General features: G+C 39.3%; 4 protein-coding genes across 4 annotated transcripts in view; 2 read left to right on the top strand and 2 right to left on the bottom strand.

The window, feature by feature from the left end:
- LOC124264157 (huntingtin-interacting protein 1-like) overlaps window positions 1-12,583 on the bottom strand; it is a 49,765-nt gene extending 37,182 nt beyond the window's left edge. Inside the window, exon 1 of the mRNA XM_046698893.1 lies at window positions 12,400-12,583. Coding sequence (XP_046554849.1) covers window positions 12,400-12,486 — 87 coding nt within the window. The 5' untranslated portion in view covers window positions 12,487-12,583. The remainder of the gene's footprint in view (window positions 1-12,399) is intronic.
- Window positions 12,584-17,783: 5,200 nt separating this feature from the next.
- LOC124264167 (toll-like receptor 13) lies at window positions 17,784-21,072 on the top strand. Its single transcript, XM_046698906.1, has one exon. It carries the CDS (start codon window positions 18,382-18,384, stop codon window positions 20,425-20,427), a length of 2,046 nt encoding a protein of 681 aa, XP_046554862.1. The 5' UTR covers window positions 17,784-18,381; the 3' UTR covers window positions 20,428-21,072.
- Window positions 21,073-21,224: 152 nt separating this feature from the next.
- Window positions 21,225-27,018, top strand: LOC124264162 (toll-like receptor 13). The gene has a single exon (XM_046698902.1). The coding sequence runs from the start codon at window positions 24,247-24,249 to the stop codon at window positions 26,296-26,298; it is 2,052 nt and encodes a 683-aa protein (XP_046554858.1). The 5' UTR covers window positions 21,225-24,246; the 3' UTR covers window positions 26,299-27,018.
- A 6,259-nt stretch (window positions 27,019-33,277) lies between these two features.
- Window positions 33,278-68,825, bottom strand: LOC124264155 (peroxidase mlt-7-like). Its single transcript, XM_046698892.1, has 10 exons — window positions 68,747-68,825; window positions 63,642-63,762; window positions 55,534-55,733; window positions 50,453-50,554; window positions 50,067-50,126; window positions 46,834-46,994; window positions 42,308-42,852; window positions 39,359-39,528; window positions 35,291-35,390; window positions 33,278-33,455 (listed from the first exon to the last, which is right to left on the bottom strand). Exons 1-10 carry the CDS (start codon window positions 68,823-68,825, stop codon window positions 33,278-33,280), a joined length of 1,716 nt encoding a protein of 571 aa, XP_046554848.1.
- Between the last annotated feature and the right edge of the window lie 3,264 nt (window positions 68,826-72,089).

The raw sequence follows: 72,089 nt of genomic DNA, 5'->3' as shown, positions 1-72,089 counted from the left end.
TATGTTACAGAGTTGTGTTATTGAAAATCTTTATGGTCATCAATCATATACATATTTTACTATAACTACAGTAAGTAGTTTTGACTTTAACTTCCGTTGGTGTTCCGCAAGATTAAACATACTGTATATTTCTTTAAACATACTGCATTTTCTTTTTTTATTTTTGACAAGTCTTAACATTTAAACTTCTTTGATAGAATGGTTTACATTCATTGAGAAAATATCCTAAACCATGTAGCCCAACAGAGAGCAAGCGATGCAGTCACTTTGATGTATAAATATGAATTGCCATAAACCTCACTGTCACAGTTGCTGAAGATCTATATAACAATCTAAAACAATATGAAGAGTGCACCGAAAAGTTTGCATTAGGCCAGTCTTTTTTTATTTATGAATTCACGTGTTTGTTTACAAACAAGAGATAAGTTCAGTCATGTGATATGCAAATTGCTCTGTGGCAGTGATTCTATGCTAATTATGTCATATGTCATCAGTCCCCGGAGTGTGGCTAAAACATGTTTTAACCAGTAATGTTTCCTGTTTCCTCTTGAGATGAGGAAAGTGATAACGCAGGATTTCACAAAATACTGCATCCTCCCTGTGTACAAACTGAGAATGGGAGCAACTGATTTACATTAGTTCTGAGAGATTCAGAATGTATGGCTGTCTGATTCATAATATTTATGTCAAGATAGTACATTGCATATTACAAAAACTGGATGGTTCTCTCCTCTGTAAATAATTACATGCAATATTCTCGGAGTCTGTTTGAAATCCCAATGAATAAAAGACTTAGGGACTTAGGGTTCTAAGCCATCCTCGATAATCTCCAGGGTATACGTTACGATCACTCTCCACTATACCATGGATGCATCCACGGCTTGGGGCGATGATTTTATTACCTCCCTTGGCTGGCTTTTTATCCAATTAGGTGCCTACGCTGGGAAAGTTGAGCATACCAATCACAACTCACTTTCGCTTCTTAAATTTATCTAACCGTTTAAACTTGGCAACACAATTGATGCAGAGGTACTCTGAAAGAAGTAGGAGGAGTTCATATATTATTTGAAAGTTTCAGATCTGTGAATTTGTCTTTATTATTTCCCCCTAAAATCTGAGTGGCACTGCGAACAAACCATCGCTACTACGACCGCTATCTTTGTTGACACTGGCAAGCTCGGTTGTAACGGCGGTTTAGCTGATTGGCTACTGTGAGAACGCGGAGTCAGCCAAGGGAGGTTATAAAATCATCGCCCCAAGCCATGGATGCATCCAGGGTATAATGGAGAGTTATCGTAACGTATACCCTGGAGATTATTGAGGATGGGTTCTAAGCATGTGTATCAATAAATTATCATAAATTTACTTTACTAAATGTATTTTTTTGTAGATGTGGATTTTTAACTAAAATAACTTCATGGTTGAAGGGTTGGTCTTTCTTTGGTTGCTCCTGAAATATCAGTGGAATATTTCTGATTGCAGTGTTCTACAGCACAAACCCATATACTCAGACACCTGTACAATTTGGACAAGCATATAACTTCTCATTCCATATTTTCTTGAGTGCAGCACACACCTAGCAGAGTATGCACCCAACTCTACAGTATTTCAGAAAAAAAATATTAAATTTATCACGACATCAATTACTATGCATAGAAGAAAATCTTCATAGTATTCCATTAACAAACTGTGGTATAAATGAACACATATAACAAACTTTGTGAAAATTTGAATTAAAACATCACAAGACATTTCTAATTATTTACCATTTAAATTATATCTCCTGTTCAGCTGTACATTGTTTTATATTCAGAGATTAAGGTCAACGTGTTTACATTCCCGTAAATGATGCCATAAATTGTATACATAGAAAGCTGTGCATACATTTCCGCCAAGCCTACTGGTGAATCAGTTAAAACATTCCCTTATGATAGAATTACTTCAAGCATTAAAGTTGTGGACCATACACAAGAACATGAATTATTGGTACTCGCTACCTTTGTATACATTATACACACAGGTTCCTGCAATTCATACTTAGATACAGAGCTAAAAGGAGGTCAAAGTACTCAACATTGCATGTGGTCAGTGTGCATGGTGTAGCTTTCAACTGGACATAAAGACTGATATCAAGTTGTCTGAACTTCACAGCAGGATACAGAACTGTACAATATATAACCACTGGCCCATGGAAATATTACCAGTTATTATTAGACACAATGTCCTTGGCTGGGCTGTCACAATAACACCATATTCTGCTTACTCAGCAAAAATATTTCAGTGACTGTAAAACGGGCAATGAACAGCTTTACTATCGATGTTGTAAGAAATTGCAATAACTTTTGTCCTAATTAAATTTGACAAATTGTTTCAACTGATCCCCACATATTGATAACAAACAATGGACATGTTTATACAGTACACACAATGACCTAAGGCACTTGCTCACTTACATGCAAAATGTACTTGCAACAAAAGATGTTTGATGGCTGACTGTTGTTTAATGTCTTTCTGCAATATTGCAGTAGGAAACACCAGTGATAAGTCACACTTAGGCTGAAGGGGTCGATGTCGGCACAGGTATTACAGATGTGTACCCCAGGTACGTTTCTATATACAGAAAAGTACCCTAGCCAAAATCAGAATACAGAAACGTACCCTTGGACTATTCCATTCTACAGTGTGTTGTTTTCTTGATTGGAACTGTCATACGGTTGTAATTAGACGCATTTGATTGCGTTCTATAAGAAATGACCGTACGCAGTAACGAATATTTCGTGGAGCACAATAAGATTTGCAATCAGTTGAACGGGAACAACTACATACGGTTTCTGTTTTGGGTTGCGAAATATGGACTCGTCATCCGTGTAAGGTGCCGGGTACGTTTCTGTACATATCTGTAGTACCTGTGCCGACAACCTTGAACCCCTTCAGCCACACTTAATACCACGTTGAGAATATAACCCAGGCTCTCCTTTCACGAAGCGTTATCTTTACTAAGGTTAACCATAACCATCATTCTTTAACATTGCACTGGGGTTACCTTAGAGACTTACAATAACCGTAGTGCTTTTGGAAAGGAGGCCCAGGTCTGACAAGCACATGCTTCAACCACAAGGCTATCAACATCCCATGGCACATGGCACATGTCAACAGGAAATCAGAGTCACCCTAACATCTCATGAGATCGTACTATTTATCGCTACATACAAATATATCAGAATGATCAGAGGTAAGTACTTTCAGATGAATGTTCTTGTAATTTCTTACAGGGCAACACAACATTTGGGTCACAGTTTCAGACAAGGTGTCAGAACAGTCAGAGGCTAACAAGAGGTCATCTGGCTATCACAGGTCACCTTGACCTTGAGACGAGGGAGCAGGAAGTGATGAAGAATGAGTGAGTCACAGCGAGGATACATCCTGCACAGATGTCTATCTGAAGGATGGTCTCAGTTTACATCTGGTTCAGATATTAATTTGTATTTTGAAGTCTGTTGAAATGATCTCCTACAGGTCACCATCAACCTACTTTCTAAAGGTAATTAGAGAGGGGTGGTTGGGCAGCCTAGTGGTTATAGCATTGCTCGCTATGCCAAAGACTCAGGTTTGATTCCCTTCATGGGTTAAAAGTGTAATGCCCATTTCTGGTGCCCCCTACCATGATATTGCTGGAATATTGGGGAAAGCAGTGTAAAACCATACTCACTTATAAGTTATATAGAACATGGCATTGTTAATATGGTTAATGATTCTGACCATGTTACACTTCTCGCCATGCACAACATGAGGAGCTAAAGGATTTCAAGGTAACATGGTCTCTATAATTTATCACGACAATTACCTGTGACAACATTAATGTCAAACAAATATACAAGACTGAACCCTATTATCTTAACTAAGCAGTAAGTCTATTCCTCTATTTTATTGTCTTGTTATAATGGTTGTAGGGGAAATAAAGGTCATCTCTATCATCACTCTATAAGATTAGTTACAACCATAACAGCATGAACTGGGAAATGTTTAATTCATATTTGTCAAGTGTTACTGACATTTGCCCCGAACAGGTTAAGATCTATCCATGATACCAAAATGGCTGCATAAATACCATGCAGGCAACTAGCAACATGTTGAAATAAGCTTGAACATTGAGGGAGCCTAAATTACGTCATGAACCTAATGTTTTAATATAGCAATAGTAAACCTAGATCTAATAAGCATTCACTTCAATCAATCAGGGTCAAGTTCCAAAAACTCCCATACTTTGACATAGACTTACGACTGTCGTAGCACAAGGATGGCTTTGAGGCATGGGGCCCAGATTGGCAGTTAAAAATCACTTTTCATCATTACCCATTAATTACTGAACGTATATCATAGTTAAAGTATACAGACCATTTAACGCTGCTCAAGTGTAAACTAGTAATATCAATCTAATCCACTGCCTTCAGCCCTTTTGGCAGCCCTATCATTATATACAGTCAATGCTGCAAGGCAGGTCCTGTCAATCAACCACCACTAGACTCAACATGCTCCTACCTTACCCTCAATAGAAGATGACAGATCATGCTATTAGGATGATTAAGGCTCCAGCGCTGGCTCACCTTCCAGTGTGTCCATTTTACTTACATAATTATTACTTGACCTAAACTTTACAGTCACAATGGGTAGATTTAGAAACAGTGATGCATACTATAGAAATGATCCCTAAAAGTATGATTGGCTTGCTCCAATTTAAAGTTATGGACTTCTGCAAACTTTCTGGCCCAGTGCTATATGATAAAGCTGCACACCGCCGGAGCACCTGTTCCTTACCCACCCCTCCCTGTTCATCCACCCCCCACTCCTGCCAACCACTCCTCATTTCGACTAAAATATATATTAAGAGTCCGGGACCAAGAAAACAGTTTGTTATATCCAAACTGTACTGTAATACCTACAAGCAGCAAAAAAAAACCTGCATACAGTGGCCATATAGAGTGACTCAGATCTGTTTTCAATTGTACATGAGCAGGATAGAGTACAATGGATGATTTCATTTCCACTTGTAAAGTAAAACGTACCAGCCGACTGAAGAGATGGATGTAGAATTAAAATCTTTCAACAGCATTTAGAAGTGATATACATTATCTACTGAATGAACGAAAGCCATGAAAATAAGGGTTTACGCTGCTTTTACCAATAATCCAGCAAAATCCCAACGGGGGACACCAGATGTGAGCTTCACACATCGTACTCGGTGTTAACTTTAAGATGACCTAATCTATTTTCCAGGAGAGGTTAATTAACATAACTGCAGTATGTAAATATGGGAAATATAATGAGTGATTTTAGTTTTACTCCTCTTTTTGCAATATTCCAGCAATATGACACCAGAAATGGGCTTCACAAATTGTACCCATGTGGGGAATCGAACCCAGGTCTTTGGCGTGATGAACAAACGCTTTAACCACTAAGCTACCCCACCGCCCCTAAAGCATATAAGGTATAGCTAATGTGTTTCATGTTTGCTTGTTATAAAGACTGATGATTTTCCTACCCACAATAAACACAGGACTCCATTACCACATATATTTACGACTCCAGTGCTAAATCAGCAGGAGACTCCAGTCAGCACTAACCACAAACCACATTTGCACATGCATGGGACCTTTAACTAGGAAGACACAAAGGAAAGTAGTGTTCAGTGACGCATGATAATCTCTTTGAAGGGAGCATAATAGGCTCTTTAAGCAGGTTAAATTGGCATGATTGACAAATCTTACAAAGTGTTGAGATCCATAACATATTAATGATATATACCACAACAGAAAGTTATGGCCTACTTGTAATGGTGAAATCCATGAACTTCTCTTCAAAAGTGTGATAACAATCGTGGAGTCCAAAATATCTCTTTTATCAAGGCGGACCGAATTTGTCCCAGTATATCCATTCATAACTAAAGCAATACTATAAGCTTCTAGAGAATGGTCAACATATTCACCGGTCCCTTGTCCCAGTTAATAAATGTGATATTAAAAGTGTAAATATTTCTGTATCTCTCTTTTACAAAGACTTAGTGATAATTATAGGTGGCATTAATTATATTGTTATTATTTATGTACAGATCAGTTAACATTGGACCCACGAGGATCCGGGTTAGAATTGATCTTCAATAACCCATGCTTGTTGTAAAAGGTGACTAATGGGATCGGGTAGTCAGACTCGCTGACTTGGTTGACACATGTCATCGTATCCCAATTGCGTAGATTGATGTTCATGCAGTTGATCACTAGATTTCTGGTCTCGATTATTTAGAGGCCGATGTCATATACTTCCCATCAAAAGTTAAGACTTACTTAAAAACACTCACTATATGTTACTATGGTTACATCGAAGATTGATGTCTCCACTAACTTGGGGGAACCAACTGCAAATCTTATGCAGATGAATTGCACGAGGATCACACATCAAACTGCTGAAAAGCATGTGCAAATATCGAATGTAAACAGCTGCGTTTTGGTGTAAGTTTTTGTTAAGAATTCACCAATTTTCACTGATTTTTATCATTTATTGAACTCATGACAATAATCTTTTCAAAGTTACGAATTTGTTTTACAATACATCAGTTCATGTGGAAACAACACCTTTAAACAGTATGGAATATTTGACAAAATTTAGTTTAAAACATTTGCTTGAAGTAAGTGGCTATTTACACTAGTGAGTCTAGGGAAGTATTATTATAGCTACAACATTGCTGAGTGCGGCATAAAACTAAACTCACTCACTCACTTAACACGGAGTGACTGAATGTTCTTTAGTGCAATGTCAGCAACATGAGTGAGTGAGTTGGATTTTACGCCGCTTTGAGCAATATTCCAGCAATATCACAGCAGGGGACACCAGAAATGGGCTTCACACATTGTACCCATGTGGGGAATCGAACCTGGGTCTTCAGCAAGACAAGCGTGAACGCTTTAACCACTAGGCTACCCCACTGCCCCGTCAGCAACATGAAGTATAAATATTTCGATATGGCTCAAACAGACCTACGTGTGAAAGCATGAGCATCAATCATTTTAATGGGGTTCAGCTACAACACTGCATCTGACAGCTGAATCCAGTTAACATGTAGTTGGCTGTTACAAGCGATAAGTGTTAACCCAGGGCTCCAGGTGGAGATAAACAATGCATACAAAGGCGAAATAGCAGTTCAAGTTCTCATGTTGACATCGTGGAATATGGCCCATTGACTAACAAGTACACTAAACTACAGTTACAACGACCTCAAACAGACCACTAACTTTAGCTCACTATAACCAGAGTTCATTACATGCACTTTGACTAAAATATGCAAGTGAGTGAGGCAAAAATCCAGTTCAGTTTATCAGTCAGTTTGTTATAAGTGAGTTCATTAAAAGTTCAGTTGACAGTCATTTGGAAACAGGTATTTTCAATATCGGTTGCTTGCAGGCCAATTAAATGTTTGTATATAAACATGCACTTCCATCATGTTCGTGTATCATAAATAGGGATGCCATGATACATTGATACTATTTCTAAGACGATACAATTATCAATACATTCAAAACTGTATCGATATTTAGTTTTGAAAGTATCAGTTTAAATATGTTTATGTATCATTTACATTTTGCAACTGTAAGTTTTTTGACGTTATGAGAGTTATAAATTATTATTTTTCATGTGCAAAGATATGAAATTAAAACTATTTAATCTCTGAGAATAAAAAATGTTGATCTTTTCATGGACAATTATTGAATAATAAAATATGAAATATTAATGTTCAAAATGTAACTAAATTTATGCAATAATGCCACGAAAATAGGTATAGTGATACATATCACAGTGTTTCCGTTTACCGGCATATGCCGGTATTTTACCGGTAAAAAAATCAAAGGACCGGCATATTTATGGCAAACAAGTCCTGGGGACCGGCAATAAATACACCCGGTTAAATCATTTCCTCCAAATTGGCAATACAAATTACCAGCAACTGTTAGATAAAGCCGAAACTTCCATGTAAATTCGATCTGCACCATATGCCATATACGCAGTAAATTCCGTGTCTATTTTAGTAACAGTCCCAAGCTTATTATTGTCATTGGCTGGACGCCTCAACAGCCCTCGATCCAGATGAGAGGCATTTTTGGCGAGGTTATAATGCATCAGATTTCAATACTCTATCGGGGCCAATAGTAAGACAACTTTTCACGATGGGAATGGACATAACCTTAACTATTCAACCACCATATTCGAACCCAACGCCACAACGCCAAAATGAGACATAATTTTAGGAACCTACCTGACTTTTGATTCATATATCAAATCTATCACATTTCACAATGTCTGAAAACACTTATTAAATTTCAATTTATCATATATTATCATCAGAATTAAAATTATAAACTATTTTTTCGCAATGTTCTTGAAAACAACGATTCTCGGACACATGCTAGCCGACGCGTCTACAATAACATTGTCAAAGAGCAAAGTAGCGATGTTTAGGAATTCATTAAATAAATTGAATAAACTAATGAATAAAATCAACAACAACATTCATAAAGTTGTCAAGCGTACATATAAAAATTACTATTTCCATCTTTTGTGCGATCATGTAATGTAAGTCCAAGTCACTGACGAGTGACATCTCGGCTCTCGCTCAATCTTCACGCCGGACACGATGTTTAATCTTGAAAATATATACATGAAGCATTTTTGTCACAGGTCATAACCTAGCACGATCGTCAATAGTTCCATAATTTACGTTACAGGTAGCGATTTCTGCTGTAATATGTTCAGAATAGCATTATTTTTACCCAAAACTTTTGTCTAAATCTGAAGGTTTTAAGTTTTACGAGGACGGTATCCATTACTGTAATATGATTGGCTGCCTTAGGTCACTTGTCCGATTTTGACCAACCACCTAATATCTTATAGCAGACTGTGGCGAAAAGCGTCATTAGAAACCAATCTTTATCCAATAAAATAAAGCTTCTTACAACTGTGAAAATACTCTTGGCAAGGGTACAGTGATATTGTTGATGTTCAGAGCCATGAGAGCTTTTCGAGCGATGCCCGACATCAAGCGATTCCGTCATGTTATGCATCACGAAGCTTAGCGGAGGTATTTTCGTTGTTATGTCATGTTACCGGCGGGAAAGCCACAGATATCGGGGAAATAGAAGCGACCATACATATTATTTAAGAAATCTTTTTATAATCATTTTCTGATGGCGTAAAAATGAAAATATAAAGAAAAGGCACGGACATGTTATCGCATGTCACAAATGGAAAAATCGCCATAGTTTTTGCTTTTTTAAGTGGTTTTATCTGGGCGTTATAAATGTAAGCTTGCATTTTCATTCAAAATACATTTATTTAAGTTGTAGTTGTATTATTTGAATAATATTATAAAAATAAACTTCATATTTATCAACAGTAGGATTAGATCTTTTAAATGGTGTATGGGATGTAGTAGCAATAACGTTTTACAAGCTTATAATTTCCTTCATAAACATAGGCTTCATCTATGACCTCAGGGTCTCTGGGAACTCGGTGTCACGGCAGTAAATGCCTCTGGTTGACTGGTGTTGAAAGAGTTAAAAATGAAACACAAACACACACACACATTCTTGTTGTTATCTTTATTTAACATGGAAAAGAAGTGGACTGGTGAAAATAATAAGGGACTGGTATATTTGAGGCTTACCAGTCCCATGGACTGGTAAATTCGAAACTCACCGGAAACACTGATATCAAAATGTGACATGGGTATCGTGATACGTATCGATTCATGAAACTTATGTATCGTGACATCCCTAGTCATAAACCATACAAAAGTTTGATCACAGTCACACTTCGTGAGCGGAGTTCATGATAAGACAAGCGTGTTGTTTACATTACATGAGCAATCGCAACATTCCTGGATTTAACCGTCACAAATCATGATGCCATACTAAAACAATTTCTATTTCTATGTTATGACAAATTGAAAATGTTGGGGTGTACACTTTTATGTTACCAAATTATCAATAATATTTTTGTTTTAGGTATCACCATTTGTAGTCTGTCAAATGGACCCTTCAACAAATATACAATGTACCCAGAAATGTTTTTTCATTTCAGAGACTATGTGCTACTGTTAGTCTACACCATTTGTATATTTTTCAGATTAAGTTTTACTCATGTTATTAATTTTGTTCTTATTATTATATTATCATCACTATAGTAACTACAGAGAATCTTGTTTCATAAAATCTAAGTAAACCTTATAAAATATAGCTCAGGTTGACATTTCATACATATTGACCAAAATATAAATACATTTAATTATAACATGATTAATTAGAAAATAATAATGTTTAAATAATAATTAAAAAAAAGATTATTAGAAGGTAACACATACTGTATGGTTATAGCGTGTATTAGATGTATGGAGACAGATGAAGTATTTTGGTACACAAATCTGTAAACATGGCTTACAATCACAGCTAGCAAAATGTACAAATCTTTGCTGACTACTAAAAGAATAAACCCCAATGCTGATATTTCTGTGAACCCCTAAACTAAAAGACAGTCTCATATAACAAAACTTACTATGATATATTCAAAGAAAGCAACCATCATCTTTTCCCCAGAAATGGAATTAACAGACAACATCACATACATATTTGATTGGCTCACAATATATTTGCTACTTCCTGAAATAAATATTTTACTCCAATGTACCATGTGTACAGACAGACTCCTGTCAACATGTTCAAACACACATTCGTTCTTCAACCAACAACTGGGGCTATCTACCAAACCCCACTACTAACACTATACAGAAGATGGCCTGGTCCTAATGGAAGGAAAGCAAGTGTTTTCTCCTAAATATCTAGTAACAGCATCAGAAAGCTGTGATACTCGTAATACAGTAAAAAGTCAAAGTTGAATATGCAGGAATAGAAATGAACCCAGAAGGTGTATTAGCTAAAATGATAATGACAATAAAATAATGATAATAAAACAGCTGTTAGTAACAGTAATACACATCCAGGGAAAGAAATCTTTCAAATTTCAATTGTTCCCACAAGACCAGTGAGTGGACAACGATTACCGGTAGTGCCTAAGTGGTCCTGTCTGTACTTCACTGGTTCAAAATAACATCCATAGATTTACTTAACTATCAATACAAAATTCACTGGCCAGGAGAACCACTGCAAACTTATCATTTAATGGTCCTGATGAAATTTTACTAGCCAGGGACCACAGGACCAGCGTAAATTTCACACATTGCATATCTTTAGCAGAAAGACTTCCATCCCGTATTCCCCTTCTAAACCTAACCCTAACAGTGTATGCTTATGCTGGCAGTTTAATCTGAACATAGGACACAACCTACTTCCATTGAAATCATATTAGATATATACATGCATATCTTTTCCTCATCACTAAAATATAGGTGGGATATGGGCGGAAGTCAAACTTCCATAACACTATTATCTCAGGAATATGCTAAAACATTTCCTTAACACCGGTTGTGATAATGTAATGTTCTGAGTGAGTATGATTTAATACCTCTTTCAGCAATACTCCAACAACACTCGGAGAGAGAGAGGAGAGGAACACCAGATATGGGAACCACAAATTGTACCAACAGCAAATACTTTATCCACTATGCTTCCCCGACGTCCCATAAACTGTTTGTACATGTCATATGCTTAACATGATAATAGTGTAACGAGATTCCAAGTGACAACTTTAGCAACCGGCTTCACCTGTATATGTGAAAGGTACATTTGGACACCCATGTGTCAGTTATCATAATATCAGCTGATCTAGTTCAGGAGCTAAAGCTCAACCATGGCAATACGAACGACATAATACTGTTTTTGTTTGAAATTGCACAGACATTACACTACCTTGTGTAGCTGCGCTTTGTTGTGCTTTGATGTACATACACATAAATCATGATCTCAAATATATAATACTGATCATGATCCCAAATATATAATACTGAACTTTGGTATACCATACTTTGCACCACACTTTTTTTATGAAATTGCAAGGGTCGCCTGACCATAACCATCGATATATATTCAATATGCAACTCCATTTTCAAATTTCATCAAATGTCAGGAATGAATTCTAACAAGAAACCCATTGCATAATAAACTCACATAGAATTCTTGCGCAATTTTCCGGTTCAATGATGTTTTGCCGGTTGCGTCCTGGTGGTCACCTAGGTTGCATACATGTAGATGTAGGCTTTACATTCATTGTGGTCAACCTTAACACAATATTTCCCTCTTGGGCACAGGGTTCTTCAACTTACTACCACCGAAATCCACTCATCGTTCCACATGCATAGCTGAGCCTAGTCTGGCACTTGTCAAAACAAAATGTGCAACTCACCTGTCTTTTTTCAAAGTTTTCACGTTCAACTTCCAAAGAACTCTTCCCTCTTTGACTAACCACCCTTGGTAAATGCAAGGACGACATGTTAACGCAGTATTTTGGACAATTATCGAACTAACTTTACTGTATTGACATCCAGTCAACAAGATTCAGTCTCCATTTTTGACACACTCACACCGACCTCTCGTGGCTAACTATAGAACTAGGGGCGACAACTCCATGTTTACAACAAAGGGGGTGTGTCTCGGAACATTTCGTACGATTTTTACCGGATCTTCCATTGAAACGTAGTAAACTGTAATGTGTAGATTAAACAAATTAGGTGATTGTTTGCACATAATGAAAGTACAGTATATTGAAAAAAGGTTCTCAAAACAACGCATTGCTGTTTCTAATCACTGTAACTGTCATTAATCTTTACATCATGATATATAGTGTAAATAAAATGTTTGTATTGCTCTAACACAAATGCCTGAAATAGCATTATACAAAACAGCTGTTGTTCCGAAACAGTTCGACACGTGAATCTACATACAGAAGCCACAATGATTCATTTCCATACACGGAAGAAATATGCAAGGGCAACAATGAACCACGCTTATTTGTCGTCTCATTATAACATAACTGTTTGCGTCATAACAGCTCACCGTTTTGTTTCCTGGCATGATTCCGAAACACCAAGACTCACTCACTCACAGCAGCTGAGTGAAACTGGAGCTCTGAGATTCCGTCGGACAATGCGCAGTGACACTACGAAGATACAGACAGACCGGTTGTGATGTCGAGTTAAGGGTTTCATATCCTATTACTCATAAGTGCGGAATCCTTTGTAAATTGAAGGCTTCATGAACGGATTAATCGTATCCTGTCTCGTTATGACTAAATAATGAAACGCATGAAATTGATTTTTTTTATTAGAGACAAACATCCTTGTGTCGAAGTTTCATATGTCTTATATCTCGAAGTAAAAGTTTGGCCACAGCGCATTCAGTATTTTGTCAGTATTTTGCGGGTGTGTCGAACGTCCGATAATTCGAGGCCGTTCTTTTCTGGTGAAAAGGAAGAAGAATATTATTTGGTTACAGCGTAAAATTGTAAAATGCACGTATGACAATAGCAATATTCATGAAAAGGCTAGACTATCAGGCCTATGAGACATGCAGCATAGCGTATGAATATATAATGCATCCCATACAAGATTATACCCCAAAATGCAGAACTATTACCTTTTTCCAACTGGATCGATGGCATCCAGATATGTAGACTATTGAGCTATGAAAATTTTCCTAGTCAAACAATGATCCATAAGCTAATAAATACTGAGAATACGCCATCAACAGCAGTGTAATGCATAACCACTCAACCCCTAAAGTTTAAGTCTCAGTCATCATGTATAAGTGCGGTATGTCTCCCAGACCATTGAGAAAGGAGTCCAGCCTAAGTCTACACAACCCAGCTAAATTGCCTCCGTTCTAAGCCTGAAATTAAGCACTGTATGCATGCTCCGCTTGTGTCGGAAATATATATATAGATATATGAGATATGAGTGTATGTGTGTGTGTGTGTGTGTGAGAGAGAGAGAGAGAGAGAGAGAGAGAGAGAGAGAGAGAGAGAGAGAGAGAGAGAGAGAGAGAGAGAGAGAGAGGGTGCCCTCCACCAAGGATCATAAATCGTGAGGAATCTGGGTTTCGAACCCACGATGTGCCTAACTCTGAAGCCAAGGGACGTAATTCTCCACAGCGATTTACATGACTTGACCATCCTGAACGTCAAAACACGCAACAGGAATGATTTCGAACTGAAACAAATCTTTCAGACACCATTTTGTTGAACATTTAATGACGACACAAATAAGTGATACACATTGTGTCAGCTTCGCCCAATGCATTATGAGTATGAAGACATTTTACATTCGCTTCATCAACTTACTACAAGTTGGGAAATAGAATGGAGTTTGTGTGGCAACATAGGAAAACATGATGTAATCACATACAGTGATATAAATATTTGGTAAAGTGACCAATGGTATAAACATCGGTGAACAAACTCAGTGACAGGTACACGGTTAAAGTTACACCAATGGTGCAAACGTGGGATAAACTGACCAATGGTATAACTGACTGAGTTTGGTTTTACGCCGCTTTTAGCAATATTCTAGCAACATCACGACGGGGGACACCAGAAATGGGCTTCACACAATGTACCCGTGTGGGGATTCGAACCCGGCTCTTCGGTGTGACGAGCCAACGCTTTAACCACTAGGCTACCCCACCGCCCCACCAATGGTATAAACGTAGGATAAAGTGACCAGCGCTATAAACATATTACAAGTGACCAATGGTGTACACGTAGGTAAAGTAACCAGCGCTATAAACGTATCATAAAGTGACCAGTGGTATCGTAGGATAAAGTGACCATAACTATAAACGTAGGATAAATTGACCCGTGGTATAAACGTAGGATAAACGAGAACAACGGTATATATGGGATAAAGGAAGATAGTGGTACAACGTTCTCCAAAATATGTCTTTGTGGCTGGATAACAGTGCTCCAGTGAAAATGGCCGCCCATCTATGTTTACAGTGGCGTCCTTGTGACCTCTGAGGCAGTCACGGAAGAGATTGCTGGTTTGAGAAGAGATTTATTACCCATATGGTGAAACATAACCAGAGTCATATATATCATATGTTCACATATCACTGTTGCCAAGCAACCATTACTTCTGTATTTCGACGTCTGTGACGTCATTAAACAATTGAACGTGACGTCAGTGAAGAGGGCCGTCACACTTGCTTACCGTGTTTTATTGCACGAATGTACATGAATAAAATGGACAATAAAGAAATAATTGTACTCGAGCACGTGTGTCAAATGACTCATACGAAACTCGTGAAAAATTATGTATTGCCCTCGATTTCGCTCTGACAAAATTTCACACTCGTTTCTTATACGTCGTATAATATACTTGCTTGTGTAATAATTGCTATTTCTTGGCTTCATTTGAGATGAAGGAGAAACACATTCGAGCGAAGTGAAATCAAGAAATGATCTTGATCTGAATCTTGTATGAAGACGCGGCTTTCCAAACAGGTAAATAACTCTCTCCTATAAGATTTTTCATGTATCCAAATACTTAAGCAACAAATTAAACGTACTTATAATAATGCATAAAGGTTTTTCCTAATATCCCTGAACATATGAATTAACACGAATCAAACATATATACAAACTAATTATTATGGTCATGCAATGACTGAAATTTATTTAATGGCATGTAAACTACGTGTCATTGATATGCCATGGAAATCTTACAATCGGCATGTTTGGTCATGCTATGTAGAGTGAGTGAGTTGGGTTTTGAGTGCGAGTAATGGTTTTCACATATTGCACCCACGTGGGAGAATCGAACACGGGTCTTTGAGGCTATGCGTTAATCGTGGAGTTATATTGTCTTATAAAAGGAAAACATTAATGTATATGCTCTGGGATTTTGTAAATGTATTTATGACTTTGCGGAAATATATTTTTTGGTGCTGGCCATACGGTAGGTTTTAATCACATTTATACTTCCTGGTTGTTCGTCCCATTTGATACATCAAACTGAGCTATCGCCATGTTCTATATCAATGATTTGTTGTTTAACGCCGCGTTCAGCAATCTGACGGTATATAGTCAGCAAATATTTGAGTCCGGACCTGACATTCCAATGATTGACACAATGAGCATCGATTAACGCGTCTGGGATACGATCTAAGTCGGCGAGCATGGCCACGTTAACCGCAACTCGTTATAGCGTTGCTTGCTGGATATAAATTTTAACCAGGATCTTCACAGGATATATTTCACTACAACGATCGGCACCTGAGACGACATACCAAAAAGTCTCTTTAAGCGTAGTGTAACCCCTTATAACTGTCATCTTTGGGAACACGTGACCCTTGAAATGACATGATAATACGAGCCTCGTTTCAAAAGATAACTACTTTCAAGTGCAGTTGCAAGTTTAATGTCAAATTTGTGACGCTATTTCTAGTTCAATGTCCGGTCTGCTCGCATTGTCGTATTCTGGCATTGCACGGGGCGGACCTTGTTAAGCTTAGCTTGACAGGACGAGACAACACGATGATACTTCCCTGTGGAAACATTAAAGGCTGTAACCAGCGAGTCAACAAGGATAATCGCGCTTCCAGTCTGAGTGTCAGGCTTTTGATTTAAAACAAGAGCAGTGTGACAGTGTTGTATCCAGTACATCCACGGAGTGACAGTGTTGGTCTCCAGTACAACACCAGTGTGACAGCGTTGGTATCAAGTACAACACCAGTGTGACAGTGTTGTATCCAGTACAATATACGCGTGGCAGTGTTGGTATCAAGTACAACACCAATGTGACAGTGTTGGTATCCAGTACAACACCAGTGTGACAGTGTTGGTATCCAGGACAACATCAGTGCGTGACAGTGTTGGTATTCCACAACACCAGTGTGACAGTGTTGGTATCCAGTGCAACACCAGTGTGACAGTGTTGGTATCCAGTACAACACACCAGTGTGACAGTGTTGGTATCCAGTACAACACCAGTGTGACAGAGGTGGTATCCAGTACAACAGCAGTGTGACAGTGTTGGTATCCAGTGCAACACCAGTGTGACAGTGTTGGTATCCAGTACAACACCAGTGTGACAGTGTTGGTATCCAGTACAACACCAGTGTGACAGTGTGGTATCCAGTGTGTGACAGTGTGGTATCCAGTACAACACCAGTGTGACAGTGTTGGTATCCAGTACAACACCAGTGTGACAGTGTTGGTATCCAGTACAACACCAGTGTGACAGTGTTGGTATCCAGTACAACACCAGTGTGACAGTGTTGGTATCCAGTACAACACCAGTGTGACAGTGTTGGTATCCAGTACAACACCAGTGTGACAGTGTTGGTATCCAGTACAACACCAGTGTGACAGTGTTGGTATCCAGTGCAACACCAGTGTGACAGTGTTGGTATCAGTGCACAGTGTTGGTATCCAGTACAACACCAGTGTGACAGTGTTGGTATCCAGTGCAACACCAGTGTGACATGTGACAGTGTTGGTATCCAGCAGAACACCAGTGTGACAGTGTTGGTATCCAGTACAACACCAGTGTGACAGTGTTGGTATCCAGTGTGTTGGTATCAAACACCAGTGTGACAGTGTTGGTATCCAGTACAACACCAGTGTGACAGTTGTGTTGGTATCCAGTACAACACCAGTGTGACAGTGTTGGTATCCAGTGCAACACCAGTGTGACAGTGTTGGTATCCAGTGCAACACCAGTGTGACACCAGTGTGACAGTGTTGGTATCCAGTGCAACACCAGTGTGACAGTGTTGGTATCCAGTACAACACCAGTGTGACAGTGTTTGTATCCAGTACAACTCCAGTGTGACAGTGTTGGTATCCAGTACAACTCCAGTGTGACAGTGTTGGTATCCAGTACAACTCCAGTGTGACAGTGTTTGTATCCAGTACAACACCAGTGTGACAGTGTTGGTATCCAGTACAACACCAGTGTGACAGTGTTGGTATCCAGTACAACACCAGTGTGACAGTGTTGGTATCCAATACAACACCGGTTGGACAGTGCTCGCATCCACGACAGCTTCAGGGCGTCAGGTAGTATTCAGTACATCACAACAAACCTGCTCTGAATTGAAACTTATTTTTCAAAGAATTACCTTTTTGCTATGACTTACATGTCATTATATGAGTTTGACTGAAGTTCACGAATCCATGATCCAAAGGTATTGCTACTTTCAGTATGGGTATTGATCTCCTTTTTATCTTTTAGTTAAGCACACACGTGATATTAAGAAATCACCAACTGAAAGGAACTAGAGATCACTGACATTAGCAACATGAATATTGCATGTATCAAGGCTTTTATCTAGTCCCAAAGACACCCGAGGAACTTGTGCGGCAAACAACATATCCAGTAGTTTCGATATGTCGCCAAGGACAATGCATGTACTTCTCACTGTTTGGTTTATTGCTCGTGTCTTTGCCTTCAGCTATGATCAGAGACCTTGTTTCGAGAAGCTTTGTTGGTGTAGGAACATTGTTGCAAATTGTACTCGGAATCCCAGTCTGACATTTGTCCCTCTCTGTTCAGGAGCTCAGAATATATCTGTATTCATATTTTCATACAATTATCTTACACGTATTTCAAACCACACTTTAGATAACATTACAGCTCCATACATGAATATCCAACACTTGAATCTTGTCGGTAACAACATCACAGCTGTGTCGTCCCATGGTTTTGCCAAGTTAAACAGCTTATTAAGTCTTGACATCAGCCATAACCCAATCATACTGACAACGCTGGCCAAAGCTTTTCACTTTTTGTCACCCTCAGTCAGTTATATCTACCTAAACGACCTTGGAATTAGCGATTCAGATCTTGAGGAGAATCTACTGGAAGGTCTCCACTATAGGATAACAGGGATCCATCTTGCACAAAACAATTTGACTAAATTCAATTTTAGCCACTTTGCTGGGTTTCCTGAACTGACAACCTTGGACCTACATAAAAACATGATTAACCTATACCCAGATTCTTTCAGTGACGTATGTTCCAAGACATTGGCTACCTTGTGGATACATCATAATAACATCACGTTAATGCCAGATTTCTGTTTCAATAATGAGTCTTCCTTTCCTAACCTGTACACCCTTGAGATTGGTTACAATCAGATTCCATATTTGAATAAGAGTAGTTTCGGCTGCTTGTCAAAGTGTACCGGAGTGTGTCTGACCCATTTGCAAATATCAGGGAACCCCTTTCAAATGATTGGTGGTGAGACCTTCCGTCAATTTTCGAATCTTCAAGAGCTTGAAATGAAACAGTTATCATCTGCCCAGACTGATATCGATGACGAAACATTCGTCGGCTGCAACAGCCTCAACTACCTTGACCTCTCCAGCAACAATATCGCTGCAGACAAACTCGAGCACCTTGTGCGACCATTAATTAAAACATTGAACTATCTTAACTGTAGCAACTGCAGCTTACAAAAAGTGCCGGATGTCATATCAGAACTGGCTGGACTGGAGTACATGTTTCTAGATCATAATCACATTAAATCCATTAGCGACAACGCGTTTATCAAGAACGTTAAACTTCTGAAGATGTCATTAAGTGACAACAGTCTCAGCTATGTGTTCATACCGATCTCCATACGGAGTCGTCTCACCTATGTCAACATTGAGAACAATCCCTTCAATTGTAACTGTGACTTACTGTGGTTTAAAGATTGGCTGATTGCCCGGAGTTTGTTCAGACGTCGCTTATCCTATTATACCTGTTTTAGTCCCCCAGACACCAAAGGGAAGAGACTGGTAGATGTTCCATCTGTTACGAAATTTGTTTGCCTGTATGACAGCCAGTACGTCTCTCTGGTGGTCTGTGCCGTTGTAGCTGTGCTGATGTCTATTGTGTGCTTTGCGTTGGGCTACAAGTGGAGGTGGAATATCCGCTACTTTCTGGTCTGGAAGAGGAGAAGACACAGCTCCTCATCTGAAGCCATGCCTCTTCTGGCGTGTGACATCTACCTTCTGTACTCAGATGAAGACTTCGTTTGGGTTAGACATCAAGCTTTGCCCAATTTGGAGGACAAAGGTCGTTTGAGGATTTGCTTTCGTCCACGAGACTTTGATCCTAAGATTCATATCATGGACAGCATTGTGAAGAATCTTAATGGATGCAGGAAGGTTCTTATGGTAGTGTCCAACAGCTTCTGTAAGGACACTGGATGTCAGTTCGAGCTGTCCTTGGTACAGAAACGCTTGGAGGACCCCCACGAGGCGTTTGTTGTGGTCCTTTTGGAGGACATTGATGATAGATATAAGTCGGAATTTCTCTCCCGTCTCCTACAAGAATGTAACGTTATAACCTGGCCTGGGAGTGGTCAGAACGAAGCTGAATTTTGGAATCAAGTCCTGCTGATGTTACAAAGGTCATACGAGTCAGGCGAATTAAACACAATGTAATTTCGGATGACCAACTGCAGAATCAGGCAATAGTGACGTTTCAACAATGGTAATGAACGTGGTTGTTCATCAGAATGTGGATTCACTGACAGGATGACCAATCAGTGTGAGAATGAAGCTGAATTTGGGGATGAGGACCCGTTGACGTTAAATAGTTCAGACGTATTGGATGCTATGGGTGAATTTGGACACATCAAAGTAGGGGTTTGCAGAAGTTTCCTTGCAGTATAATGTTTTTGTTGCTTTTCAAAATATGTGAGGAATAGATGATCTGAATACCATGAAACTGACATTTTGAATGACATGTATGGAACAAAAACACAAGTGTACAGTCCTGTCTGTTGCTTCAGTAAATCGGTGATGTAGGTAAAACACCCGGATGAATAGGTCCTGAGCGGGAGTGGCCACTCTTGGTCCTCCACTTCTGGGACGATCTTGTGTCGAATTGAAACGGGACGTTGAAGTGTCTTGCAACGACTGACTGGACTCCCCTGCTTCCAAACGTCCAATGGCGATATTTCGGTCTGTAGCTTTCAGGCATGTCAATTTGTATCTTCGTTTGCGTCGTACATGTCATAATGAAATAATGAATGTGGTTTGGCCTTTTATAGTCGATGTCTCCACTCATGTTTCCGACACATTGCACGTGCACTACGTGGAAAACCTTTTCTGCATGCACTTTTCCTATATCGTTTTCATTTTTATGACAAACGTTTACAAACACATTTTGGGATGCGTTTGCGCGCAATACACAACAACCACGACATGAGTAACGGGATTCAAACATAGGACTTGTCTTAATGACGATTGCAGTCAAATTATATCGAAATGAACTGCTGAAAACACCTCTGCGGGTTGTTTTTGTGAAGAGTGTATCTTACCTAGATCATTTCTTCTAGAGTTCTCTGTGAGAATGTAGATTGTTCTTCGTCTTCTTGTCGATTGTTTTCTCCCAACTATCCAATGTACGTATATCTAACAATAGCAGGTGCTTCCACTGTGCCCAATCTCTCATACTGATTGTGCTTCGTTTATGTGTCGACAGTACTTGGTCTGACCAAGGTCTGTACGCCTTCATACCAACGATTCGTCTTACCAACAATTTCGTGTAACTTCCTGGGGTGGCATTTTGTATAAGTTGGAGAGCCAGATAAGTACAAACAATGGATGAACAAGTTTGTTGTTTCTGTTAATTATTTTTCTACCTGTTTCTTACCTGCTTGATAACGATACAAGAATCAGTATCGAAATGTGGCATCACCTGAATAACGAAGTTGTTCCTCTATAAAGTGTATCCTTCGCGTAATCCGCATTTGTAAGTCTTTTACCTTCACATGTACTCTCTCTTATTAACGATTCCAGTTACTCCAACCAACGATTGCACTTATTCCAACCAACGTGTATTTCATTTTATTAACAATCAACACCAGGTATAGAACGATTGTGCTTCGTAACACGGGATCGGGATCTTGTTTAGTCTGAACAACGACGATACGTTTGCATTCCCACAATTCCCCAGCAACAGTATTTAAAACATGGTGTTGATTTTAATGTATCCTGATCGTGTTATCAATGTTAACATGCCTGAAGCGACAACTTAGTTTCCGTTTCCTTCTCGGGTGATTTGAATTTAAAATTGTTTCCTTTAGGCTATTATTGTTTTTGCATAGCCAACACATGAGCGAGTCATTATATTCTTTTTAATCAATTTTAGCAACTGAGGATTTATATTTCCTTTGAGACGCGGGCGTTATACTTCCCTGTATAAAGGACACTATCGATCGCGGCAGTCAGACTTCGTTAAAGATAAGTATCATTTTCCTTGTAACCCGCCATGTAAAATTTGTCGCGTGAATCCGAAGTGTGCGGGGCCGATGGTTATAGGATCGAGATGTGCAAGACAGTGGCCTGACAATAACGACATCGGAAAGTGACTGTTGCGTTATTCAGCGCGATCTGTGTGCAGTGTGCAAGTAACCAGTGCAGCCAATTGGCTGAATTAACCGATACTGCACCTACACCGTAACTTGTAAGGCAGTTGCGTTGGTGTGAGAGGTTTGTGGTTACCATGGCTGCCCTTAGTGATATTTACTGTTGGCAGTAGTGTTGGTGACTTATGCTGAATCTGCCTGATTGGTTGTATTCAGTGTAATCTACGTTGTGTTTGTGGTATCAGTACAACACTTCCTGATTCGTACGAAATCACTGAAACTTCAGGGGGTTAACCGGTTCAGACTTTGCGTGAATGTTCTGGTAGCCAGTGTGACACCTTCGTAACCGTGGAGGTAACCAGTGTGACACCTTCGTAACTGTGGAGTAGCCAGTGTGACACCTTCGTATCTGTTGATGTAGCCAGTGTGACACCTTCGTAACCGTGGAGGTAACCAGTGTGACACCTTCGTAACTATGGAGGTAACCAGTGTGACACCTTCGCAACCGTTGAGTAGCCAGTCTGACACCTTCATAACAATGGAGCAGCCAGTGTGACACCTTCGTAACTGTGGAGGTAACCAGTGTGACACCTTCGTAACCGTGGAGTAGCCAGTGTGACACCTTCGCAACCGTTGAGTAGCCAGTCTGACACCTTCATAACAATGGAGCAGCCAGTGTGACACCATCGTAACTGTGGAGGTAGCCAGTGTGACACTTTCGTAACCGGGAAGTAGCCATTGTGACACCTTCGTAACCGTGGAGGTAACCAGTATGACACCTTCGTACCTGTGGACGTAACGAGTGTGACACCTTCGTAACTGTGGAGGTAGCCATTGTGACAGCTTCGTAAGTGCGGAGTAGCCAGTGTGACACCTTCGTAACTGTGGAGGTAACCAGTGTGACACCTTCGTAACGGTGGAGATAACCAGTGTGAAGCCTTCGTAACTGTGGAGGTAACCAGTGTGAAGCCTTCGTAACTGTGGAGGTAACCAGTGTGACACCTTCGTAACGGTGGAGGTAACCAGTGTGACACCTTCGTAACTGTGGAGGTAACCAGAGTGACACCGTAACTGTGGAGGTAACCAGAGTGACACCTTCGTAACTATGGAGCTAACCAGTGTGACACCTTCGTAACTGTGGAGGTAACCAGTGTGACACCTTCGCAACGGTGCAGGTAGCTGATGTGATATCTTCGTAACGGTGGAGCTAACCAGTGTGACACCTTCGTAACTGTGGAGGTAACCAGTGTGACACCTTCGCAACGGTGCAGGTAGCTGATGTGACATCTTCGTAACGGTGGAGCTAACCAGTGTGACACCGTAACGGTGGAGCTAACCAGTGTGACACCTTCATAACTGCAGAGTTAGCAGCAGTGCAGCGGCAATCCTTCCTAGAGACTCTTTGTTTGTACCTGTCACTGGAGGTAGCGTAGCCATTGTGAAACCTACGTATCAGTAGAGGTACCCTTGTGACACGTAACAAACTTTGGGTGACACTTTCGTAATTGTGGAGGTAACTCACAATAAGTAATGGGTATCAGCTCAACTGTGTAAGTAACAGCAGCTGCGAGATTTCCCAAAGGATCATTTCTGTTTTATGATATGTATCTTATCCAAGATACAGGGGTTTGCATATTTAAATACCGTTTGGCGCAGTGTTCATAGTATATTTCTGCTGTTGAACTAAAATTACCAAAAAAGACAACGTCTTCAATCTGAGGGAGCCCAAGTTTTTGTCCAGGCAGTAAACTAGCATGGTATAGAGATAGTTCCATGTACATAGCAACACTCAACTAAGACACGGAAACACTTCTGTGATTGTGATTTTGTGCAGAGAAGCATCATTTGTACCAATATTGTCTGCAAAAGGAGAGGCACCACGGTCAGTATGGCACTGCGTGCACTCATGTTGGTGGGTTCTTTGGCCGGTCTGTACATACGTTGCGAGGAGATTCCTTTCCCTTATGGAAAGCCGTGTTATGAAATCCTGTGTTGGTGTCATAATACTAGTGCTCATTGTATCGGAAATGACGACCGTTTGACATATATCCCCAAATTGAGAAGCGAATTTAATATTACAACTTTGTTCTTTCAATATAACTTCCTTGCACAAATCAGAGACAATACCTTTGATAATCTTACAACATTAATACTACTTCATCTAAATCTTCAACACTGCAATATATCCCATGTATCTGAACATGCTTTCAATAAACTGACTAAGCTACGAAGCCTACACCTAGGTCATAACCCCATCATTTTGAAATCACTGGCCGTTGCTTTTCATTCGTTGTCTAATTTAGGTCACATCTACCTTAATGGCCTTGGCATCAGAGACTCGGATCTTGAGGAGAATCTACTGGAAGGTCTCCTCAGAAGCCCAATTACAGGGATTCATCTTGCTAGAAACAATTTGGCTAAATTCAATTTTAGCCACTTTGCTGGGTTTCCTGAATTGACAACCCTGAATCTACATCACAACATGATTAACCTATACCCAGATTCTTTCAATCATGTATTTTCCAAGGTATTGGCTACATTGTGGATACATCATAATAACATCACGTTAATGCCAGATTTCTGTTCCAATAATGAGTCTGTCTTTCCTAACCTGTCCACCCTTCGGATTGGTTACAATCAGATTCCATATCTGAATAAGAGTAGTTTCGGCTGTTTGTCAAAGTGTACCGGAATGTGTCTGACCCATTTGCAAATATCAGGGAACCCCTTTCAAATTATTGGTAGTGAGACGTTCCGTCAAGTTCCGAGTCTTCAACAGCTTGTAATGAAACAGTTATCATCTGCCCAGACTGATATCGATGACGAGACATTCGTCGGCTGCAACAGGCTCAACTACCTTGACCTCTCCGGCAACAATATCACTCCAGACAAACTCGAGCACCTTGTGCGACCATTAATTAAAACATTGAAATACCTTAACTGTAACAACTGCAGCTTACAAATAGTGCCGGATGTCATATCAGAACTGGCTGGACTGGAGAGCATGTTTCTAGATCATAATCACATTAAATCCATTAGCGACAACGTGTTTATCAACAACGTTAACCTTCTGAAGATGTCATTAAGTAACAACAGTCTCAGCTATGTGTTCATACCGATCTCCATACGGAGTCGTCTCACCTATGTCAACATTGAGAACAATTCTTTCAATTGTAACTGTGACTTACTGTGGTTTAAAGATTGGCTGATCGGTGCCCGGAGTTTGTTCAGACGTCGCTTATCCTATTATACCTGTTTTAGTCCCCCAGGCACCAAAGGGAAGAGACTGGTAGATGTTCCATCTGTTACGAAATTTGTTTGCCTGTATGACAGCCAGTACGTCTCTCTGGTGGTCTGTGCCGTTGTAGCTGTGCTGATGTCTATTGTGTGCTTTGCGTTGGGCTACAAGTGGAGGTGGAATATCCGCTACTTTCTGGTCTGGAAGAGGAGAAGACATAGCTCCTCATCTGAAGCCATGCCTCTTCTGGCGCGTGGCATCTACCTTCTGTACTCGGATGAAGACTTCGTTTGGGTTAGACTTAAAGCTTTGCCCAATTTGGAGGACAAAGGTCATTTGCAAATTTGTTTTCGATCACGAGACTTTGATCCTAAGATTCATATCATGGACAGCATTGTGAAGAATCTTAATGGATGCAGAAAGGTTCTTATGGTAGTGTCCAACAGCTTCTGTAAGGACACTGGATGTCAGTTCGAGCTGTCCTTGGTACAGAAACGCTTGGAGGACCCCCACGAGGCGTTTGTTGTGGTCCTTTTGGAGGACATTGATGATAGATATATGTCGGAATTTCTCTCCAGTCTCCTACAAGAATGTAACGTTATAACCTGGCCTGGGAGTGGTCAGAACGAAGCTGAATTTTGGAATCAAGTCCTGTTGATGTTACAAAGGTCATACGAGTCAGGCGAATTAAACACAATGTAATTTCGGATGACCAACTCCAGAATCAGGCAATAGTGACGTTTCAACAGTGATAATGAACTATCAAATAATGGATTTACTCACAGGATAGAAGGGGAACTGTTCTTGATGTTCGTCCTGGTATTATCCACATTCAAGAATCACCGGGAAAAGTAGCCAAATGGTTGCCAAAATATGTAGAAATGGAATGTACCCTAAAGTTATCTCTGCTGAAGGGCTGCTGTTATTGCTATTATACCATTCACTCTTTCATACAAATTCAAGTTGTTCCTGTACCAATCGCCGATAGGTTTCTGTGAAGCATTTGGCATGTAACAGATGCATCCTTGGAGAAGGCTAAAACGACCTTCTATGCTCACAAAACTGTGTGTGTTTATCAGTCAGAGACTGATGTATGTCATCGTACTCCAGTTGTGCAGATCTTTGCTCATGATGTCCTTCACTGGCTTGGTTTGGTTGTCCAGGTCAGACTCGACATAGACCGCTGTCAAGTACAGTAATCTACGCTACAACGAACTCGAAGTGACACGAATTGTGCTTCTTAATAACTATTGTTCGTTACACACATTAAGACTATAATTTAAAGCAAAAGGCTCGGATAAAACATAGGTCGTCACATCAGTTCGTTATAAGCAGGTTAGTAATAAACGCAGTTTACTTTAGCTCGAATACTCTTGAGGGCAACCTAAAGAAACAAAAAACCAAAACACCAACCCCAAACAAAAAAAACCAACCAAACAAACAAAACAAAACAAACAACCACAAAACAACCACCCCCCCAAAAACCCCAAAACAAACAAACAAACAAAACCCATAAAACAAAACAAAAACCCAAACAAAAACAACAAACCATAAAATAACAAAACGTCATTGTCTTGCTGTTTAGAGGATATGGTATCTTTGTGTTGAATGTTACATTTAAATTTTGCTGTTTTAAACATATTGTACAGAAATTGCTATGTTTCATTTACAATTTATCGATATGTACATATGCACAAATTTGAATTATTCTATAAAGGTTGTTGAAGATGTCTTCTGTTCGGCTTTGCTGTAAATACTGACATAAACTTTGGAAAGAAAACATATCTGTAAATATTGTGCACTCACACAGAACCCTAGGGTAACAGAAGTCAGAACCATTGCTGTCGCACATGTTTAAAACAGACCATGGTTGTAATTAGTAACACAGTGGGCCGGGAATTGTAACCACCTGTCTTACTCACAGCTAAAATAACAGCTGCTTATTAAAATAACTGTGATTAAATGTGTTTATGTATTTACAGCTTTACTAATATATAGATAATCTCACCCAAGTGTCGTCTGATATCTGTGTTGATATATTGGATATCAGAGGACACGAGGGTGATATTATATTTATCATCCAAAATCATTCTTCATCAGTTATCAGTAAAAGAATGAATTCATCTGAACTAACACCTGCCTTAGACTTCTTGAGCAGTGTTCTCAGTGACGCCATAGCATTTGACGTCATCGGCTTTATGACATCATAGTCAGCTGTGTTCTAAGTGATTTTAAAGCATTGTGAGGTCATTAACTGATGATGAAATATCATTATGACAGTTCAGTAGTTGTAGATCTCGCTTGATCTCACACAAGCGATATCTGCTGTTGGAGCCAGTTTTGGATGATAAATATATTTTAGCCTGAACAGGATAAGGTTAAGGTAGTGTCTCACACTGACCGTATTGTCCATCAGATATTTGTGTATTGATTGTTCAACGCTACACCAAGAAGTTCACCAGGCTCCGATTTCTCGAAACAAACTTAAGTTTTTACTCAAATTTCAAACTGAGTTTGACAATTTGAAATAACTGAATTTTTAACTCAACTGCATTTTTAAAATAAAAAGGCCAAACGCCTTAAGTAATCCATCCACCAAACTCAAATTGTTTAGTATGTTTGAGTTTAATATCGATTTCAGTTCATTCTGTTAAATGCATTTTCTCTATTTGAGTAAAAACTCGAACTTAAGTCAAAACTCAGACTTAAGTTTGTTTCGAGAAATCGGGGCCAGGTCTATGACGGTAGTCAAAATTGGCGAGTTTCGACCCGACAACATTGAAAATACAGTTTACTCCGGCCTCATCTACTCATTTGATATCTTAACGGCGTTGTTTAGAAATGCGTATCTACAAGATGACATTAAAAATTGATTGATCTGTACATAACTGTATTACCTTTACAAAAACATTTTGCTAGACTACTTTGATATATTGCAATTATAACAATGACTTCAATCCCGTGCTTTCTTTTATTTGTAACTTTTAATAATATTCAGTCTTGTTTATGGTTGTGTTTTAATAGGGAGAGGCCTTTACACAGAGCCTATGTTCCTGTTGACCAATCCCATTTCTTTCTGAAATAAACATTGCTGAAGCCACAATATTGTGAATATATTAAGTTCCTGGAAAAGATTATCGAATCTGGATTGACCTCAGAAATTAGGTACATCATTGTGACGTCATTGGGTAAAAAGGCCTAATAAGTGTGAACACTCTATGAATTATGCTATGATGACACTCGGTGTTCGCGAAAAGGGTAAACATGCCCTGCCTGCCTTTTCCACAAAGTAGTAATATTGCAACGGACCATCCATCCACGAGCTGTCAGCCCATCACCGACCCTGATCACATGACCAGCTGGATCGCCTCTTAAGACCAGCTGGAAACCGAATTTAATGATATTCTGGCCCAGCAGAACAATTCATATTCTTCGGATGAAAGCTGGTGTGAATAAAGATTTTACGACGCTTTTTGCAATATTCCAACAATATCACGACAGCAAACACCGGAAATGGGTTTCATACACTGTACCCGGGGTATCGAACCCGGTATTCGGCCTGACGAGCGAACGCTTTAACCACTTGGCCACCCAACCGCTCATCAAACCTCTGGAACCTGCATCACTTCGGGCTTTAGTCTCGCCTTAAGCTGAAACGCCGTGATATATCTTGAATGCTGTTCAATGCCGCGTCACACATAACCCATCCACACACTCGTTACATGCACACTTTGTATTTGACACTTGTCTGTTTAAAAAACCCCAAACATTCATGGAGAAATAACACTGGGATTGTGTACAATAAAACTAAATATGTATTTTACGACTGCATCTGTCTGTATGCCTTCTTGTGTTGTATTGCCCCAACGTCTTAACTTCCGGTTGACTCATAACTTTTCAAAAACACCAAACGGAGCATTAATTTAACCAAGGACTACCATGATACTCTACTTGTAACTACATGATATATCCTTAAATACTGGATCACATGAACTACATATAGATCAAGAAATCGGTTGAACTGGAGTCATTTGATGTTTTTTTATATATATTTCATGAAACATATTACTTAATAACATAATAAATGAATAAATACTTAAACAGCAAATATGCATCATTCTATCGAGTTAAGTTGTCATGACATGTTTTCATGAATTAGAAGTAAAGTAAACAGATGACTGAGACTCATATGAATAAATAAATAAATAAAAATATGTGTGTGTGCGTGCGTGCGTGCGTGCGTGCGTGCGTGCGTGCGATGCGTGTGCATGCCTCTTTACGCGATTGTATTTCAGGGCGCCGTGAACGTTACATGTACAGAACCTATTTCCCCACATGTGCCTTATTTCAAATAGTATACAATGTAAAACTGTATTATGCGAACTACAATATGGGCTGACGTGCCTGTTGACGTGAATTGGAAGTAAAGTACACATATAATGATTGAAAATATTTAATGGAAAATAACGTATATATACATATATACTTACACACACACACACACACACACACACACACACACACACACACACACACACACACACGCACGTATAAATGTGTGTTTGTGTGAGCGTACGTGTGCGTGCTGGTGTGATTGTGTGCGTGTGCGAGTGAACACAACGTGGGAGCACATGTGCCTGCATGATGTCAAATACAATGTGGACTCTCATGTTGCCAAGATGTTTGAGTTACTAGTGCGGAGTTGCGTCCCTTTGTCTAGTTCTGAACGCCATGGTTGTTGTATGTTTGTCAGCACCTACCCCTACTCCTGCATCACTCCGAGCTTTCTTCCGAATCTTGGGATACGCAACTGGGATACAATAACATGTGTCAACCAAGTCAGCTAGCCCGACCACCCGATCCCGTTAGCCCCCTTTTACGACAAGCATGGGTTACTGAAGATCAATTCTACTCCGGATCTTCACAGGTAGCCAAGTTGGAGTACATCCTTTTGGCGTTCTTGTGCAGAACAACGCCACAGTTTTAAGATCATTATCTACTTTTTAAATGTCAATGTTTAATGTACAATCGTCACGGGTAAACTAAGTTGTGGAATTATGTCACTGACTAATGGTAACATGATTATCTCACAACTACATGCCCGATCATTTCATGTCAAATTCGTGTTGTGGTGGTTAGAGCGTCCGCCCGGAGAGTGGAAGGTCGCGGGTTCGATCCCCGACCGCGTCATACCAAAAGACGTTAAAACATGGTACTTGTTGGTCCCTGCCTGACGCTCGGCATTAATGGGTACAACAAGGTCTGGTCGGCTCGGAGTCAGTATAATGTGTCTGAGTGGGGTATTCATGCTTCACTGCGGCATGGTATCTCAGTGGGCTAGCACTATAAAACCAGCTTAAGTCTGGCCTAGTACAAGCAGCCGCACATACACATACACACGCATGCACGTCGTCATATGAGCGAAATATTCTCAAGCACGACGTAAGACCCAATTTCACCTCACCTAACCTCATGTCAAATTCACTTTGTGTGCTGGCGATTAGGTGCCTGACTGAGGATGTGGGTTCGAATCCCAGATGGGACTCAACCCAACAAAAGTACTAGAATCTGTACTTTACTGAGAAAGTGTAATCCTAAATATAACGTGTTACATTTGACCCCTTTCTAAATGGCATTGTGTATTCATAGCTTTCGGCCGTGAATTTACACTCATCACAGGGGTACACAAAATTCGAGGTCTGGACTACCAGTTGCCCTACTTCCATTTTTGTGGAAGCAGCGGTGGCTGAGTGGATTGGACGGCTGGCTCTGTGTGTAGACGATTACATGCCTGCCTCTGAGCGCGTAGGTTGGAATCTCATATGAGACTCAACCCAACAAAAGTACTAGAATCTGTACTTTACTGAGACAGTGTCAACCCAAATATATTACTAGTTTCCATTATTGAAGGGTCAAGGTTCTATATAGCAATATTTAGGAATATATGTTAAAATGTCGTCATTTTTTGACGATAACGATACATTTCTTTTTTATTCATGTAAACAATTGTTCACCAAACACACAGACAAAAGATTTTGAAATGTTTACTCAATTAAGGTTAGGATAAATGTTTACAGTTTGACATTAAAACGGGAAAAAACATTGTTTGCAAAAACGCCATAACATCATTAGCCCAAACACAACACCATTCCATGTTTTGCACGTGAAAAGTGTCGTCAGATTTTCATAAAAGGAACCAGTTACTGATGTGTTTGGTCACAGACCTACGACGTTGCGAGACGTAAAACATGAGGCGTTTTCTGACGTTAGCAGAAAGAGGTCAGGCAGTTGGGCTGATGCAAGCCGGATGGACGCAGCGGGCAACTGATAATCACTTCAACGTGAGTCAAAGCGTGATAGTGAGACTGTGGCAGAGGTTCCAGGCCACAGGAACAGTTGAATATGCACGAAGACTTGGCAGACCAAGGGTGACTACAGCGAGGCAGGATAGACACTTGATAAATGTCGCCCTACGTAACAGATTCTTGACAACAGTGGATCTCCAAGCTGAACACTTGAATGTCAACAACGTCAGGATCATGCTGCATGCTGCAGGGCTTCGTTCACGTCGACCTGCTGTTCGTCCACCACTGACACGACGTGACCGACAAGGCCCGTATGTCATGGTCTAGGCGTCATTCTCGGGGGAATCAACGCCAGTAGTCAGCCGTGTTGTTTACAGATGAAAGCAGGTTTAATCTGTGCTTTAATGATGGTCGTCGAAGGGTTTTCCGTTGTCGAGGTGAACGTGTCACAGATGCAACTATTGCTACCCACAACCGATTTGGTGGAGGCTCCGTAATGGTTTAGGTCGAGAATTTCAGCAACTGGACGCACTGACCTTTACGTCATCAATGGTAATCTCAGTGGTCAGCGATATCGTGATGAGATTTTGAGTGTCATCGCAGTAGCATACCTCCAGGATATGCATGGGTTTTACGGCCGTATTCCCATTTGGCAGGATGATAATGCAAGACCACACCGGGCAAGAATAGTCACTGCTTATCTGCAACAGCAAGATGTTGACCACATGGACTGGCCAGCATGTTCTCCTGACCTCAATCCAATAGAACATGCATGGGACGAGTGTGGGTAGGAGAGTGTACAGGCGACATCATCAACCACGGACTGTCCAGGAGCTCCAACGACTCTTAATCCATGGATGGCAGCAGATTCCACAAGCCTTTTTCATGAACTTGATACGAAGCATGATGTCACGGTGAAACAGTGTCATTGACCAAAGGGGTAGCTGCACAAGATACTGATCATCTTCAGGCTCTATGATTTGCTATTCTGATTTCTAAGGGTGCCTCTCTTTAATGCTCTGTAAAATCCTTCATTTAATGTAAAGAATATTGCTTTAAACAGGTTTTCCATACATTAAAGATGTTATTTAAGTTGAAAGGGGTTGTTCATTCATACAACGTGTCTGTTAGCAGCCTTAAGGAAACTTGACCCTTCAATATTGGAAGTGAGTAATATAACATGTGTTACATTTGACCACGTTCTAAATGGCTTTGGGTATTCACAGAGGAATTATATTAATTATACTTAAGTGTGTATGTTACAAGAGACCCAACAATCTGCATGTCGTTAGATACGTTTATTTCTTGTATGTCGTTGGAAACATAAGGTCTGGATGCAACATGAATGGATTGGTACTAGTGACTTGTAACGACAATCAACAGGAACGAGAGTCAACATTTGGACCCTCCCAACCACACTTGCAGGGCTCACATGACCGTGTCCGCGTCTGGACATGCTTGTTACAAGGTCCCCATTCATTCCAACCACTCCACGACCCCGACTCCTGCTTCCATGCGGTCAGGTCCACCGTGTCCAGTGAGCTACAGTCTACTCTGAAAGGCAGAATAATTATTTAGCAAGTAGTCTTAAACCGTCCCATACGGTTACACAAAGTATGTGATCCGGACTCAAAGAGGTGAGGCGAGGTGAAATTTGGTTTAACGTTGTGCTTGAGAATATTTCGCTCATATGACGACGTGCATGCGTGTGTATACATGTGTATGTGCGGCTGCTTGTACTAGCCAAGACTGAAGCTGGTTTTATAGTGCTAGCCCACTGAGATACCATGCCGCAGTGAAGCATAAATACCCAACTCAGACACATTATACTGACTCCGAGCCGACCAGTTCTTGTTGTACCCATTAATGCCGAGCGCCAAGCAGGGACCAACAAGTACCATATTTTAACGTCTTTTGGTATGACGCGGCCGGGGATCGAACCCGCGACCTTCCGCTCTCCGGGCGGACGCTCTAACCACTACACCACGGAGGCGGTCCGACTCAAAGAAGTACTTGGATCTGTAGCGTATAGAAAGCGTATCTCAAATATATCATCAGTTACACAACTAGTTTCCTCTGTAAGGATTCAGATACCCGTGAAGATATGGGTTAGAAGTGGCCTTCATTAACCCATGCTTGTCGTGAAAGGCGACTAACGGGATCGGGTGGTCAGGCTCGCTGACTTGGTTAACGCATATCATCGTATCCCAATTGCCTAGATCGTTGTCACTGTCGGATCAGCGGATTGATGCTCATGCTGTTGATCACTGGAATGTCTGGTCCAGACTCGATTATTTACAGACAGCCGTCATATAGCTGGAATATTGCTGAGTGCGGCGTTAAAGAACAAACAAAAGCCAGTGTAATGCGGGCCCTGATCAATATAAAAGTATTAATATATATATATGTGTGTGTGTGTGTGTGTGTGTGTGCGTATATATATATACGTGTGCACACACACACATATATATACATACATACCATACACACACACACACACACAACATACATACATACATACATACATACATACATACATACATACATACATACATACATACATACATACATACATACATACATACATACATACATACATACATACATACATACATACATACATACATACATACATACATACTTACACACATACTTACATACATGCATACATACATACATACAGACGCACGCAGTTATCAATTTAGGCAAGGTCACTGATAGTATCAACCATAAACCATGCTGGAAATAGTCAGCACACAGTACATCCAAAACAAAGCATTCAGATAAAGCGAACGCATACCTATATACCTATATATACACGGAAAACCAATAATTTCAGCAACAAATAAGGAAAGATGCAATTTCCGTTTTCGGAAGGAATTTCTTTATGATGATGATATGTAAAGCGGATATATGTTTCTATTCGTAATAGATTTCTATTCGTATTTTATATTTGCCTATTGTACTAATGTTAATGGTGCAACTTTGGTATATCCAAAATAGAAAATTTCGATATTGCAATTATTTGTTTATGTTTATGAAATTTCGATTTGTTGTCGTTACCTTAAACATTTTTCATTATTTATCAATTTTTCGGGTTTATAAAATAAAATCAAACTAAAGGGAACACCATAACTAAAATTACAGAAACTATTCGACATGATGAACGGGATTCAAACAAAGGAATTGTCTTAATGACGATTGCTGTCAAAATATATCGAAATGAACTGCTGTAAACGAATGTGCGTTTCTTTTTTGAAGAGTTTATCTTAAACAACAGACAACATTTTCTCCCAACCGACATGTCTTTTTTTTTCAACCCTACAGCTCCCTTTTGAAATAGATCATGAGTTGAGTAAGACACAATAATATAAGTTGGGATAACTTACTTGTCGCCCTTGCTGAACGCATTCTCCTGTATGGTGACAGTGTCGGTGTTGTCACAGATGATACGAGACAAACTTGCCTTGCGGATTTGTGCCAACTGGGCTGTAAAATAGATTGCCTTACTTTAACACATTACACTGTAACAATGTCTGAAGTAATTCGTTTAGTGATTCTTCTCAATTAAATTCCATAAGGTTTTCGTAGCTTATGATCTTACAGCATACCAGGGGCGGATATAGCTTTTTGAGAAAGGGTGTGTGTGGGGTGGGTGTGGGTGTGGGTGTGGGTGTGGGTGTGGGTGTTTGGTTTTGCACACTCTTGAGTAAGTGCTTCATATTCACGAGTTTCAATGGTCATTTGATAAACTTTCAGGACAAAACGGGTGATGCGCACCCCTGCACACACCCCACCCACCCCATCCCCATCTAGATCCGCCTATGCATACGTTTCAAATGACTTTATGACACATGATGGCGCTATGGGTAACACAAGAGGAGGCAACAAGCGAAGTTGAAGAAATGCGGAACCCTGGACGAGTGTGCTCCTTATGCCCCTTGTGTACGTGCCTGTAAAATGAGACTTGCTCGATCTCACGATTTCCAGGAAGACAATGGCTTGGTACCAGGGTAAATGCATTGGTTCGTGAAGCCGAAGATCCAGGAAACAGTTTGGTATTAAGCCTTTAGTTTGGCCTGTATTGACGGATTTTAAATAATGGAAACCAATCGTGAGCGCATGACGACTGACTGACTGACTGAGTTTGGTTTTACGCCGCTTTTAGCAATATTCCAGCAACATCACGGCGGGGGACACCAGAAATGGGCTTCACACATTGTACTCATGTGGGGATTCGAACCCGGGTCTTCGGCGTGACGAGCCAACGCTTTAACCACTAGGCTACCCCACCGCCCCGAGCGCATGATGAGCGGGAGGTGGTATTCCAGTGACATGATTATTTTGTTCCAGCAGTTTCGGGAACTGATAATAAACATAATATCCCATGCTCATAATAATAGTTCACGGTCGACGACCAGGGAAGCAAACACATTGACCGGTCTTTAGTTGGCTATGGAATTCATGAAATGTCATGAAATGCTTACATACACCCGCAGCATTATATATACTTAAAAATGGATTTTAACAAGAAATTACAAACGTTATCAAAACTGAACTTAGAGATTTTTCTGGGTTACGTCTTCTTTTTATTCTCGAGTACAACGTTTCAGGGCCTGTTCTGGCCCCATCATCAGGTAAACTGAACAGTAACTGTTAACTCTGGCCGTGACGTCACAATGCTTTTGACGTCACAATGCTATGACGACGCAATACATGTGGTGGTCAATAGATGCAGATGACATGGCTAATAGAATACATGTTATTATGAATATATAAGATGTCATTTACTGCAAAATTAATGGATCAATTTGTGTCGTCATAGCCTTGTGACGTCATAAGCATTGTGACGTCACGGCCAGAGTTAACCGTTACTGTTCAGTTTACCTGATGATGGGGCCAGAACAAGCCCTGAAACGTTGTACTCGAGAATAAAAAGAAGATGTAACCCAGAAAAATCTCTATGTTCATCAAATATCATCTTCTAAAATGCCAATCAAGCATCTAGTTATCAAAACTTTACTGGGCTGAACGGTCTCCGAATCATGCCAACGCATGGTCCAATAACAAACCTATCTGTCCCAAATAACTGCTAAAGTGTATAGATTGATCATGACTTTCGTGAGATGCTCCAGCAATAGTCTGGGGCGGTGGGGTAGTCTAGTGGTTAAAGCGTTGGATCGTCACGCCGAAGTCCCGGGTTCGAATCCCCACATGGGTACATTGTGTGAAGCCCATTTCTGGTGTCCCCCGCCGTGATGTTGCTGGAATATTGCTAAAAGCGGCGTAAAAACTATACTCACTCACTCACTCCAGCAATAGTCTAATGATGGAGAAAGGGAGACAACTGGGTATTAGACGTGAAGCGAGACCGTGTCCTCTTTGTATTACTCCAACTATTGAGTCAGAATATCATTTATGTAGGGAATGCCCTTTTCACGAAAATCTGAGGAAAACCATGTTACCAAAATATTTCTATCATTATCCAAAGTTACACACGTTCAACTCTCCCCGGACAATGTAGCACAATTTACTGTAGTCAGAAAATACAGTAGTTGGACATAAGTGTGTCATCATTAGTGAAATTCCCATAGACTTGCCTGTTAATTAAATCTTGCAAGAAAATTTTTCATAAATTTAGATTCGGTCGAATTGCTTTTAATACTTATCTACCAGCTGGGAAATCATCTCAGCTACATATACATTCTATTCCACTTCCCGATGATTATTGAGAAAACTGCACCTATTTAAACAACATATATTAGACATACCAATCAGGTTTAACATGGCTGTCTATGGGATAGATTAAAAGTTGTACTTATATATGGTGCTTAATCAGGTGTCATTCGATAACTAATCAACGGAAAGATGAAATATTTAACCTATCAAAAAAAATGCAAAATGATTTCAGGATGTTTGCAAAATATCAAAATAAAAATATAGTAGCAAGCAACGAAGCGGGCTCCTTGGCTTTAGTTCTATCTATTGTATTTGAGGGCAAGAAATCATCGTCCAGAACACGTTTTTGACAGGCGAGCGGATCTTCCAAATACAGCCGGGGTCGCGGGGGAGAAGTTCCGGAGAAGAAATTGTTCCCTCTTTAAAAGGCTGTATCTCAGTTGTTCTTGGGTCTACGGTTAAAACAAATAATTGTTCTGGAATCACCAATACTTCATGTACCATACTGGCACTTTTTGTGCAGAATTTGCACAATGGTTACTGGACATCAGTTATGGAAAGTTTGGAATGTCTAGAGCTGATGGTTGGAGCTCAGCACATTTTGGGAGCAAACTACTTAGAAAAGTGCTGAAAAACATGGCCAAAAACTGAAAACAAAAATAACTGCCAAACGGTACGTTCTAGCGACTTGACCGTCCAGGCGAAATTGTTGGGAATTCGATTGTGCATCTGTACAAGAGATTTGGAAGTGTTGGAACAATTATTTCTTGAGATATTTGCTTTCATACTTTGAAAGTTTGGAATTAATTTTGAATGATCTTCCCTTTGCTATTGGACCTAGAGCCTAGAGATTTTTAAGGGCAATATCTTCACCTCGGTGGGCATCTGTGTGATTTATTGTAAGCGATTCGGAGCATTGGTTTAGTAGGTACGTTTGGTACAAAAATCGGCGGAATAATAAATAATAATAATAATCCGAACGATTACAATAGGTCTCCTGACTAGAGGCAAGGGGCCCTAATGACTTCTACTCAATTTATGAAAATTATTCTCTGCAACAATTAATTAATGTTAGTCTTTGGAAATTTCACTAATGGTGACTCACTTATGGCAAACTACTGCATATATTCCTTACGTTTGCGTAACACATAGTTATTGCACTGAAAAACACGCCATGAAGACTGTGACTTACATTCATTTTAATGTTGAATGTTCGACAGTCGCTCCCGTCATAGAGCCTTATTGTATTACCCAATAAAGTCATTCACTACTAGTAACATATCTATGATACTCGGATGGAATGGATCGCCATTAGGGCTGGGACGGGTCCATATTTTCTACCCGGGTACCCCACCCCCTACTACCCTACCCGGATACCCGTTATGTTAATTCCTGACATCAAATTTGTAAGAAAGCGCAATAGATGTTTTAGTTCGGAGACGAAAAGTTCGAGTTCTCTACTATCTTAACCATGTATTATATTCAAAAGAAGTGACTGTAATTATGACTAAATCTTCAAAGACAATACAACTTTTAATCATGAAAGAATAACATATTACATTGTTTACTCTCTCAGTCACATGAACGTAACGGGTCCGGGTAGTGAGACGGGTACCCGGGTCCAACTCATTACCCACCCGTCCCGGGTATCCGGGTTACCCGTCCCAGCCCTAATCGCCATCTCGTTTTAGATTCTATCGAACGTCAATGTGTATTTCCCTTGCCCCAGGGTTTATATATTCCGGAAAATAACAGAAAAAAATTTGGTATAATCTAACCGGGAGAGAACTTAGTGAAGTAGTCATCTCCCTCAAACCAGAATCTGTCTCCTGTCTTGAAAGCCTGGAACTGTTTCCCCAGAAGGCAGGCTAACGTTGGTCCGAGAATCCCCCCAGGTACAGGCTCTTCACTTACACCCCCTGACCATAGGTCGATGTCGTTCACGTCGCTGAAAAATAGTTGGTAATGAGATATGATGATTAACAATACAGTGCTCTCAGATGAAGTTAGGGCATCATTTTTTATGTGTTTCACGAAGCACCAAATTGGGTAACGCTACCCGTATTATATCATGGTCTGTAAATAGTTGATTCGGAGCGAATGAGTGAGTGCGTTTGGTTTAACCCCACTTTGTACAATATTCCATTAAAGGCAAGAATCATATAGATGTCGACTTCTTTATTGTGATAGATCAGGAATACACTTCGAAACGTCGTGTTCATCACAATAAAGAAGTCGACATCTATAAAATTCCTGCCTTTATGTGTATCACTTCTAAATACCACTCAAAGACTCAATATTACATTGTCCCATGGCCTGTCTACTTAGCGTGCGAGGCATACAAATCTGAGACGGTCACAGCGTTGGTGAAAGCCACGATCACAGGTACAGAACAGGACAGAACTTTTGTTACACTCAGGCCTAGGATATATACTCGGCAAATAGGTACAAATATACAGTAGAGAATACATGGTATGGCGGGTTGGTTTACATGGAAGACTGTACAGTTTGCATGATCGTACTACCAAATATACACAGTTTTTTAAAACACTAATTCATTTACAGTTAAACAATTCGTTAAATCTTAAAACATTGGGTTTTTTAACACAATGGCTTTGGATATAAGTTTTCCGATGGTGTTTGAAGAAAAGGCAGAGAAAATTGCAGGGAAATTCATCGCCAACATCACACGTGTCGCAGAGGTTACACATTCTTTCTTCGAGTGGAATTTTGTGCCACCTGCCTACTTCTATAGGTAAACGATGACAGGAAGTACTAAACAAGAGAAATTTAAGAACCAAGGAGAAAGGGATATGTCTGAGATATTTTTCAAATACCCTTAGAAGAATTCGAAATCTCTACGCACCATGTTCGGGTTGCTATATCACTGACTGACTGACTGACTGAATTTGGTTTTACGCCGCTTTTAGCAATATTCCAGCAACATCACGGCGGGAGACACCAGAAATGGGCTTCACACATTGTACCCATGTGGGGATTCGAACCCGGGTCTTCGGCGTGACGAGCCAATGCTTTAACCACTAGGCTACCCCACCGCCCCTGCTATATCATGTAACAGTAATGAGATAATAGTTTTAATTTCATTGTGAGAGACAGCTTGTTGACTTAGCCAGTAGAAGCTATAGCCAGTTTCATTAAAAACGGCTTCCACGGATTTTATCCATTTTTGGTTGCTATTGTTTATAGAGGCTTCATTATATAACATTTGGTATAAACTTCTTTACAGCTTTTGTTCTTTACCAGATAAGAGACTAGCCCAGAAACATACCACACGACATTTGATAGAGTTAATTAGGGTTAAAAAGTTAGATTAACAGTTTTCAAAACCCCAGATTTCGCAGCCGTATACAAGAATTGGCTTAACCATGACATCAAAGAGATATAGCCGACATTTTTTTTGATAGGTTAAATACGCGACATTTCCGCAGAACGAAATATATTGCTCTGGTAGCAGATTCGCAAAGGGATTTTATAGAGGTTTTAAAAGAAATATTGTTTGTAAAATGGATTCCAAGATACTTATAATCTTTGACATTTTCGATGGGTATACCATTTATAAGTGTCTATTTAATCATATCTCTTTTTGTACCGCCAAAAACTAAAATTTTGTTTTGTTAGAGTTGATGGCTAATCTCCATGTTTTACAGTAAAGGGTAAATGCGTCACACATCATTTTCAAATTTTGAAGGTTAAATGCTTATAATACTGTGCAGTCGGCATAAAGAAGCGCAGATAATACGATGGCCATATCTAACAGTCCGTCGTGTGACAGACTCAACAGAAACACAATTTTGAGAAAGTAAAAACGGTTCCAAATCGTTCAAAAATATTGAGAATGGCACTGGGGGGAGATTTTCCCCTTGGCGGATTTCAAAAAGACAGGGAAACGACGCCGACAAACCTTGAAACATAATTGGGGCAAACCGTCAACCCACAATCATTGGTTTCTTGAGCGGCGAAGGGCCGCAACTCTGCGTTTAGACGACTCGACCAACCGTGTCCCTAATCTTATGTAAGCCAGGCACTTGTTGGCTTACTTCGACCAGGTTGTGTCTTGGCTGATTAGCTGACACAGAGATTCAGTTCCTGCTCAGGCCTACCAAAGAAACTTTCCCACTGTGCAGACAAACGCAGAAAGCCAACATTAATCGTGGAAATAGCAACATAAACGTAATACCTCGCTACTGAAACAGTAAAAACGGCAAATTTAAATCGCTAAAACTTGATAAAAAAACGAAGAGCCTACAACTTCGATTTTGCGCATGCGCACATGGAAGAGGAAGTCTCGACCGCATGTTGACATTTTCCAGCTTGGACAAAAGTTACATTCCCTTTTTAAGTAATTGCTCGGAAATTTGAAAGAAACGCGGATCGTAATGCGCATGCGCAGTAGAGGTCAAAGTTCACTGATATATGAATGTTGGAGTTTCACATTCTTTCGTTGCCGTTTTTACTGTTTCAATAGCGAGGTAATATGCTTATGATGCTTTAGGGACTGGTTTGACATGCAGCGAAACACCGGCATGTCGACCTTTTGGTTGTTCGGGTTGTGTCGAACACCGGACACCTCGAAATACTTAAATTGGTCTCTTCAGCTTCGACGCAATGGTTTTTGGCTATAATTATTTACAGGTCGTCGTGATATGGCTGGAAAATCATTTTACTTCTGTATATTATCGAGAACCCAAAATTAAAACGTTTCTTACTCGTATGCAATCTTGAACTTGTTAACTGTGGCGGCAGAATGGGTCGTGTTTATCAGACTGTCAAAACTGGTAACACTAGGCTTTCCACAGAACTTCCTGTATGCAGTGTAAGGGGGTATGCCATGATCTCTTCCTCTCTGGATGTTAAGAGATGCAAGGTCCATAGACCTGTGTCCATCAGGGAAAAGGTGGTCGGTTATCTCTGGTGATATCTTGCGGTCTACGGACTGTACAGATTCTGTTACCAAACCCCTGATAAAGCCACCGACGGTTCTATTGGCTTCGCTAATAATAAGATGAGTGTTTTCGAACACTTCCCTCAGAGGTGTTCGGCCAAGGTCAGAATAGTCTGGACTGAAACTTGCGAAGAATACCCGAACCATTGAGTGACCCATCCGTAAGGCTGCTGCTGCGAAGGCGTTTCTGATGCTGGGATCGGTTGTGGTATCGTAGTCGTTGGAGTATCCTGCAGGGAGGAGGCTCAAGCCGTACGAGTCCATTTGATCCCCAATGATAATAGGCAGCCAGTCGCCGTAGGTGATTTTCTTTGAAAACAAATCAGACACAAATAAGAAAATACGCTAAACTGCGTTTAGAACGAACCCGCTTATAATGAGTGTGTGAGTGAGTTAATATTATCGTCACATTGGCAATATTTCAGCTATATCGTGACGAAAACAATTAATAAGTATATTACAGATCAATAAAATTAGAAATTAAATGCTTGTTGACGAAGAACAGTAAAACTACTAAAGTATCGCAGATATCCATTTAAAACTAGTAATTAAATCTAAACCATTGTAACTAGACATGACACGACAATGACAAAACAGGCTATAGATTGCCAACAACTGAAGGTACCCGCTTATAAAGACCTGGTAGATATACTAACTGCAGTTTTAGTCCCGGCCACTTCAAGTTTTACTAAAGTCACAATGGTTATAACCAACTATAATTAGTGAGTGAGTGAGTTTCGTTTTACGCCGCACTCAGCAATATTCCAGCTATATGGCATATGTCTGTAAATAATCGAGTCTGGACCAGACAATCCAGTGATCAACAGCATGAGCATCGATCTGCGCAATGGGAAACCGATGACATATGTCAACCAAGTCAGCAAGCCTGACCACCCGATCCCGTTAGTCGTATAATTAGTTGTCCTTTGGAGTTTTAGTTATAACTATACTCGGTGTAGACGTGGAGAAGTCTTGTGGTCTATATGCCGTCTTGAGTGGCAGTTGGGTAGCCTTGTGGTTAAAGCGTTCGCTCGTCACGCCGAAGACCCGAGTTCGTTTCACCACATGGTACAATCATTTAGATTTTAAACAACATATTAGTTGTTACGCCACACTCATCAATAGTAACAGCCTCACTCACTCAATGGTGTAGTCCGTTTGGCTCAAAAGCGGATCGATGAATTGCAATCTAACTCGAAAACTAATAAACATAAAATACTAATCATAATCAAAACATCCTACCAACTCTGTGAGGTTTTTGCAGATTTTATGTCTTAAAAATAAAAAAGTTGTTTACCAAAATATTGACACAGTTCACTATTTGTTACGAAGGAGGAGTGCAGAGAATGTGTAGTGTATATTTAACCATTATTGCTTTTTAGTACCATATATTAATTAATCTATATTTCACACTGTACATATAGTCTCTCGTAACCCTTAATGAGTGGCTCGTAAAGGGTATTTTGTTTTATTGGCTTGTGTATTGTTTTATATTGTAAATACGAGGGGTAGAATAGGTCTTCAGCAACCCATGCTTGTCACAAAAGGCGACTATGCTTGTCGTAGGAGGCGAATAACGGGATCGGGGGGTCAGGCTCGCTGACTTGGTTGACACATGTCTTCGCTTCCCAATTGTGCAGATCGGTGCTCGTTAAACTAAACTCACCCACTCACTACATCTTCAAGATGAAAGTAAACTCTTTCTTTTTCATGAAGCTCTGTGTGATGCTTTAAATATTGATCTGATAAACAAGGTAGGAAGGCGAGGAAAAAGACAGAGCAATGTGCACCCTTTCCGTAAACACACATCAAATGGAGATGGCGTCTTCTTGATATCTTGTTCTCCTTATTGGGGAAGTGCTACACTACTACATCCTAATCACTATATTTAATCATGGTTAATTTTCTATAGTGTTTATACTGCACTGTAAACTGATCAACATGTATTTATGATGTTGAAAATCTGCTTGATTTTATGGAATATGAAAAAGGCTAATCCAGTTACACTGTATGTACGATGGGTGTGCGAAGTTGTAATTAGCATGGTTATATTCTCCAATTATCCATAAGGTAGTGGAAATAGAGAAAAGATGGGAGGTATCTGTTCAAGGAGTAAATGGATTGATATGTCTCCAGACCTCCAGATAGCCTGCAGCGTTGCTTAAAATAAATCAATATATACTGAGTCAAAACAGAAACTTCACAAAATGTAATTTGAAAAATAATTAATAATTTTTCTCTGATGATACATCTATGTATCCGAAATGGGATCCCTATCTTTCGACTCTAGAAAAACGTTAGCAAAACCCACTCAAACCCATCCTTTCATCGTGCAAATGACGTTAGTGCCAAATCAGGTTTTGCACGTGCAGTCGATCACGTGATCTTCGCATCGAAGTTTTCTTCATATGCACGTGTTTGCATTGGCCTCAAGAATTGAAAAAAACACAGTTTTAAACCACAGTTCTAACGGTACTTGAAATGCCAAGATTGTCAAATGTGCAACGTGAATGTGCCGTTGGCATGTTGCAAGCGGGAAGATCAGTTATTGACGTCGCAAGAGCAATGGTATGCAGCCGTCGTACAATGTATGACTTGCGAGGTCATCTACAACAAACTGGCACCACTTCTGATCGCCCAAGGTCGGGTCGTCCACGTGTGACGTCACGGGCAGAAGACCGTCAAATCGTCCTACGTCACCTACGTGACAGATTTCTGCCGGCTACACGAACCAGGGCTGAGATGTTTAGAGGTCGACTGTCCTCACAGACCATTCGAAATTGGTTGCAGGCTGCCAATCTCCATTCTCGACGTCCATATCGTGGGCCAATATTGACGCCGTTTCATCAACGTCAACGTCTGCTGTGGGCCCAACGTCACCTCCGATGGACCCAGAGAGACTGGAATCGAGTCGTCTTTAGCGATGAATCCAGGTTTACCCTAAAATTCGCGGTCTGGAGACGACGTCGTGAACGGTATGCCCAATGTTGTGTACAGGAAGTCTACATATTCGGGGGCGGAAGTTGCATGGTGTGGGGTGCTTTCTGTGGGAACAACCGTTCCCGACTTCTGGTCATCCGTGGAAACCTCACAGCTCCTGCTTACCGCGACCAGGTGCTCACCCCTGAACTCGTTCCTTTCATGGCGGCTCATGGCCCAGGTCTACAGTTCCAGCATGATAATGCTGGGCCGCATACCGCGATGTTGACACGAAATTTCCTTCAAAACACTGGAATCAACGTCATTTGACTGGCCATCGAGGTCCCCTGACCTTAATCCAATAGAGCACGTTTGGGATGCACTTGGAAGAAGGCTTCGTGGTCTTAGGAACCAACCTCAGAATTTGCAGGAACTTGGCGCTGCCTTGCAAGAGCAATGGCGCAGAATCCCCAACCACGTGTTCACAAGCATCAGGCAGTCGATGAGGAGACGGTGTTTGGCAGTGGTGAATGCGCGGGGCGGCCATACACGATATTGAACTGAAAAATTTCGCATTTTTAGTCTTGTGACTTGACATTCTGTATACCCATGTTTTGGAACGGCGGTGTAGCCTAATGGAACTGATTATGGCACTGTCAGTGTATCGAGTATATCACACAGATCTCAGCAATGAAATAATAACAATTTAACCATCTTACCATCTCTTGTCCTTTTATAGTGCACTGAAGAAAGAATGTGAGGTTTCTTTTTTGACTCAGTATATTTGACAGCAAGCATACCTCAAAGAACTTTGACAGGTATAACAACACTGTACGTAAGTACCTGTGAGTAATGCAGCTTTAAGAAGGTTTCGATCACAAGTATTGTAACAGAAATTTTGTTATTGATTAAATGCAGGAATCATGAATCAAGAACGTATTATTATTGTTACTATTGATTCCTACCTCCATAAAGGGTATACGGCACACGCTGTCACGACGATGTATATAGGTATGGATCTATTAAATTTTTCACCAAGAAATTATTTGTCTCAGGGATGCATCACGAGATATTGTGTGCAGTACTAGTGAGTGAGTGAGAGAGCTGAGTTTTACACCACACTCAGCAACAATCCAGCTATATGGCGGCGGTCTGTAAGTAATCAAGTCTGGACCAGACAATCCAGTGATCAACAGCATGAGCATCGATCTGCGCAAATGGGAACCGATGACATGTGTCAATCAAGTCAGTGAGCCTGACCATCCGATCCCGTTAGTCGCCTCTTACGACAACATGGGTTACTGAAGGTTCATTCTAACCCGGACATTCACGGATCGTGTGCCGTAGTACGTTTATACAGGAATACTATACCTGTATGAAGGCTCCAACTATCTTCCTGGCTTCCTGGAAGACTCTGTCATCTCCCCAGTTACAGTTCAGTTCCTTTAGTCTGCTGGCTAAACGGTTGTGTTCCCTCACGAAGATAGTGTGCATACTCTGAAGTCCGGGGTTCTCATTTACCCGATGGTCACCTAGGAAGACAGAATGACCTTTTGTTTACGTGATCAGACTGGTCCCGTGGCTGCACATGAGGACCATTGTGGGTTAAAAGTACACTGCCACACCACACCTCTCTAAAAGTATATAATGCATTTCCGTCAATAATACTAACTATCAGCCCTCAGGGAAGCTACCATTTCATTTATTCCATAACAAAATACGTATTTAGATTACAATATTAAATTAAACAGTTCGAATGAATTAATGCAACGTTGCATTCAATCGACTCTCGCTCCCTCTTCCGAACATTATTTCAAGCGAACCCCATAGAGTTATGTCCCTTGGAGCGCTCTTTACGAATATCCTATAACGCAACTTGTGATTAAGGCCAGTTCGGCAAACACCGACAACACCGCGTGCGACAGTTTTCGATATACGGAGCAATCGTTTATATTCCATATATGACAAGTGTTATTTGTTTGAAGCTGTTCGCCTTGAAGTTTCAATTATCTATTTCGGGCAAGTCGTAAGAGAAAATGAGTCTCTTAATGCACCAATAGGAAGCTAAAGTGAGTGCATATGCCCCAAATATATAAAAGATAGGCACAAATATTGTCCAAAATGTGTGACATTGTGCCTTTCAGTAAGTACTCTAACAACATCATGGCGACAGACACCAACAATGGAATTACAGCTTGTTCAACTTGACCTGATCAAGTGAATACTTAGGAGATAAACCTACTGTGTGGGAAAATCAGAGGTATATAACGAAATTATAATAGCTCTAAATTTCATTTAAAACCGAACGCGTAGCGTGAGGTTTTAAATGAACAATTAGAGCTATTATAATTTCGTTATATACCTCTGATTTCAACACAATGAGTTTATCTCCATTCTATGACAATTTTATGAACAATTTCAGGTGGAGCTCTTTCTTTGGTTACGAGTCAATACGTGAAGCGGCCTCGCATTCAATCTCAAGTGGTATCGCCCGAAACGGGGTGTTTGGTGGCAAACCGTCAATGACTAACAAACTCCAGATTCAGTAATAACAAATCACGTTTTGTTTTTCAATGCATCAATCACCAATCATTAACTGATAAGTTGGAAAACATATATCAAATAAGTTTAAAAGCTTGGTTCACATTTGAAAATTCCACCGTAGACCCTTTCCCCACCAGAATAGTGGCAGCAACCTCATGGCCTTGACCTTTTCTCGAAGTCATTGTTTACATTTGGAAAGATGCGACAGGAGAGCCACTGACAGTTTGCGCAAAGGTTAACCTGATTGTATGACTGAGATAGTCTTTGATATCTAATTACTGGTACTGGTACAAAATTTAAGAGTAGGGGCGCTTTTGCTGTAACGAGAAGTCCGTGTTGTACCGAATTTAGATACTGTTGAATTTTGCGCCCTGTCAACTTGACGATTTCCGCACACCTCTACGTCTGCGTGCGACAGCTGTGGTGACTCTTACACACTCATGTGTGTACTTTGTGCTCAAATTCGATTCTACGGATATTATTTTCTACATTTTGGAAAGTGTTTTGTGACCTAGTGGCTTCAAAGTGTAGTGAATTCAAATTGAATCGGATTCGCTGGCATGTTCGCGAGTCTGTTGACAAAGAGCCAGATTTGTGGTGATATTTCGAAAGGATGGATCAGGACACGAGGGTGTACCTCTGGCATAAACACGGTAAGGTAATTAATTATACTTTAATAGACTACTTCAGATCAAGCAGTGTAATGGATAAGAGGGATCATGACTAAGCTAAATAACATTTTCAACGATATTATACATTTAGAAAAAAATATGTTTGGGCTAAACAGAACGGTTTGCAGATTCTGTAGATCTAATTGTGTTTACTACCGCTAAATTTGAAACAGTACAAATTTCAAAATATCATTTTGTTTGAATTGATAACCCAACTGTTTATTTATGTGGACGGAAGGCATTAAAATTTCTTCGGCGTTCGATGTTAATGCATCCTCCGTTACCGGATCTAGTCAGTGGCGATATCGTTGACGAAAGCTGATAATAAATTTAACACGGAAATTTTGTAGCAGTCTATTGCTGGATCTATTCTGACATAAAATAGAATCAACGTAAACATATTTGTTTTTGCTGAATTTTTATTCGGAAATCAGACGATGTTTTGATCTTGTTCGACTGAATATTTGTTTCCATGCTTTCGAAGTACTTTTGTATGTATAAACACCTATTGCTGTGATTTACGCAAGTAGTGAGTCGTGCCCGTCATCGCTAAATCCATCTTTAAAGACATATGTGTAATTTCCGACAGTAAAATCGCCGTAATTTATCGATGCATCGGTAGGTTGTTTGGTGTCCGCCATGTTAGTGGGCAGACAAAAATAGTGCATTACCGTAAACCATGTATGATTGCGCACGGAAAACAGAGACCTGTATAACGTGATTATATACCTCTGAATGACTTTAATTAACCAATCACAATCCAGTGTTTACTGAAGTCATGGTAGAATAATGCATTGCGTGACCGTGTCACAACTGGTTGGGTCTAATATTGTGAAGGGGTCACCTTTGTCAGTTGATTGTCAACATGTCCGAACAGCCGAGACAAGATCGCCGTTTAACATCTCAGTGTCGAGAAATCGTCCGCGATGTCCTAACTGTCTTTAAAAAAGAAGCTACAGATGGTTTAATGTTTCCGATTTGGGCTTTAGGCAGCGAGCAGCAACAGCAACTGGTGTTTCCAGTACAACCGTAGGCCGAATAGAACAAGATAGGAAAAAGCTCCCCTATTTAATGAAGCCGTTAACTCGACCATGCCGTTTGTGTTCCTCATTTGTAGCCTCCGACAGGTAAGTCATGCGTACGTCAGAGCGCTACGATCGCTCAGGTCAAGCTAAACACGCTGTAACTCATCCAGGTTTTCACCAAAGTTGTCAAGCTGGCGTGTCATATTATATTACTGACTGACTATACTGTGGTGGCGCGTGGTCCTGTGCTTAAAGCTCAGGTCACAAATCGCTTAAGCAGCGTCGACTCGCCTTGGATGGGTGACCGTGTTTGGCAGCTACTAACCGGCGAGGAAGCAATAATCCGGACGGGTTTGAGTCCTACAAGCGTCTTTATTCTCCAAGTCAGGTGGCAGGAAGTCGTGGTTTACAGTTTTCAGTTTTCCTGATAGTAGAGAAGTTCCTCAGTCACAAGTACATACAATCGAATGCCAAAATAAACATGATTAGAGCACAGGTTTGTTATCTGTTTTCGTTACACTATTTTAAATAACTTCTCAGGATGTTTTTATTTTTTATATTATCTTATAGATAAGGATTGTCCATGTCTTTAACAAATGAATTGTTTTCTCTTTCCATGGAGGGTTTAGCCAAACATATTTTGTCATAAAGGAATATCAAATATGCCATGTAGACGATTTTAATTACTAATCACAGCCTGAGCATTTGGCGCAAATATAAAGTAATATACGGTCTGTCTTAATAACCTACCGTCATGAAATGTCCGTACTTTGATCTGTTCATCATATGATGACCCGTAGACCTGTGAGGCGTCAATGAAGGCAGTGATCTGGTTCATCTGCTCTGCTGGGGCTGGGAATTATTAAATGACACATAAGGACTACAGGTACACCTCGTTCCACAAAATAGAATCAAGTCGTCTCAAAACCGTCGTGATCAGGCCCCGATTTCTCGAAACAAACTTAACTTTTTACTCAAATTTCAAGCTGAGTTCGACAATTTGAAACAGCTGAATGTTAACAGAATTGCATTTTAATATAAAAAAGCCCAAACAAGTTAAGTAATCTATCCACCAAACTCAATTTGTCTACTATATTTGAGTTTAATATCAATTTCAGTTCATTCTGGGAAATGCGTTTTCTCAAATTTGAGTAAAACCTCTAACTTCAGTCAAAACTCAGGCATCAGTGAAGGTCCGAGTTAAAATTGATCTTCAGTAACCCATGCTTGTCGTAAGAGGCGACTAATGGGATCGGGTGGCCAGGCTCGCTGACTTGATTGACACATGTCATCGGTTCCCAAATGCGTAGATCGATGCTCATGCTGTTGATCACTGGATTGTCTGGTCAAGACTTGATTATTTAGAGACCGCCGCCATACAGCTGAAATATTGCTTAGTGCGGCGTCAAACTAAACTCTCTCACTCACTTCAACTCAGGCATTCTCACCGTACAGTTCCGATATTGGTACTTAGCTTCTTATATACGTATTCTGATCCTTCAGTGCAGATATTATAAGTCCCACAACTCGGGTATTCGCACCCTTCAATTCAGGTATTAATACCCTTATATCTAAGCAGTATTGGAACTCTGCGATTGACATTTTCTCAGCCTTCAGTGAGGTATGGGTACACAACAACTCAGGTATTCCCACCCTTGAATTAGGTATTTGTACCCTGTTACTTAGGTATTATTGCCTTCCGTGCAGGTATCAGTGGGTGTCGGAAGCGGAACAAGCACAATGTGTACTTACACCCAACAACCATGCAATGTTTGATGCCACTACAATGCAGTCAGACAAGCTGTGTCAGAAATACATACCCGATTTACAGTTGACGTTCTCGACTTGCACCGACCGCACAAAATTCATGCAATGGTAATCAAAGCGCCTGTCTCCCTTCTTAATGTCAATACCGAAGCACTGGGGTCTGTCGAAAACAGGTACTTGATATCAGACAGATGCGGGGTTGTTGGAATATATACTTAACATATACTTATGAGATATTTATCTTTATTACGAAATTGGGACTACATAATTATATACCCTTTAGAAACTATAGGGAACCTTTAAGTATAAATGTCAGTCCCAAGCGTTAGCAGAAGTGTTGACGACAAACACCCTATGCAAGGCGTCAGCACAAGTATTGACGACAAACACTATGTAAAGGCGTTAGCACAAGTGTTGACGAGAAACACTCTATGCAAGGCGTTGGCACAAGTGTTGATGACAAACACTACGTCAAGGCGTTAGCACAAGTGTTGACGACAAACTCTATGTCAAGGCGTTAGCACAAGTGTTGACGAGAAACACTCTATGCAAGGCGTTGGCACAAATGTTGACGACAAACACTATGTCAAGGCGTTAGCACAAGTGTTGACGAGAAACACTCTATCAAGGCGTTAGCACAAGTGTTGACGACAAACACCCTATGTCAAGGCGTTAGCACAAGTGTTGACGACAAACACTATGTCAAGGCGTTAGCACAAGTGTTGACGACAAACACTCTATCAAGGCGTTAGCATAAGAGTTGACGACAAACACTCTATCAAGGCGTTAGCACAAATTGGGACTACATAATTAGCACAAGTGTTGACGAGAAACACCCTATGCAAGACTGACTGACTGAGTTTAGTTTTACGCCGCTTTTAGCAATATTCCAGCAACATCACGGCGGGGGACACCAGAAATGAGCTTCACACATTGTACCCATGTGGGGATTCGAACCCGGGTCTTCGGCGTGACGAGCCAACGCTTTAACCATTAGGCTACCCCACCGCCCCCCCTATGCAAGAATGGTTGGTGAGAGAATAATGAAGCAGACGACTTTATGGATAACAATGTGTTTACTGCACAGAGCGACGTGGCAGTGTTGATTCATATCAACCTAGGAGTGATAACAATGGGTCAATCTACACTGAAACGTCGCTCTATGCAATTAATCAGACGTTGTTATCCATTAAGTCGTCTGCTTCATTGTACAGAGCAGGGGGCCTTGTGCAAACCTTACTAACGACAGCTGATTCACTCCCACTTTAAATGTAACAATTTCCTGATTAGTAGGAAGCCCTAAACAAGTTACCTTGCATCTAAATCGGCTTTGGTTATGTTGGTACTTTCGACAAGGCCTGGACAACAAGCAATCAATGGCCCATGGGTACCTGGAAAACAAAATATTGCCGAACAAAAGAACTTATACACTGCAAAACAAATGAAAGCAAAAGTAGAAAAAAGTGAGTTGTGCGGGTCAAATAAAGCACGACCATAAGGTACCGAAAAGTGAAAGCCAAAAAACGCAACTAAACCTCCACCAGATGGAACATTGCCCAGGCCACGGTACGTTATCTGATTGGTTTCTCGGGGCGACGATGCCAGGTAGTTCTGAACACTCACGGCCGGACCACACATGATATTGAGAAACAGACGACCTTCACGTTGACATTTTATTTGTTTCATGTGTGCTTGGTGAACCTCGGTCAGAGGTATTTGTTCTTTTTCTCATTTAGAGCCTATTTCAGTCATCACTCATTTGTTTTGCCCGATACCTTTTAACCCAAAGGTCTCACATTATGCGTATTTTTTTTCATGTTATTCTCACCACACCCATCCCTCCGTAAAAAGTTCGATACAGCTGGATGGACCCATCTGACCCTCCCTCACTCGCCACTGGTCCCGCTTGTCTTGTTATCATGTGGCAACTGTACCGTTGGTGCCCTATAATAACTGATCCTGGGTTAGGCAGATCAATGCTTGCTAGCAAGAGCATAGATGTACTGTGTCCCAGTCCACCATGCTGTGAATGGGTACCTCGCAAGGATGGGAAAGCCACACTAAATCGGTGCGCCTAGTGGCTGCAAGAGTTGTATGGTCCCCAGGGAGTTGAGATTGATAATATGACGTGCCGTTGATATTGACATCCAGTGATCGAGGGAAAACCAAAGCGCCTTTGAGCAGCTGAGCTGCATATCGGCGCTATACAAATGTATGTATGTATGTATGTATGTATGTATGTATGTATGTATGTATGTATGTATGTATGTATGTATGTATGTATGTATGTATGTATGTATGTATGTATGTATGTATGTATGTGTGTGTGTGTGTGTGTGTATGTGTATGTATGTATGCATGTGTGTGTATGTATGTATATATGTGTGTCTGTGTGTCTCTGTGTGTGTGTGCATGTATGTATGTATGTATGTTGTATGTATGTATGTATGTATGTATGTATGTATGTACGTATGTATGTATGCATCTATGCATGCATGTATGGTATGTATGCGTGCATGCTTGTACGTACGTACGTACGCACGCATGCATGCACGTACGTACGCATGCATGTATGTATGTATGCATGCATGCACCTTTGTAGATGTTTAACATTTCACATATCCTCTTAAACAAAATGGTTTAATTGAGCAACATTCTCTGGTTCATTTGTACTGAATCAATATTTATGGGTTGATATATCTTGTTGGAACTTACGTTCAGTATGCGATAGCTCTTGAATGGGTGTGCTGGTGACGTCGTGGTCCAGAAACTGACCCCATTGCATCAGCATGACGGTGAAGCGGGGATTAACGTCATCTGCTGTAGAAGGGGCGTGGACGGTAGTGCTAACTGTACGAGCACTGGGTAGTTTCGCTCCTGTTTTGCTGTACTGTCTTGGGCTCGCCACACCTGTTCTCAAAGTAAATTGTAGCATATTCACCTGTCTTCACAAAAATGAAAACTGTGAAAAACAGTAAATTATCTGACCCGTGTCTATGTATGTTTTACTTTGTGAGTTCTTCCTACGTCTACCCGTGAAGATCCGGGTTAGAATTGATCTTCAGTAACCAATGCTTGTCGTAAGAGGCGACTAATGGGACCGGGTGGTCAGGCTCGCTGACTTGGTTGATCCATGTCATCGGTTCCCAACAGATCGATGCTCATGCTATAGCTCACTGGATGGTGTGGACCAGACTCGATTTACAGACCGCTGCCATACAGCTGAAATATTGCTGAGTGCGGCAACCTAAAACCCCAAACAATCTTCCCACGTTAACTGAAATACATATGTCTATGTCAATGTATGGGGGCGTGGTGGGCGAGCCGGCTAAGGCGCCAGGCTAGTGATCCAGTGAGCTTGGAGGTGCCGGGATGGAGCCTACCTGTGACCGGGCGTAAAAACCTTGAGTCAACTTTGTGTGCAGACTCTGTCAGTGTTGTCACAACCCCTAGTGTACAGTACACAACCCTGTGCACTTAAAAGAACCCACGAATCCGTTGGTATATGACCAGATGGTGGCCATATGAATACGTGTAAACACCTAGTTGTGGGTACAGCAATGAGCAGTAAACTTGGACAAAGTACTGTGACTATGTGTTCCAGTCCACCCAGCTGTGAATGGATACCTCGAAAGGACGAGAAAGTCACATTAACTCGGTGCGCCTAGTGGCAGCAATGGTTGTATAATCCCAAGGGAGTTGAGATTGATGATATGATGTGCCGCTGAGATTGACATCCAAGGCTCGAGGGATAAACAAAGAAGCCCTTTGAGCATGCATGTGGATGGACTATAGCGCTATATAAATACCCATATAATAATAATAGACATAAGAGCAATGATCTACCCTATTAGGCTATGATGACATGTATCAACCATCCGCTTGAACTATTGGGTAATAAATAGGCGAGCAAGCCTTAACACCCCTTATACAAACATTCCAAAACTGTCACGGATGGAAACACCAGAGACATTTCAGCCACCAAACTCCGGTCTCGGGCGCGTTAACCACTAGACCACCCGACATACCCCTATACTAACGACTGTAAATGAAAGGAAACTCACCGTCATCATATACTGGAGGCATCCAGCGTCTCATTGGAATGAATGCACTCCCCCATCTGGAGTGAACGAGATTGTTACACCTGCCATCGGCTTCCCGGTAGTGAGATTTCTCGTTGCATCCGGGTTCAACATCACAGTGGATTTGGGGTCCAAATCCTTCCTCCAAAATAGACGGTGGTACTGTTCCCAATGTTTGAACACTGTAATTAAAAAAACATGACACAAGCATTTCCATAATCGTGGGACATCACGCTATCTATGGCTATGCATTTAAGTAAAACCGATGGACCTTTGTAAACGTTTACAGGCAAATGTGAAATCATCTCAGCTCTGCGCACATAATTTCAGTTCAATTTTCCAACCACTATTTAACTAATGACATCACATTTGTCAACTTAGGTATGGTACTAAAATGCACAATCCCATAGGCCGCCATGTTAAAGGAGTTCACGGCACTGTAATATGTTGATTAAATTGTTGCCATTCGATAAATAAACAGGAATTATGTGATTGTAGGTAAGATGATTCCACACAAATGTGCAAAATTTGACTTTGATTTTACGAAAATTAAATTCATGAAAATTCTTTATGCTACACTAAATAAACATGTAAGTCTATGGGAATTACGTCAAGAGGCCGAATATAACTGGCACGGATCTGTATTCTCAACGCTTTTCAATTTTCCCCTATTAACAATCCGACCAAGCATGTCCTGTTCTTCCGGTGGCACCCGTCATTCACAATATCTGCCATTTCTGGGGTCCCCTGCCGTGATTTTGCTGGAATATTGCTTAAAAGCGGCGTAAAATCAAACTCACTCACTCACTCACTCAATATCTGCCTAAAAATGGAAGTAGTTTTTGACGGACCCTGCGTAGTAGTATTCGACGGAGGCCTGCAAACGAACCAGGCAATCAAGTGATTTGATGAAGTGGAACGTACAGAGAACCCGATGCTTATCATTAAAGAAAATGAGAATTTGTTTCGCAACACATTGGGGCAGTTTTAATGTCTCGGACCAAACTTTTCTTTTTTAAGTGAACTACTGAACTTATGGTGAATCTCGGGCACTTCATTCAACGAGGAGAAAAATCGACCCGGTTAAATTGATTAAGAGTTAAGAAATCGTAAGAGTCTAGATTCAAGAGTACGGCTCAAAGCAAACTATACAGTGTGTTTGACTATACTTGAAAAGTGGGTGAGTTTAGTTTTACGCCGCACTCAGCAATATTCAAGTTATATGGCGGCGGTCTGTAAATAATCGAGGCCCAGACAATCCAGTGATCAATAACATGAGCATTGTTCTGCGCAATCGGGAACCGATGAATCTCAATTGAGCATTCAATTCTAATATTGTTTTCCTCGTTTGAAGAATGAATTAGAGCAAAATTGATTTCTCCTAGCGGTGAGCAAGTATCAAAGGGCAGATAATCTAGGGGCGCTAGTGGTCCTAGAGTGGTATATAAGAGTGAGATATTTAATGGTTTGACTCTCTCGGCTGTCGTGCAGTACCATACGGGTAACTTTTTAGTATTTACATGGTTAAATCAGGAATGTATGTTATAGTTAGCATCATCTACATGTACCTTTGTTCTGTGTTGTTTCAGATGATTTTCTACAATGACTGAGGGTATGTTGGTGTGTTGCCAGCAGTGTTATCACGGCATGCAGAGCGATAACCCTGCATACGGGTAGAGGTGAGGTGAAATTGAGTTTAACGTCGTGCTTGAGAATATTTCGCTCATATGACGACGTGCATGCGTATGTGTATGTGCGGCTGCTTGTACTAGCCCAGACTTAAGCTGATTTTTATAGTGCTAGCCCACTGAGATACCACGCCGAAGTGAAGCATGAATACCCCACTCAGACACATTATACTGACCAGGAGCCGACCAGTCCTTGTTGTACCCATTAATGCCAAGGGACCAACAAGTACCATATTTTAACGTCTTTTAGTATGACGCAGTCGGGGATCGAACCCGCGACTTTCCGTGTTCTTTTTACTACTATGTTCTTTTTACTACAGTTTTCTTTTTACTACAGTGTTCTTTTACTACTGTGTTCTTTTTACTACAGTGTTCTTTTTACTACTGTGTTCTTTTTAAAATTGTGTTCTTTTTAGTACAGTGTTCTGTTTACTACAGTGTTCTTTTACTACAGTGTCCTTTTTAGTACTTTCTTTTTAAACAGTTTCTTTTACTACAGTGTTCTTTTTTACTACTGTCTTCTTTTTACTACAGTGTTCTTTTTACTACAGTGTTCTTTTTCTTCACAGTGTTCTTTTTACTCACTGTGTTCTTTTTACTACTGTGTTCTTTTTTACTACAGTTCTTTTACTACTGTTTTCTTACTCACAGTGTTCTTTTTTACTACAGTGTTCTTTTACTCACAGTGCTCTTTTACTACTGTGTTCTTTTACTACTGTTCTTCTTTTTACTACTGTGTTCTTTTTAAAACAGTGTTCTTTTTACTACAGTGTTCTTTTACTACAGTGTTCTTTTTACTCACAGTGTTCTTTTTACTACAGTGTTCTTTTTACAGTGTTCTTTTTACTCACTGTGTTCTTTTTACTACAGTGTTCTTTTACTACAGTGTTCTTTTTACTACAGTGTTCTTTTACTACTGTGTTCTTTTTACTACTGTGTTCTTTTTACTACAGTGTTCTTTTTACTACTGTGTTCTTTTTACTACAGTGTTCTTTTACTACTGTGTTCTTTTACTACTGTGTTCTTTTTACTACAGTGTTCTTTTTACTACAGTGTTCTTTTTACTACTGTGTTCTTTTTAACTACAGTGTTCTTTTTACTACTGTGTTCTTTTTAAAACTGTGTTCTTTTAGTACAGTGTTCTTTTTACTACAGTGTTCTTTTACTACAGTGTTCTTTTTACTACAGTGTTCTTTTACTACTGTGTTCTTTTACTACTGTGTTCTTTTACTACTGTGTTCTTTTTACTACTGTGTTCTTTTACTACAGTGTTCTTTTTACTACAGTGTTCTTTTTACTACAGTGTTCTTTTTACTACAGTGTTCTTTTTACTACAGTGTTCTTTTTACTACTGTCTTCTTTTTACTACAGTGTTCTTTTTACTACTGTGTTCTTTTTATTACTACAGTGTTCTTTTTACTACAGTGTTCTTTTACTACAGTCTTCTTCTTACTACTGTGTTATTTTTACTACTGTGTTCTTTTACTACAGTGTTCTTTTTTATTAAAGTGTTCTTTTTCTTATCACTGTGTTCTTTTTATAAACTATGTTCTTTTTACTACTGTGTTCTTTTTTTATCAGTGTTCTTTTCCACTATTAAAGTTCTTTTTACTACAGTGTTCTTTTTACTCACAGTGTTCTTTTTTTTACTTTCTCACAGTGTTCTTTTTATTTTACAGTGTTCTTTTAAACGTTAACTTACACTGTTCTTTTTATCACAGTGTTCTTTTTTTCACTGTTCTCTTTTACTTACTGTGTTCTTTTTACTACTGTGTTCTTTTTACACGAGTACTCTTTTTGCTACTGTGTTCTTTTACTCACAGTGTTCTTTTTATCACTGTTCTTTTATCATTAGTGTTCTTTTTTTACAGTGTATTCTCTTTTATACTCAATCAGTGTTCTTTTTACTCTACAGTGTTCTTTTACTTACAGTGTTCTTTTTACTCTTTCATCAGTGTTCTTTTTTAATACAGTGTTCTTTTTACTACAGTGTTCTTTTTTGGTGGTTCTTTTACAGTGTTCTTTTTATCACAGTTTCTTTTACTACAGTGTTCTTTTTACTCACTAGTTTCTTTTACTACTGTGTTCTTTTTACTCACTGTTCTTTTTATTACAGTGTTCTTTTACTCACTGTGTTCTTTTTATCACAGTGTTCTTTTACTCACACTGTGTTCTTTTACCACTGTGTTCTTTTTTACACACAGTGTTCTTTTTTACTACTGTGTTCTTTTTACTACAGTGTTCTTTTTTATTACAGTGTTCTTTTACCTACAGTGTTCTTTTTTACTACAGTGTTCTTTTTTACTCACTGTGTTCTTTTTACTACAGTGTTCTTTTACTTACAGTGTTCTTTTTTACTACTGTGTTCTTTTACTTACTGTGTTCTTTTTTACTCACAGTGTTCTTTTTTTATCTACTTTCAGTTTAGTTCTTTTTATACTACAGTGTTCTTTTTACTACAGTGTTCTTTTACTACAGTGTTCTTTTTACTACAGTGTTCTTTTTTTACTACTGTGTTCTTTTTTTTTCACTGTGTTCTTTTTTACTACTGTGTTCTTTTTTTACAATGTGTTCTTTTTACTACAGTGTTCTTTTTACTACAGTGTTCTTTTTACTACAGTGTTCTTTTTTTACACAGTGCGTTCTTTTACTACAGTGTTCTTTTTAAACAGTGTTCTTTTACTACGGTGTTCTTTTTACTCACAGGTTCTTTTATCACTGTGTTCTTTTTTACTACAGTGTTCTTTTTTACTACAGTGTTCACAGTTTTTTACTACTGTGTTCTTTTTACTACAGTGTTCTTTATACTACAGTGTTCTTTTTAGTACTGAATATTCTTTTACTACAGTGTTCTTTTTTACTAGTGTTCTTCTTTTTACTTTTTTACAGTGTTCTTCTTTATTTGACTGTGTTCTTTTAAATCAGGTTCTTTTACTACAGTGTTCTTTTTTTTTTTTTACTCACAGTGTTCTTTTTACTACTGTGTTCTTTTAACATTACTAGTGTTCTTTTTTACTAAAGTGTTCTTTTACTCTACAGTGTTCTTTTAATTAATTGTGTTCTTTTACAATACAGTGTTCTTTTTACTACTGTGTTCTTTTTACTACAGTGTTCTTTTTTATTACTGTGTTTCTTTTTTTTCAATCAGGTTCTTTAGTTCTTTTACTAGCAGTTCTTTTTACTCACAGTGTTCTTTTACTCACCAGTGTTCTTTTTAACCACTGTGGTTCTTTACCATAGTGTTCTTTACTACAGTGTTCTTTTAATACTGTGTTCTTTTTTAACTCACAGTGTTCTTTTTACTACAGTGTTCTTTTTACTACAGTGTTCTTTTTAACTACAGTGTTCTTTTACTCACAGTGTTCTTTTTTACTACAGTGTTCTTTTTTACTACTGTGTTCTTTTTACTCACTGTGTTCTTTTTACTACAGTGTTCTTTTTTACTACATATGGTCTTTTTACTACTGTGTTCTTTACTACAGTAACCTTTACTGCCTTCTTTTTTTACAATTGTGTTCTTTTTCACTGTGTTCTTTAATTACAGTGTTCTTTTAGTACTGTGTTCTTTTTTTACTACAGTGTTCTTTTTACTACAGTGTTCTTTTACTAGTGTTCTTTTTTTACTACAGTGTTCTTTTACTCATCTGTGTTCTTTTACTCACAGTGTTCTTTTTATCACAGTGTTCTTTACTCACAGTGTTCTTTCTTATCTGACTGTCTTCTTTTACTACTGTGTTCTTTTAACTACAGTGTTTTTATCATTTTCTTTTACTACAGTGTTCTTTTTACTACTGTGTTCTTTTACTACAGTGTTCTTTTTTACTACTGTCTTCCTTTTTACTACTGTGTTATTTTTTTACTACAGTGTTTTTTTACTACAGTGCTCTTTTACTATCAGTTTTCTTTTCAATGCAGTTTTTTACTCACAGTGTTCTTTTTACTCACTGTGTTCTTTTAAAACTGTGTTCTTTTTACTCTTTTGCACTGTCTCTTTTTACTACAGTGTTCTTTTTAATCAGTGTTTTATACTACAGTGTTCTTTTACTACAGTGTTCTTTTTACTGCTCTGTGTTCTTTTCAATTACAGTGTTCTTTTTTACTCACAGTGTTCTTTTTTTTCACTACTGTGGTTCTTTTGTACTACAGTGTTCATTTTACTCACAGTGTTCTTTTACTACAGTGCTCTTTTTACTGTATGTTCTTTTTACTACAGTGTTCTTTTTTCACTACTGGTCTTCTTTTTACTACAGTGTTCTTTTACTACTGTGTTCTTTTTATTACATACATCATTCTGTTGTCTTGTTTTCACTCAGTGTTCTTTTAACTACAGTCTTCTTTTTACTACTGTGTTCTTTTTTACTACTGTGTTCTTTTTATCAGTGTTCTTTTAATCACTGTGTTCTTTTTACTACTGTGTTCTTTTTATCACAGCGTGTCCTTTTATCACAGTGTTCTTTTTACTACCATGTTGTCTTTTACTTTCTGTTCTCTTTACTACAGTGTTCCTTTTACTACAGTGTTCTTTTTAACTACTGTGTTCTTTTTATCACTACAGTGTTCTTTTTTAACTACTGTGTTCTTTTTGACTACAGTGTTCTTTATCACTACAGTGTTCTTTTTACTACTGTGTTCTTTTACTACAGTGTTCTTTTACTACTGTGTCTCTTTTTACTACTGTGTTCTTTTTATACTACAGTGTTCTTTTTACTACTGTATTCTTTTTACTACAGTGTTCATTTTACTACAGTGTGTTCTTTTTACTACTGTGTTCTTTTTTACTACAGTGTTCTTTTACTACAGTGTTCTTTTACTACAGTCAGTCTTCTTTTATTACAGTGTTCTTTTACTCACAGTGTTCTTTTACTACAGTGTTCTTTTAGTACTGTGTTCTTTTTTTACTACAGTGTTCTTTTTACTACAGTGTTCTTTTTACTACAGTGTTCTTTTACTACTGTGTTCTTTTTACTACAGTGTTCTTTTTTTTACTACAGTGTTCTTTTTACCACAGTGTTCTTTTTACTACAGTGTTCTTTTTACTACTGTGTTCTTTTTACTACTGTGTTCTTTTTACTACAGTGTTCTTTTTACTACAGTGTTCTTTTTACTACAGTGTTCTTTTTACTACAGTGTTCTGTTTACTACAGTGTTCTTTTACTACAGTGTTCTTTTTAGGTACTAGTGTTCTTTTTTACTACAGTGTTCTTTTTTTTCTTTTACTACTGTCTTCTTTTTTACTACAGTGTTCTTTTTACTACAGTGTTCTTTTAGCTACTGTGTTCTTTTTACTACAGTGTTCTTTTTACTACAGTGTTCTTTTTACTACTGTGTTCTTTTTACTACAGTGTTCTTTTTACTACTGTGTTCTTTTTACTACTGTGTTCTTTTTACTACAGTGTTCTTTTTACTACAGTGTTCTTTTTACTACAGTGTTCTTTTTACTACAGTGTTCTTTTTACTACAGTGTTCTTTTAGCTACTGTGTTCTTTTTACTACAGTGTTCTTTTTACTACATTTTCTTTTTAGTACTGTGTTCTTTTTACTACAGTGTTCTTTTTACTACAGTGTTCTTTTTACTACAGTGTTCTTTTTACTACAGTGTTCTTTTTACTACAGTGTTCTTTTTAGTACTGTGTTCTTTTTACTACAGTGTTCTTTTTACTACTGTCTTCTTTTTACTACAGTGTTCTTTTTACTACTGTGTTCTTTTAACTACTGTGTTCTTTTTACTACAGTGTTCTTTTTACTACAGTGTTCTTTTTACTACTGTGTTCTTTTTACTACAGTGTTCTTTTTACTACAGTGTTCTTTTTACTACAGTGTTCTGTTAACTACAGTGTTCTTTTTACTACAGTGTTCTTTTTACTACTGTATTCTTTTTACTACAGTGTTATTTTTACTACAGTGTTCTTTTTACTACTGTCTTCTTTTTTTTACTACAGTGTTCTTTTTACTACTGTGTTCTTTTACTACAGTGTTCTTTTTAGTACTGTGTTCTTTTTACTACAGTGTTCTTTTTACTACTGTCTTCTTTTCACTACTGTGTTCTTTTTACTACAGTGTTCTTTTACTACAGTGCTCTTTTTACTACTGTGTTCTTTTTACTACAGTGTCCTTTTTACTACAATGCCTATCTACCACCTCCTCCTCTCTAGGCACCAAACATAGAAAAACACCCGCAAATCTGAGAACGCATAATGTTTCTACGCCTTTCTGGGGATCAAATCTGACAAAGGACAATGCTTATCTTCCTTTTTGGGCATCAAACATCAATAACAAGTTCAAATCTGACAACGCATAATACTTATCTCCACCTCTTCCTTTCTGCGCATCAACATCAGTAACACCCGCAAATCTGAAGACAGATAGCGTTTATCTCCTAAATGCAATGACAAATATACTTACTGTTGCAATATAAGCCTCGATATAATTACGTTCAGCCGATGGTCCTCACCGCGGCGACTGCTGACCAGCGACGTGAACGTAATTGAGCTGAACTTCTTTGCACGGTCATTTGCAACTTGATCTGCAAAAAAAAAGTACAGTGAAACCTGTCTAATCCGACACCCTGTCTAAACCGGCACCCACGGGACCGAAATAACATGCCGGTTTAGACAGGGTGCTGGATTAGACAGTGACGATCATTTTCCAACATGGCTGCCATTTACACTCGTAAATCTCTTTATCTCTATAATGCCTTTGACCTTTTGTACATTTGACGTGAAGCCCCATACTAATAGGATCGTTCAAAACAGTACTCCTAAAGCTGGAAGCCGCAACCTTACTTGAAAACATGTTTCAAGAGAAAATTCAAAGCAACCAAACTGGAAATATTCTTTCTTCTTTTTAACTGAAAAAGGCGTTTTACGTTTTCGTCTAACTCGTTGTTGGCGACAGTGCTTTAATAAACGTTCCATAGAAGAAGAACCCGCACTCCTTTCTTAAATGTGAACATTTGTTCCAATTTTATAGGGGCAGTGGGGTAGCCTAGTGGTTAAAGTGATCGTTCGTCAGACCGAAGATCCGGTTTCGATTCCCCACATGAGTACAATGTGTGAAGCCCAATTCTGGTGTCACCTGCCATAATGTTACTGGAATAATGCTGAAAGCGGTGTAAAACTAAATACACTCCCTCACTAAACTTTTAGCCATTGATTAGAGCCATGTAAGAGGAGAAACCATTATTGTGAGGAAACTGTTTTCAAAATTAATCTGCACCCAAACTTTGGAGCAATTGAAACTTACATCTGAGTTGATTTAATTATGTTTATTTTCAATTTTCTGTCAGTTAGAGACATTCTATAAAAATACTTCAACATGTTGTATTTTGTAAACCGCATTTTCAGCCATCATATCTATCCAAAAAATAAACAAATTTATATATCGAACAAGGTTGGGGTCAAGTCGTTGCAAATGAATCTCTTACCACAGGTTTAATTGAACCACATTCGTTTTTAACAGTGAATGCAATACCTATAATTAATGATGGTTGAATGGACATCAAATCAAATTGAACATTTCTTCCAGGTTTCAATTACATAAAAAACAAACAACATAGGTGTACTTTCTTCTGCTCCTGAGTATATATTCGTGATGCAGCTAGACCAAGCAACATGTGCTTTCTATTCATTTGCACTGGTCTCATCAAATAACTAAAATGTCTATGAATATGTACCTATATGTTGGAAGCTTTGCTGCAAATTATTTTCATTCTTCACTATTTCCAGAGCTTCTACTACGATTTCTCCCAGTTTTGCATTCGTTATATTGAAATAATCCACCAAAGGGCCGCCTAGTCGAAGTTGAGTCGTTGCAACCACCAGTTGGCATCCAAACAACAGAGGTAGTAACATCGCGCCCTGGGGTAAAGGACATATAAAGGAAAGCAAAATTATTATTCACATACATGCGGAATTGAAACCAACAATAGACGTATTATGTCACAAGGTCGTTAATAAAGGTTCTTCAGGGTTCAGTGACCAGTCCAGTCCCATTCACATTGGCCCAGCTCTACATCACCCTACTCTTCGGGTTTCATAAGGGTTTTGGTTTTTGCATGGGTAATTGCACCATATTTGTATACGGAATTTATAAACGTGATAGGTTTACTTATACTGATTGATTTTTAAATGGAAATTTGTCGAATCGTCTATCAGAAAGTGGATTTTCTACAATACTATCACGTAAAGTGTTTTACTAAATGGGCTTTCAGAATTCTTCGCAGAGGATACAGGCAATGGGATCCAATTTTGTCGCACATATTTTTATATGTGCAGAAATTCTTGCACATAGGCTACGAGAAAAGACATTAAAGCCGTTAATTACAGAATACAGAATATTACTGCTCCATACAGAATATTTCTTGACGCTATTTGCGTCGACATAACAATAATACTTGATGGATCACAATCTGTACTTCATTTTCTGAACTAAACATAGACAATTGGTAGTTCTGACCCGAACTTACTTGCTAGGGTGTTATATTTGATACCCTTATTTCCCGATTTTACCAAGTTCTGGACTAGTACCTTATTGTCGCAAGTTTTAGGAACGTCTAACTATTTGGATACATAATGAAAAAATTGGAATGTACGGGACACGATCTTCGTTTAAAACAGGACAGACATGCAGAAACTTATATTCTTCACGCTCAACATTTTACATTATACAAACAATTGAGTTAGTGAATATTAATCGCCACATCGACAATATTTCGGCCATATCGTGACGAGAACAAATTTGACGTAAAACAGCAAAGGGTATCACAGTTAGAATTAAAACAAGCATGCAGCGTTGAAATAATAACACTTCTCTAACAATACACAATATAAAACCAGGCCAAAGGACACCATCAACCTAAGGAAGATCCCCATACTAGGAACCACGGGAACGTACAGTACTTTTGCTACCTGTATACACCTTAGCTGGATTTACATCGTTCATTCAGCCGCTGGCGATTGTAGTCACATTTAGCCACAATTTAAATTCACAAGTATACTGCATTTAAAATAATAGGTAAGCTTAAATTAGCTTTGAAGCGCTTAAGGTTTGTTGACGAACGTTCCCCAACAGGAGGACCATAGTTTTTACATTCCTTTAGGTCAGCCCTCTTTTGCCAACGACCAGTTGACAGGTCAAGTTTTTGCTAACTACCTTCGTAGAATAAAGGGTAAATTCAACAAATTGGATTCGATTTTCAGAGTTTCGTTACGCTGATATTATTTCCCTTTTAAAGATTTTAATTGAGTTAAATTGTCTGAATTGACCAATAAGAACTACTATTATCTTTTAAAAGTCAGTTGGCATTTGGAATGTATTGATTTCACCACCAGTTTCATTCAAAATATTGTTAACATTTTCTACAAGAATACAATGAGCATCCGTTTAATACGATAGTTTATGTATCTTGCAATATAAAGATTATAACACAATTGATCCACATCGTTAGTGCCCAGAAGTTTGCAGTTAGCGAACATTCACTGACATTAACTAAGATACTGGATATCTACCGAGTTCTCCACAGATATAAACGTTTGGTGTCGATTGCTTTAAGTTTAAGATATATTTACAGTTATTACAAATGGACCCGTTACAAAACCACAGTATTATCATATCATATACAATTTCTAACCCGTTGAGTAAACTGAGTCTAATAACTTTGAATACATAAAACATTGCTCTTGCAGTTTGATCTGCAATTCGCTTAAACGGTTCTCAAAGTTTCCATTCCCACAAACCCCAAGATAAAGATATTTGTTCACAATTTCAATTTCTTCCCAAACCTGTGACAATTGTATAAAAATACTTCCGGGCATATACTTAGAAAATATTTATTGAAATAATTAATAAAAAATGTTTTTTAAATGTGCCAAGAGGTATCAGAATTTTATCAAATATTCCTAAGTTTTGTCAGTATCACTATTGACATTGTATATATATAGATGATCCGTGTCGTGTGATTATTTCAGAAACTACTTCTTATATATGTACTACTGTACGCTCGGTATTCTCGTCACGTTCTTTATGTATGTATGTATGTATGTATGTATGTATGTATGTATGTATGTATGTATGTATGTATGTATGTATGTATGTATGTATGTATGTATGTATGTATGTATGTATGTATGTATGTATGTATGTATGTATGTATGTATGTATGTATGTATGTATGTATGTATGTATGTATGTATGTATGTATGTATGTATGTATGTATGTATGTATGTATGTATGTATGTATGTATGTATGTATGTATGTATGTATGTATGTGGGTATGTATGTATGTGGGTATGTATGTATGTATATATGTATGTGGGTATGTATGTATGTATGTGTGTCTGTGTATATATATGTATGTATGTATGTGTGTGTATGTATGTATGTATGTATGTATGTATGTATGTATGTATGTATGTATGTATGTATGTATGTATGTATGTATGTATGTATGTATGTTTGTATGTATGTATGTATGTGTGTATGTATGTATGTGGGTATGTATGTGTGTGTGTGTATGTATGTATGTATGTGTGTGTGTATGTATGTATGTGTGTGTGTGTGTCTCTCTCTCTCTCTCTCTCTGTGTGTGTGTGTGTGTGTGTGTACCCAACTGTCATGTTACACTTCCACGTCGTTGATATATACTCTACAAAAAAACCCAAAAAAAACAAACAAACGGAGGCGCAAAAGTTGTTTTCAGATGTATGCTTTATGTATTATATAAATATTCAACAGATAATAATAATTTAATCAAGTCAGTTCCAATGACCATGGTTCATCATGGTGTACATGAAACAATCAAATGTCAAGGTGAAGGTCATGTGCATCCACTCTTCCTGCAGTGCTTGTGCCAGATGTTTGAGATTCTGTGGCTAATGTTGGCCTGAAAGCAGATGCAGATCAACACCATCTTATACATGATGCTCGATGTGGTTTAAGATCTGGAGACCTTGAGGGTAAATGGCAGTTCTTGGATGGTGTGGTTAGTCGAACAGGCCGTTATCAGTTGTGAGTTGGTCAGGTCGAGAATAGCAATGGGAAGGATGTGTGGACGATGAATGTCATCTGCTTAATATTGTGATGTCCAGTTGCCCTAGACGTGTACCAAGTCTGTTCTACCGGCATGGGAGATTTCGGCCCACATCTTTACATGTGCCCCTGCTCCTGTTCCCCAGGTCGGTACAGAGCAGAAAAAACAAATGCGGATGCGACGATGTTGGTCAGTATCAAATGACGCCTCAAACTGGTCCTCGTGTGTGTGTGTGTGTGTGTGTGTGTGTGTGTGTGTGTGTGTGTGTGTGTGTGTGTTTTGTGTGTGTGTGTTTTGTGTGTGTGTTGTGTGTTGTGTGTGTAATTAAATGAATAAATAAAACAGTGAATTGACTTTCTGGGATGAACTCCTCATTGTTCTACTTAAACTGTGGTCGTGGTGAGCCTATCATTTAAGTCACGAACCCGTATGCCAGGTAAGCTGTGCCTAGCCAGGTTTTTCCACGCATCACCAAGTACCATTGCAAGAGTATGAACCGATGTAGATTTGCAGTTTGCCGATGGCGTTGTTGCGTTGAGCTTCTGTCAGTCGTGACATATTTTCACTTTTCACTTGCTGTACAAATGTGTTGACAGACAAATGAAAACCCATCGTTTTCATTGTCCAATAATTCATGTTGCACGCTCATTTCATGTTGGTGTGTTTGGTTGCCACGCTCCCTCATGATTGTTGAGCTTTTTCGTTTCTTCCACTTTATCGGTAATTTTTACTCTACCCGTACATCACCACCGATGCATCCAAACATGGGAAATTCATATTTGCTAAAAACGTTTGTATGAATGTCAGCGAAACTCTCTACCGTTTCATTTTTTGGGGGTTACCTTTCGTGAGTGAAGGTTTTGTGTCAGCCAATGGTGACAGTTCCACTGTCAGGCCCATAAATTTTTGGAGGGATACAGGCACTCTTGGATGTTATTTGTCCACTTTACGAGGAGTCATTAGCCTATTCTCAGTTTTTGTTGGAGGGTTTATGAGTGAGTGAGTGAGTTAATATTTAACGTCACGTCGGCAATATCTCAGCCATGTCGTGACGAAAACAATTTATACAATATAAAACATTTCAATTGAAGAAGACAGTACAATATAAAACACGTGTTATAGATCGCCAACAACTGAAGGTAGATCACCATACTAGGAACCATGGGGACTTACATTACTTTTGCTACCTGCATGGAGCCTAGCTGGATTTACATCATCCCTTCAGCCGCTGGCGATTGTAGGATAATTTAGCCGAAATTTAAAAGAACAAAAATACTACGTTTAAAAACTTGGTACGTGATAATTTTACTTTGAAAGTTTTTGGGACTTACGTGCCCTCTCAGGAGGACAATAATTTTACTCTACTTCAACCCCCCTTTGAGGATACAGCCACTAACAATCTAAGTTGACAATCTGAACTACCAATTATAAAACTTTATCTATTTACACAACATATATCAAAATTCATTTAACAAATCTATCTCTTTTACAAAATCAATGATTAATTGATAATTAACTTTAATAAAAAGATCCTTTACTGTTTTGATATTGAAATATTTGTCCCTTATGATGGAGAATTCAACACAGGGAGGGTTTATGAGGTTTCATCAGTGCGCCTCCCCATTTTGTGAATTTGAAGACTGTCTGGGTTGGTAAGGTTGGGGGTTGCAGAAACTCTCCCTATCCCTATAATCCCTAGGTGTGGACATGCTTATGGGAACGATTTGGCAGGGGGAATATGTTTTGTTCATCCTGTTATGAGCTTAGCAATTCGATAAGTGTCTTGAAAAAGAAATTCCAGGTATTTTCCTTCATGTGTTGCTACTGGTATTATTTGTAGGCAAATGTCTTCTGAGAATGTCTCTAGTTACTATTTTTCATGGGTCGTTCTCTTGAACTCTCAAAATGTTTTAGGGCGAGTACTCACAATTCTAAAAATTGGCTGTTGAGGAACCACTGGTTATGGTTAAGTAATTGGGAGAACATCAAGAATTCTAACGTCTTGTCCATAGGTCACTCTCTTTAAAGAAGCTGGCAGGGCTCCAGTTTCCTATTACTGTAAGGAGAGCATTTTAATGTAAAAATGGAGGCCGATCGATGTACCTGCTGATGGAATTGAGGGTTTTACATTAGATTGTTTTTCTAAATTCTTATTGAAAACATGTTTTGAGTTTAGGCACATGAAACTCCTTGGGCAGATCATTTGGCCATAACTTAATCCCATCTCTTTGTAATGGACCTCTGTCTAAAACTAGGTTAGGCAAACAGTACATGCTTACTGTGTGCCCGCGGGATCTCCAGAGGCTATTATCTTATTGAGGCTTTGGTGAAGTTCTACACTATGTAAGGTTTGACTATTCAGACAGATCAGGGCTTCCATTTTGTGCCATGCGTACTCCAGCAATCTATTCATCTGTTAGGCATATCTCAGGTTCAGTCTAGTGCATAATTTTGAATGGCAGGGAGTTCTAGAAGGACTTCACCAGACTCCCGTGAATATGATGAGGACATACTGAGACAGGCCGAGATGAAGGCAGTCATGTGTTGTTGTTTGTTGTTAGGTAGTCACTTCAAGAGCCTTTAGGTTGTAGTCATTTTGAATTGTGTTTGGCCATGCCATTCGTGGACATTAAATGCAGTGTCATGTGCTTGCTCAAGAGCAGTATATGTAGCTCATGTAATGAAAACACTTCATTATAATCCTCACCGTTATTTGATTCGAAATTAAGTTTTGTCTTTTCCTGTTGTTTCTGATATCTCTGAAACTCATGGACATAATTTGCCGATGAAGAATTTTTGGCAACAGTTTCGCCAATTTTATTTGCAATTTTAGACTTGTCGGTAATTCAATTATCACCATCTTTAAGATGAACAGCAGACTTTGAACCTTTGCCTTTAATTCTTTGAACCATGTTCCATACTCAGGATATTGGCGTACGTGAATTAATGTTGGAGACATAGTTCCTCCAAGATTGCCGTTTGTTTTGTTTGAAGGTACGACGCGCCTTCGCATTGAGTATTTTAAATTTATTTAAGTTATAGACAGTTGGGTGATGGCGGAAATAGTTCTCTGCCTTTTTCCTCGCCTTTCTGGCTTGCCTACAATCTGTATTAAACCATGGTTTCCATACATGTGGAGTTGTAGATGACTTTGGTATACACTCATCAGCTATTTCATTTAAAACGTCAGAATACACCTCAATAGGATCAGTTATATCACTGAAATATCCGGGTCTTAATTTAGATGTGCATAACGATTGAAATAAGGACAAGTCTGCCTTGGAAAATTCCATCTTGTATAAGATGGAGAATCAGATGGATAAATTTCTGATAGGATAGTTGGAAAGTGGTCACTTCCACAGAGGTCATTGTGGACTGACCAATCAAATTCATTGAGGAGGTTAGAGTCTGCAAGAGACAAATCTGGAGAAGAGTAGGTGCCGGTTGCAGGATACAGATAAGTGTTTTAATCGTCATTGTATATACACAAGTCATTATTGGAGATAACATCTTCCAGTATTTTACCTTTAGAGTTAGTGCTTGTACCACCCCAGATCGGTTTAATTCAGATCACCCATTATAATACAAGGTTTAGGAAGTTGGTCAGAGATCAGACTGCTGGAGTGTTGAAGAAGGCGGAATATCTAGAGAACATATTGTGAAGGCATGATGAAGAGTAAGTCTCACTGCAACGGCTTGAAGATTAGTTGTAAGTGTGGCTGTGGATTACATTCTGCTTAACAAGAATTGAAGACCCGCCAGTGGCCCTATCACCCGGAGGTGAGAAAGAATGATATGCTTCGAACTGACGTAGATTAAAAG

The sequence above is a fragment of the Haliotis rubra genome, unplaced genomic scaffold (genome assembly GCF_003918875.1).
Source record: "Haliotis rubra isolate DU_JTF1 unplaced genomic scaffold, ASM391887v1 Scf910, whole genome shotgun sequence".
Classification (NCBI taxonomy): Eukaryota; Metazoa; Mollusca; class Gastropoda; order Lepetellida; family Haliotidae; genus Haliotis; species Haliotis rubra.
The sequence above is the reverse complement of the archived record's forward strand: the minus strand, read 5'-3'. Positions and strand labels throughout refer to the sequence as shown.

Bases quoted from the DNA above. Each gene is read 5' to 3' on its own strand.
- LOC124264167 (XM_046698906.1), top strand. From the start codon at position 18,382: ATGTCGCCAAGGACAATGCATGTACTTCTCACTGTTTGGTTTATTGCT.
- LOC124264162 (XM_046698902.1), top strand. From the start codon at position 24,247: ATGGCACTGCGTGCACTCATGTTGGTGGGTTCTTTGGCCGGTCTGTAC.
- LOC124264155 (XM_046698892.1), bottom strand. From the start codon at position 68,825: ATGTCACGACTGACAGAAGCTCAACGCAACAACGCCATCGGCAAACTG. The intron at 63,763-68,746 runs GTACTTGGTGAT...TTTTTTTTGCAG, and splicing joins CGGTTCATACTCTTGCAATG to ATCAAGTTGCAAATGACCGT. The intron at 33,456-35,290 runs GTAAGTTATCCC...TCTGCCTTTCAG, and splicing joins GCGTTCAGCAAGGGCGACAA to AGTAGACTGTAGCTCACTGG.